The 72,089-nt window shown below is 35.2% G+C and overlaps 3 protein-coding genes across 4 annotated transcripts; 1 reads left to right on the forward strand and 2 right to left on the reverse strand.

Moving 5' to 3' along the window:
* Positions 1–9,461: 9,461 nt before the first annotated feature.
* On the reverse strand, positions 9,462–19,978 carry LOC128211766 (uncharacterized). Its single transcript, XM_052916809.1, has 4 exons — positions 19,893–19,978; positions 18,362–18,449; positions 14,010–14,247; positions 9,462–13,724 (listed from the first exon to the last, which is right to left on the reverse strand). Exons 3-4 carry the CDS (start codon positions 14,161–14,163, stop codon positions 12,625–12,627), a joined length of 1,254 nt encoding a protein of 417 aa, XP_052772769.1. The 5' UTR covers positions 14,164–14,247; positions 18,362–18,449; positions 19,893–19,978; the 3' UTR covers positions 9,462–12,624.
* On the forward strand, positions 19,979–28,217 carry LOC128211767 (5-demethoxyubiquinone hydroxylase, mitochondrial-like). The gene is made up of 7 exons (XM_052916810.1): positions 19,979–20,112; positions 24,894–25,124; positions 26,746–26,860; positions 27,070–27,154; positions 27,483–27,537; positions 27,674–27,742; positions 28,078–28,217. The coding sequence occupies exons 2-7, from the start codon at positions 24,912–24,914 to the stop codon at positions 28,153–28,155; spliced, it is 615 nt and encodes a 204-aa protein (XP_052772770.1). The 5' UTR covers positions 19,979–20,112; positions 24,894–24,911; the 3' UTR covers positions 28,156–28,217.
* Positions 28,218–33,859: 5,642 nt separating this feature from the next.
* Positions 33,860–60,087, reverse strand: LOC128211663 (ethanolamine-phosphate cytidylyltransferase-like). Of its 2 annotated transcripts, XM_052916665.1 has the most exons (15): positions 59,990–60,087; positions 55,419–55,461; positions 54,798–54,843; positions 54,382–54,467; positions 48,927–49,002; positions 48,502–48,568; positions 47,772–47,819; positions 44,090–44,171; positions 40,882–40,899; positions 39,731–39,869; positions 39,147–39,223; positions 37,619–37,696; positions 37,157–37,288; positions 36,696–36,784; positions 33,860–36,123 (listed from the first exon to the last, which is right to left on the reverse strand). In XM_052916665.1, exons 1-15 carry the CDS (start codon positions 60,073–60,075, stop codon positions 36,036–36,038), a joined length of 1,155 nt encoding a protein of 384 aa, XP_052772625.1. In that variant the 5' UTR covers positions 60,076–60,087; the 3' UTR covers positions 33,860–36,035. The 2 variants fall into 2 exon arrangements, with proteins under 2 accessions (XP_052772625.1, XP_052772626.1); XM_052916666.1 differs by lacking the exon at positions 40,882–40,899.
* Positions 60,088–72,089: the final 12,002 nt, after the last annotated feature.

The raw sequence follows: 72,089 nt of genomic DNA on the forward strand, positions 1-72,089 counted from the left end.
GACAAGCTGAACTATGGTTTCTTGTACCATGTCAAGAGTCATAAGTCAGTCAGAGATATACACATCTGGCCAAAATGAATAAAAGAAGCCTTGCCTAATGAACGTTTGTTACTGTCAGTGTTTGCTGATGATGATGATAAAGGCTGTATGTTTTTTTAAATGTTACAAATGCGCATTATCATACGACGAAGGTGCAAACTATGAATAATTTATTTTAAAACATGTGTGATATTTTCATTTATTAAATTTCAAAAAGACTTTTAAATTAGGTGAAATGTTTATTAAAATGCATCAAATTCTTATTTTGTCAACGATGTGTACATAGTTATGAATACATACATTATTTTGAACATTGTTTAAAATATATTTATATTTTCAGATTGGTATTTTTCTGTTACCATGGCAATGCGAGTATTGTTGAGTCTGAGAGTGGGTGCAGCAGTGGTTCCGGACACTTTACGACTGCTTTTAGCAGCGTGTTTTTCATTATGAAATATGTATAAGAACTATGAAGCCAGTAGTAATAATTTACTGGAAGTTTGTTGGTTTTTTTTGTTGTTTTTTTTGGAACCATTTGCTTTGTATGTGAGTGTATCTTTGATTAAAGTATCCCGTCTGTAGCACACCTACACATGTGTTCATTTTCTTTTATTATCCTTAAGTAAATAATAAATTATTTATGTTTAGCATGGAATATAATGAAATAGAAAACATAATTCTACATGATAATGACCGGGGTCGTTGGGAGGTCGAAATATTTTCTTACACCGGAGTTTTCATGTTCAAGAAGGATATTTTGTATGATGAATGAATATAAATGACCTAGTTTGTGACCCAATATGACCCATTATCAGAACGTTTTTTTAAATACTATGAAGTTAAGTATTCTGACAAAGTTTTATTTACCAAAAAATGGATAAAAACTGTAGAATTTATGAAAATATTAAGAGACTTTCAGGCAAAATGTTGTCCTACAATTTGACCTAGTGACCTAGTATATGACCCGAAAAGACCCATATTCGCAATAATCGGCAGTATCATGCAGACATATAAACTGACACGGTTCAATGAAAGATTGGATGACAAATATAAAATAAATAAAGAGAAGAAGACACGTAAAAGCAAATTCTGTCATAAAAGTTTATCTTGTGACAGAATAAGACCGCTATTCACAATACTCGTAAATATTATATTGACAAATACTACAAATCTTGAGAAGATTGGAGAAAACGTAGAAAGGAAGGAAAGGAATAAGAACGTTTAAGGCAAAATCTTGTCCTTAGATTTTACTAAGTGGCGTAGTGTTTGATAAAAAAAATGCCCCATATTCCAACTCGTATAAGATAGTATGCATACAGACATTCTGACCAAGTATCATATAGCATCAACGAAAACTTGTGAAGTTCTATAACGCTCCTTAGGTTGTTGTAATTTGTAAGTTTTGTTGAATATAACGCGGAAAACTGGTGCTAATTGCTGTTATCAAATATTCCCTCCAAATTTGGCACTAGTGCTGACTGATTCAGAATCAGGGTCGCTAGGTAGCTTCTTGTCTGTTTACAGACGTATTTCCACGGTTATTTAACAAATAGATTTCGAAAGGTAGGAATCACTCGGCCAAATCTTATGTAAAGTCATCTTGCTACAAAACTGGAATTATATGATTCAGAACGCTTCAAAATTATATGTGTCGTAAAATATCATTTATATCGGTATGCATACATGGTTATACGTATGCGTAGTTACTGTATGTGAATTACAATAACCAATATTGAAGGATTTAGTTTCTTGCGAGTTCATAGAAATAAAACAAATGTGTATAAGTAGTATATCATGCTTTACGTGAACTGTACGTCTGTAAGTAATTTAAGGTCGAAACGGAAATGAGTAATTGTCAATTTTTTACATATTTTTTTTATCACAAACGCGTTAAATACACAACCTATCTTGCAAGGATAATAGTATCGATATACACAATTATAATGTGTTATTTTTACTTCACCAAAAACAACGATGATGATATGTTTTCCCTTTCCATATGCGCATCGGTGACGACATTGTTGCATTGTATCAGCAACGAAAGTGTTTTCGACGATTATGAAAGTCACCTGCGCGCTAGTTTTGTGTAAGTCTCGCAAGCGCTGTCTGGGCTGGTATTCAATATTGGCCTTATTTGGATCTAAAAACGATGTAACTAATCGGATTACTTGTTATTAATGACTGACCAATAGAATGAATGGGGTCAATGATTTATGACCCTAAGATCAACTTATGTTTATCATGAATAGTGAGGGGAAAACAAACTTGAAGCGCTAAACGCCAAATGAAGTTCAATTACATAAATAAACATACTAGTACAGTCCGCAACGTCAGTTTGACTATTTTTTAACGCAAATGAATTTATGATAAAGTTTCTATGAATTGAGCTTATATATAACGGAGCTAATGATACGTTGCGGCAATTAGTTGGGGAAAGCTAAAATAGTGGTGGTGTATGGGATTTTGTTTCAGCCGCTTTCTGTACACCATATGATGCGTATGTACATTTAAATTTGCAGTTTTTGTTTTAAAAAGCTCGTATTGCCACTTGAAGGCTACCAGGTATGGTGTCGAGTATCAGTCAGTAACGCCTTTCTCGAACAGACAAGTCCTCGAGCCTCAAGGCGTACACGTGACACGAGAATTCATAAGTTCGTCCTCGATGATCATGCGCGCTGTACATCCTGCTATGTAAGCGCACCTGACGTGATTTACTGGCTGTAACTTGAACAGAATTGTCTTGAAAAGCCAAAGAGGTCAATGAAGTAAAAACACAAAAATAAACCATGCATAGTTCATAGTTCGCTATCTTGTCTTTAGAACTGCAGAAATAAAATACGTATGAAACAAATATCGACCTCAGGTACTTTCCCTAAGGGCTGAGCATTATACAAAATAAGTTTAATATCGCAAGTGAAAACAAAAAACTGTCAATTGAACAACAGCAGCTTCTTCCGTTTTAAAGGATTGACTAGCATACATGTATATGATATTAATGTATATGTAAAGTCTTATGTTCATGGCAAGTCCTTTTGTGTGCATGTTTGGATGTGCATGTCAAAATTTCTCGGAACGAAATTGAAGCTCTTTGAATTTGCGTGACAGTATTCAGAAAACCAGAAGAAAACAAGGAATACAAACACATGCAAATGCATATTAAATGCTAAATACGTACATAAAATGGGCATGTTGTCCTAATTTGCCCTAATTTACATTATTATCTTTTTTAATTAGTTCAGCTTAAGTACAATTTTTTTGCAATGTGTTCTCCGTTCGTATTACCATTCATGCATGACAGGGTCTCAATTAGCTGCATGTTTAATGCTTCGAAGAAATAGTTTCATCATTTTTGTTTAGTTTGCATTCAAACGCAAAGGTCATTTTACCATAATAGGAATACGCTTTTCGCTATTCCAAACAACCTAACCAATAAGTAATGGGTTTCTTCGTGATATATTTTTCAAATAGAAGATATCGAAGACATTGTTTCGTCCTTTTCAGCTTTAAACGGAACCAATAATTAAGCTAGGGCACAAGACGTGGTTGATAAGATCATCTGGGCACCAACTCCTCATTGTTTAGCAATTTTTGAGTTTCAATGCAAATAAGTAAAACATGATTAGCTCTCAAAGACAACATTTTACTATAATATTAAAGATTGGACAAAAACATACATGAAAGTTAACCTTTTGTTCATTTTGCGTGTATTGTTTCACCTTTTTCTCCTATATTGAAATACAAAACTCTAATGATTAACCGGGAGGGGGGCGTCGAATCAAACAAATTTACATCCGAATTCACAAATAATTCAAGTATGCAAAAAAAACGTAGTCTCTTGAAAAGACAGTAAATGAAAAAAAAAACAGTAGAGTTTAGGTACTAAACCTAGCTTAAATTTATACAGTGTTTAAAAAAAATCAAGAGAACTGTCAAAATATTGCTACCGAAACGGAATGAAACCCCGTTTACGGATCTTTTTAATAATCTGAGAACATTTGAAAACCGGTATCAAGCTGGCGTTATCATTTATATGAAGCATTTCAAGCTGCACTCTCACAGATATACCATTTTTACAACTTTTTTTTTTATTTTTTGTCTTGGAAAGAGCAAATATTTGCGTAAATATCTGCAAACCAATAATTAAAGATTCCTCACAAAAGATAAGATCGCAGATGTTCATATTTCCGCTCAAAAATTAATGTTTCATGGCTTAAACCGTTACTAACGGTTTAAGAAAAATGCATAAAACATCAATTTTTTAACTTAAATATAAAAATATGTGATATAATATTTTGTCAGTAGTCTTATATAACTGGTTTCCATGGATTTTCGCAAAAATTGGCTCGTTCCTCGACAAAAAATAAAAAAAGTCAAAACGTTCAATCTGTGAGAGTGCAGCTTTAATAACCAATCGCCACCATTATTTCGTTACTGTTCACTCCTACCCCCGTGTGTAAAAATACTCTCTACAACCTTCAACTCGAGGTGACATCAAAACGAAAATACAAAGTACATGCAGAACTGTTCAACACTTCACATAAGACATGTTTTTGCTTTGAAACAGTATTTGTTAAAACATCATCTATGGCATTGACAAACAGTGGTATTTCAATCGTTTTATATAAAAACTAATATCCTCGTAAAGTTAAGTTCCAAAATGTTGTGTACTGTAAGGTTTTATGCGACTGAAAATCAAGAGACTAACACATCGTATGTTGTATAATAATATGATATTCTAACTAATTTAAGAATGTTTGTGAAGGATTAAAATGCATATAACCTGTGTGTGTTTGCCGTATTGCGTGCGAATACGCACTTGCTGGCAAGCTGTGCGTTTTTGCGTGTGCTTACTTGTGTGTGTGTGTGTGTGTGTGTACTTGTGTGCGTGCTTGCTTCAATGTTTGTGTGTACGTGTGTGCTTGCGTATGCGTGCTTATATGTGTACCTGTGTGCGTGCTTGCTTGCGTATGCGTGCTTGTGTGTGTACTTGTATGCGTGCTTGCTTGCATATTTGTGTGTGAGTGTGTGCTTGCGTATGCGTGCTTGTGTGTGTACTTCTGTGCTTGCTTGCTTGCATGTTTGTGTGTGCGTGTGCGCTTGCCTTTGCGTGCTTGTGTGTGTACTTGTGTGCGTGCTTGCTTGCATGTTTGTGTGTGCGTATGTGCTTGTGTATGCGTGCTTGTGTGTGTGTACTTATGTGCGTGCTTGCTTGCATGTTTGTGTGTGCGTGTGTGCTTGCGTATGCGTGTTTGTGTGTGTGTGTAATTGTGTGCGTACTTGCTTGCATGTTTGTGTGTGCGTGTGTGCTTGCGTATGCGTGCTTGTGTGTGTTCTTGTGTGCGTGCTTGCTTGCATGTTTGTGTGTGCGTGTGTGCTTGCGTATGCGTGCTTGTATGTGTACTTGCGTGCGTGATTACATACATGTTTGTGTGTGCGTGTGTGCTTGCGTATGCGTGCTTGTATGTGTACTTGTATACGATTGCGTGCATGTGTGTGGGGGTGTGTGTGTTAACGTGTGCTTGCTTGTGTTTATACCTGTGTGCGTGCTTGTATGCATGTGTGTGTATGTGTGCTTGTGAGTGTGTTTGTGTGTTTGTGTGTGCTTGCGTATGCATGCATGCTTATATGTGTACTTGAATACCTTTGCGTGTCCGTGTGTGTGTAAACGTGTACTTGCTTGCGTGTATACTTGTATGTGTGTCCTTGTATGCATGTTTGTGTGTGCGTGTATGCTTGTGTATGTGTGCTTGTTTGCGTGTGCGTGCGTGTGTGCGTGATAACGTGAGTGTGTTTGTGTGTGTTTGTGTGTACGTGCTTGTGTGCGGGCTTGGGTGTGCGTGCTTGTGTGTTAACTTGTATGCGGTTGCGTGCTTGTGTGTGTGTATGTGTTTGTGTGCAAACTTGTATGCGATTTTCCTGTGTACTTGATGGGCGTGTGCGTGCTTGTGTGTGTATGTGTGTGCTTGCGTGTGCTTGCGTGTACGAACTTGTAAGAGTGTTTGTGTGCTTGAGTGCGCGTGCTTGTATTCGTGCTTGTATTCATGCTTGTATGCGTGCCTGTATGTGTGCTTGCGTGTGTGCGTGTGTGTATGTGTGTGTGTGTGTGTGTGCGTGTGTGCGTGCGTGCGTGCGTTTGTGCGTACTTCTGTGCGTGCTAGTGTGCGTATATATGCGTTCTAATGTGCGTACTTGTGTGCGTGTGCGTGTGAGTGCTTGTGTATGCTTCATAGCTTATTGTGTTTCCTTAAATAAATAAAATATATTATAGGTATATTTCCTACAGCGGTTGTGGACGTCGATCGCCGTCTTAACCCGCTCATCAAACATATATGAGCTGATTTTGTAGCCATGGATTGGGCACTCAAACGTGCTATCTATATATACTCTGAAATCTCGTGAACGTATTATTACGTACTTTGCTAAATCCCTATGTTTAAAACCAACGCCAAGCCGGATGCCTATGCTGTTGTCAAATATACAATCTTTAAGAAAGATAAATTATGTTTTTCTTTGATAATTCGCGGCCTAAGGGAGGAAACATATATTCAGGAAGGGGTGCGTTCATTCAGGCAGTATTCCCTCTCTAACACGAACATGTTCCAACGCGTCAAAGCACACGTGTTGTTATTCACTGTGGCCATACTAATACAATATCGTTCGAGCTGTTGCCAATTTTACGCCCTTTGGTTCTACTACGATGCCTGAAATTCCCTTCCTTTGAATAATGTAAACATGTTGTGCACCATATCAAAGATTTTTTTTCCTTTTTTAACCCCCCCCCCCCCCCCCCCCACACACACACACACTACCGTTAATCTATATTGTCATGGAGAAATTCCTAAATTTCCAGAAATACTTCCCAGCTACCTGGTCAAAGGGCATCTTACCCGTAAAATGCATAACTCAAATCACACGCGCAGTTGTGTTTTTACTCAGTCTGACTGGGAGTTGACTGGGCTGCGTCTACTGTCAATGTAATGTCTTAGTCAAACCGGGACTATTGCTGTCATTCTTTAAATAAAATGTGCGTCCGAGCGGACAATATTCCAGATTGAATACATTGTATTTGTTGACGATATACATATTGTCATTTCTGCTAGACTAGTATTGAAATGATATTTTTATGTCGGACAATCATATGATTCTAAGAAACGGTTCACTTTGTATCCCTTTGTCATTCATCCAAGTTTGCAGCTTATATGTATGGGAACTGCAGCTTATCTCGATGCAGTCTATGCATAGAATTGTTTTTCTTCCTTACACATATGAATATGTAAGTGAGACATAACTGAAGCATCTCCAATAGCTCCCCCAGTCGACAGGAAGTTCGGCACACACAGCAGATCGCCCGCCCGTCCGTCCGCTCGGAAACACGGATTGTTTCTTATTTCAAACACAAAATAAAAGGTAGTATAGACACTGAAGTTAATGACAAATTACGTAGTCTAAAGGACAATGTGTGACAAATATAAAAGTATGAAACTTTCATGAGTATATATATGATCAGTGGAGTGTGGAATGTTTGTAACTATGGATTGAATTCATATTTTTTTATGAGAAATCTAGTATTTACATCTTTGCGTCTGTTCATTTGAGAAAATGTGGCATTTTGTGCTTAAATGGTTGCACAAAATAAACTGTCTTAATTTCTTCGATACTGTAAGCGAAAGTTGGACGCCTCATTTCTGGAGTTTCTCTCGTCAAAACGTCTGTAATCATAATTATAGCATGAACTGCGCCTGTCATCAACCGAAATTATTCCTGGGTTCTAGGAAGAACGGATAAATGTTAATCATTCAACAAGCTCGTCATAATGCTTGCGATCTCGTGTGCTTGCTGCCAGAATTGTCGTGGTGGATCTGGTCGTAATTGTCTGCTTCCATGTCTGGGCTCTCCATCAGGATGGAAATGTCGACAATAAACCACTCCCTGTTCACCCATTAAGACAAATGTCTTCTATGGCAAACACTGACAATTCAATTGCCACAGCAAAAATAGAGTTTTTTCTTCTTTCTGATCTGAGGAAAATGCCATTTTACAAAGCGAAACTTATTATTTGTACATTAACGCTTTTGAAAAGAAGATCTTGTTGATATAAAACGGCCAATGTATAGTATTACATACATACATTGGATCACATATTGAATAACTTTTTGCATACTTAATTTGTATAGAATGATAATTTAAGTCAACCTTTTTAATGGAGATTTCTCAATGCTCACTGATACCAACACAAATATGACTTGATATTGCTTAAAATGATTATACCGACGATGATTTCACTAGAATATAAATTTTGTTTGTTTTTTGGGGAGGTTTTCGAGAGTTTCAGTGTTTACAGCGGTAGATTCGTCGATGCATTCCCAATAAAATATATCAGTTATATCTTTAATTGTTTAAACTGTTTCGAATGTGTTGAGTGTTTAATGAGCAACAGCCTTATACTTGCGGGAAGAGTATAAGAAGTTGGACTATTTTTCATATAAATGCAAATGCACCAAAATGTATGACACAACATGACACATGCCCCGAGAGTGCCTTTGAGACAGATGGTCGCTGGTTCCATATGTTGTGATTTATGATAAAATAAGATCCTACGTGGACAAAAGGGCCACATACCCAATGACGTTGATGCTATATTAATTAGTATTCGGTTATGTTAGTCAATGTCTGTACACTGACCGTAACATTCAAATAGTAAATACTGAGTTAGGTCTAGTATGATAAATTTCATTGATCGCATGCAATACACGAAATATACAGTTCAACTTAATACGTGTAAGTTTGTTTCAGACTCATATTTACGACACCGAAGCATTGTTAAATTAGTATCTTTATCAAAATAAGTAAATTACGTAAAACTCATTTATTATCTCTCAGCATAGCATAATAATTTCAATCCTCGTAGTATTTGTATAATCATCAGTACAATAATCGTATTCATTTCTAGTTTCAAGTCCATACCTGTCATGTCGTCGTCCTATGACAATGTATATAATGCTATGAGGAACATGCATGTGTTTTAACGGAACATAAATCAGTGTCAATAAGATTGTGGAAAAAAAACACATCTAGCAGGCTTTCCAGCAGCTTCTGACAATAGATTAAAGCTTCGTGTTGGGCTAAAATAATGGTGTTTAAGACTGCTGTTTCAGGAACCATTCACCTCTAAACTATTGAGACAAAATCAGATTTTAATTGGAAAAAAATATTGTTTAAGAAAACTTGATGGGCTTGAGTGAATAAAATAATAAAAGCAATACCATTTGGTGTTTTATTAATATCTTGAACATAATGAGGCTATACTATAATGACCGACAAACAGAAAAAATGCACATGTATATTGAATATGGGTGATACATATACATATACATATATATATATATATATATATATATATATATATATATATATATATATATATATATATATATATTCCCAGCTATAAAAATGATCAATCTAGCAATATTTAAATATGAATACGGCACTAAAGCTGTACCAAACAACATTATCAAGCTTAGTAAGTCTATCATTCAACAATGTATGGGAGGGGTCAATTCTAGTATAGTGGGTATGTGTGTATTATGTATATAGCACTAACACAGTGAACGCTAAGCAAATCTGCAACAAGCATTCTTTAAAAGTGAAAAAATTTAAACACATCACAGCAAATGCTACTATAGAAAGATCACTATGTCTGATACATGAAATGTCCCAATATTACATGTATTCAAAGTCACTGTAACACTGACTCTAATAAACATTTAATAATATATAACCATTTTGGAACTGTGGATTATTCAAAAGTATTGTAAAACAATTTAACAACTAACTAACCTTAAAGAAACAATTTTATTAACACAGCCACAAAACTTTCTTGTATAATAGCACCATTAGTAGATAGTACAAAACCTTAATGATTTTAGGTAGATATAACTGTATGGAAAGCAACAAATCACCAGTCTAACATACTTCTTCACTACTTTCATACCCTTGTTCGAAGAAAAAGGGAAATTCACCTCATTTAAAGAGACTCATTCATTGTTTGTAAAATACAAAATAAAGAGTGGCAAATCATAAGGAGTGTTAAAACTAAGATACTGACGGATGGAACGCTTGAACAGAAGTTGATATATGCTCAAATATTGCCTTAAAGTCCACAATTGTTGGTTGATTGACATTATCACATGATGCTAGCAATATTTTCAATAAAGGTTTAAATTTCCTTAAAGCTTAGTATAAGTCATTGTGGTCTAGTGGTTAAGCTATTGTTTTTTTCTACCTTTTTCTTGACTGTACTGGTTTAGTTTCACTCCCCACTTAAACCAGGTTGTTTTTTATACTTGAATCGGTTTTTTTCTGATACATCACCAGGAAAATTATTTGACAAAACATGAGAGAGTTCCTCGAATTGGCAACCCCTACCTAACATGCCTTAGATATAGGAGTAAAGATTAAAAAAAAGCACAATCACATCAGTGTAAATTTGCTATAAAACTCTAGATGTGTTAAAATTAGTTTTAGATTATTCAACATACATTCAAAACTAATTATGAAATGAAGCTATTCTGACATTCAAATTCTATACATGTACACAACATTAGAGATTGTCAATAACATGGTATGATAATTTCTTAAAGACAGTGAAGTCACAAAATAAACGTCTTATTTACTCCTGCTTAGAATAAACTCAGTATCTTGCATTTACTTTGATAAAGAAAAGTAAAATTAAAAATGATCAAAATCATACAATCATATAACTAACATGCCATATTAAACATATGTAATCAACACATTCACATGTTGGAAGCCAAGCACAGTGTGCATAAATAATCTACTTGCTGCATTTAGCAAACATTATCTATATGCTGCATGTTGTAAATACTTCATGTCTTAAAATAAACACAATGTCAGTTTCACCATCAATCAAGCTTGCCTTCACAAGTTCACACTTAATAGTTAACAGTACAGCCTTATGGATATGGTTCAATGATAAATGCTTAGAAGAGCATTGTGAATCAAGTATGACTAGATACGTTTCTCGAATGTTCGTGTAAAATCTGTAACAAATTAAAGGTAAAACTAACAAGAACATAACAAGTAAATATTGCAAAAATAAACATTTACAATAACTGGTAAAACAATCCAGAAAGTAGAAGAGTCTAAGAGATCAATTAATCTAAGAAATAATGTAGTTAAAAGAAGAACCTAAAAAACATTTATCCATTCATTTTTATATATATATCATTCATACACAAGTATGATAAAATGGCATTTTCATCACTCTGTTTCTCCATATATAATCAGTAATGTATAACTTCTGTTACTGAAAATTGAAATTACAATCTGACAGGAGAGAGCACTAAAACAGAAGAGTTTATGTACATCAACAACTTCACCACAATGGTTCAAATGTAAATATCATTAAACATTGTACTGTTATCATGAACTATAGACTTACATTCACATATACAAATTCTAGTATTCTCACAATTTACGGAAGAAAATTAAATTTGATACATGGACTTGCCATTATTTCTAGGATTAACCTTTTGAGTTCACATTGTGCACATAAATCATGATTAAAATCTATCAGGATGTAACTGTTTCATGAGAGTTGAAGGCATTTTATAACATGATTGGGCCAATATTATCATTTCAATTTATGTACCACTTATGAAAACTTGCCAAGCAAGAATTACATGAAACAAATCCACGGTGAATATCTAACCTGAATATTTCAATACAAAATCCCAAAGACACCAGCTGCATTGCTAAACTTGAGCTTAACTTCTGTCTGGCATAAACTGGACTTGATGAGATACAAAATGAGTAATATTCCAAGTGAAGCATGTCAACTAGTGCATTATGATTTTCACAACATAAACATTCAGAAAACTATCAATCAACATATGCAAGCAAAAAATGCAGAAGCATTGAAATACATTTTATTTAAAGCACAAAGATGATGGCTTGCACGCTTGTAGCAGTGTGAAAACTTTGAGACAAAATATCAGATTTTTTCAAAATGAATAAGCACTTATAGATCAAAAGAAGTTATTCCAGCAATAAGATTTCTAGCAAGGCTTCCACTTCTTTATGAAGCCTCAATAATGTTAATACTTGATCAATAAATGCAAACATATGTAAACTTTATTCATTTAAACTAGAATGTTAGAAGGTATAAATTTGAAACTTTTCTTTGAAATGTTTCTCTTGAATTACATATAGTGTAACTATCACTCTAATCTGTATATGCAGTTTAAGCTTTGAGTACATTTACAAGTAAACAATTTATACTATTACTGTACAGTAAATGACTGATGAATAAGCAGAAAACACAAACATAGTCCAGAAAAAACAACTATCTTATGTTTACTAGCTTTGAATAAGCTTCAATTTAACAAATTCAGTTTTATGAACTTAACCATCAGTTAGAAAACCAAAATTACTGCAACATTATTTGAAACCAGCTTTTCTGGAGTCAAAATTTAAATTATTGATATTAAAAGAGAACATAATTGTGCAATGTTTTCTACATTTCAACAAACTGTTTTTACTTTAGCATTTGTGTTATTGCAATCTTCATTCATATTCTGGAAAGAATTTCAAGAATTGCACAAGGCGTTTTGGAAGTGGCAGCTGTCTCAGTCTGTCAGGTCCATACTGCTGCAAAATGCGCACCCTGCAGCGATACTGCAGACTCATAGAACTCGGCAGTTTGTAGATCTGTACATGGTCCAGGGTGTCCTCCATATCATTGAGGATGATGGCCATGCGACTCCCGCAGTGTGAGAACAGGGGCATGTAGTTGACGGGGCAGAGGTGAAGCCCACAGGTAAAGCGATGATAGCGGATACAGTGGATTGTGTCAGCTGTATCAGCATTGAACACAAATATACTGATGTCGCATGGATTGGTCCTCCTTGATTTCCGCTCCCTGCAATGACAGCCCTCCGTGATGGTTACTGCAAATATCAGATGGCCCTCTCTTGAATAAAAGATGTCCTTTAGTTCATTGTTTTGACTAGGTCTTTGATCATCCAGCCTTGGATTTGTGACTAGAACTTCCCAGCTTTTGACTCGAACAATACTCAGGCTGTTATCACTTCCGACTTGGAAGCTTGTCGCTGCAAAGTGTGTCCAATTAAATCTGGGATCAAAGGCGAACGCTGTGTCTAGATATGGCAGCGAGTATTCCCCAAGCAGATTCTTGGTTTTGAGATCATACAGCTGAAACTCATACCCATTCACAACACCTGTTTGTAGACTAGGCAGTTTAATAAGGCAGACAGAGCAGTCTGGGCTAATCTTTCCCCTTAGATCTTCATTAATGAAACCCACATTTTGCACACCAAACACTCCAAGAAATTTGTCAGATGACAAATCCACAATCCCAAACTGGGTGGTCATATTGCGAATAAGATGGAGTACAACAGTATTTTGCTGAACACAAAGCACACTTTTGACTTGAAAGTTTTGAATGCAAGACATCTGTGCTGGAACAACCTTGTACTCAAAATGTTCTGCCATCTTAGTAAACTTATGCCTACGTCTGAAGCGAAATATGCGGTGTGATTTTGGGATGTTGATGATGTTTTGCTGGCTTGTGCAAAATGCAGGACTACAGTCCTTGAACACGACGTTGTTGCAGCACATCACGGTCAAACCAAACCCTGCAGCCTCTAACAAGAAAACAAAGGTGCTTTAAAACCTATATTAACCTCCAAAAGTTTGTCAATATGTTAATTGAAAAGTTTGCTTCAACATCTGTATGCAATCACAGTTTTGAGGTCAAGTACATATACGTTTACTTATGCATATATATATATATATATATATATATATATATTATATATATATATATATATATATGAAAGAATGAAAGTGCAACATTTTATTACAAATTTACAACCGTAGTATGATGTTGAACAAGAATTTACTTAATATCCACAAAAAATTGTATATACCTCCATGTCCAAGTTTCCACTGTTCCAGGGAGCATTGGTGAAGCAGCGACCAGGCCCGCGCCATCTGAGCCTGTCTGTTCATGTTGCTCACCACCGATGATGGACCCATCAATCCGAAACATGGGGAACCTGGCTTGCTTTCCTCTGCCCCCATATTGGATGTTAGTTGGGTTTGATACTGATGATGCTTAAGGCCTTTGATAAATCATCTTCTTTCTACAACCACAAGGGCTGATACCTGAAAGGCAAAAAGGTTTTCCATTCTTTAAAGAACCTCTAAAAGAAATCTGAAATTTATACTTTTTCCATCATGCCTTGGAACTCTACATGTCAAATCCATAATGGATTAAATTATTAATATTATAAGACAACAAAATGCAAAAACATATCCATTATAATTCAAAGTAAATAACATGTTTGTATATACATTATTTAGGTAACATGATTTAGGAACTCCACAAACCCTGAAAGTGCACTGTATAGTTTACTTATTACCAATGGGGTCCACTGTTTTTTTTTAAATCCTGCCTTTGCTTCAAATATAGCACAGAGATGTATGAGATTTAAAGGGTTTCAGGTAAATTACTTATGCCCTTAAAGGGACTTGCTCATATGTTTCTGCACCAAATTTCTTTCCCCCAGAAATGCATCTGAAAACACTTATATTATTACTATTTTACTATTTTTTGATACCAAAATTGTGCAGAAAAAAATATTTAAACTTTAAAAGTATTAAAAAATATTCTGAATTTTGTGGAGAGCAATCCCACACTGGTACAGTTAAGGAACAATAAGAGAAGTGACAAGAAAAGCAAAACCACACACCCACAAGGACTCATACACAAGTATAAGGATAACTTAACCTTTCAGCCTTTTGTTGAAAAGTGTTACTAACACTATACAAAATTGTGGCAAAATTTCTCTATGAAAAAGAACAGACTTTTTATTTTTAAATCTTTTATCAGATCAAACTTCAACTATTGTCCTATCATTTGGCATTTTTGAAGTACCCCAGTGAGAAAAACTCTGAAAATTAGAAAAACTTCAAAACAAAGCCCTTCGAACAGTTTTAGAGGAGGTTGCAGATTTTATAGCCCAGCAATTATAGCCCAGCAATACCCCAGAAGCTTAAAAAGTATATGCACTACTAGAGAGTCATCATATTAATTAATATAGTATTATGAACAGTGTTAAAATGATGCTGAAGTTTTGGACACTCACATATACCATAGTATAAATCACTTGTTGGTATCTTTAATTATTTTTTTATTTATTCAGTGCTCTTCTCATGCAATCGGGAGCTAGAAAAATTGGCCCCTTAACAAATCGGCCTACTACCAAATCGGCCCCTAAGATGTTTCAGCCCTGTCATTTCGTCCCCTTAATTAAATTGACTCGAGATGTTTCGGCCCCCATTAATTTTATTTTAATTTTTATTTTGAATATTAAGAAAAAAATCTCATTTGACAAATTTTATTTCAAAAGAAGTTGTAAATAAGATCTATAAATGCACAAATAGACAAATATTCATGAAATACATTGATAAAAAAAAATCATTAAAGTCTTAACTTAAAGCTGCACTCACAAATTGAACATTTGACAACTTTTTTTTTTTTGTCTTGGACCGAGCCAATTTTTGCAAAAGTCCATGGAAACCAGTTATATTAGACTGCTGACAAAAATTTAGATGGCAGATTTTTATATAAAAGTTCAAAAATTGATGTTTTATGCATCTTTCTTAAACCGTTAGTAACAGTTTAAGCCATAAAACATTAATTTTTGAACGGAAATATGAAAATCTGCGATCTGATCTTTTGTCAGCAATCTTATATCATTGGTTTGCAGATATTTACGCAAAAATTTGCTCTTTCCAAGACAAAAAATAAAAAAGTTGTAAAAATGATTCATCTGTGAGAGTGCAGCTTTAAACCCTTATTTTTATTATAAAATGTTAAAATATGTAAGAATGTATTTTGTGACTGTGAAATTTTAATTGATCAATAAAGACTTCAAGGAAAATTTGAACAATGCATTCTTTGTCAGGCAAACTGTTGGTGTTGTGGGTGTGAAAAAGACATTCAAAGGCGTGTGAATGAATAATTGTCTTTAATTTGTTAATGTTCTTTACAGTTGATTAAAGAAGATTTTCCATATGCCTTTACATTACAATTTTCGATATGCCTTTACGTTTCAACCATCAATTTATTATGTACTTATTTGAGGTATACTATTGCTCTCAATTAGTGATGAAACGATAATCGAGTACAATCGATTAATGGTCGCTGACAATGCTTTGTCAGCGGCAATCGATAGTTGTTGTCCAAAATCGATGTTGCTAATGTTACTGCCGGCAACTATGTATTTTTTGTTGAGGTAAAAGTCAAGTTAATGTCAATATTTGTTTCCGGTAAATTCTCGTTGAAGTCATTTTAACATGGGTGGTCACTCTCTTACACAAATGCGGTGAATGTAAACACTTTTGCTTAAAAACTTATAAACTCTCCCAAAATTACAAATTGATTTTATTTGTTTATAGATTTCATAAAACCTTCTTCAATAACCTGTTTCTACGGTGTAGTGGGTCCGGTCTTACCTGCAAATACCGTTGATCCCGGGTCGATGCATTCTTTTTTTTTAAACCTTTTTTGGTATCGTTTGTTATTAACTTATTTACTTTTTTGTGAAAGTTTTATGAAAAAGATTTTCTAATGAAATGTTCAATCTAACAGTTTATTGAATGTTAAGCTGGTTCACAAATATTTAATATGTTTTTACATGGATAACATGCTAAGATAACTTACTTGATGCGGTGTGCATCATTTTGCAATTAATGTGCAATTATTCTGCATGTGTTGTGTTGTGTTGTTTTTTCGTTAAGTTATTAAAGACAGAAAAGGTTATGGAAATTTACTTACTGTTGCAAATCACACTTACTGATTCCAGGTTTAACCATTTAAATGATCATGATGATAATATGTATAAAGAATGTATTGCTTACTGATATTATGAATTTTCAATTATTGTCCGGTAGTAAATCAAAATGCTTGGTCCGATTTGATTTCGATTATCGATAGCAAATGGAGTCCGATTTTCAAACACTACTCTCAATATTGTTATAAAAAAATACCCTTATTTCAATATTTGTAGTGCATTTAATACATATTAAAGTTTGACACTGTGCCTAGAATTAAAAAAACAAACCTAGTTTAGTTAAAAGAAGTAGGTACCCTTTTAATTTTAAATATAATAATGCATACATAATAATGGTGTTTAGTTGCTGTGTACTTTTTGTCATTTTTATGGTGACCTGAGTGTAGACAAATAAAGAGACACCTGTATGGAATATGACAATTCGCAATAAGTCTCGAAAAGAAATAACATCTTATAACCAACAGATTTAATTTTTTCATTAATTATTATCCATCTTAAAAGGCATCTCCAGAGAAGATTACTTCAGAGCAAGGAATGAGTTAACTAAGGAGATTTTGAGAAATGTTGGAGCCATCTACGGCGGGCGAGGTGCTTCATACAGTTTTAGACAGTGGTCTTGATATTAAACACATATCATTATACATCTTGTAAATATTAGCAACATGCTTATGTATATTATTTAAAGATTTTTTAAAGTTTAAAGATTTATTTTTTTAACTTGATTTACTTTTATAAAAAAAATCTCATGAATAAATGTCTATGTTCAGATGTATGTATGTGTTCATGTATAAAGATATTTTCCTCTTTTTTTATCAATACCTTTTTATGCATATATATATAGCTTTATGTGAATGATTGAAATTTTATGTTTTTTTCTTATATTTAGAAATAAAAAAAAAATAATAAAAATAAGGGCCAAAACGTCTAGGTAATCAGGGGCCGAAACGTCTACCGGATGGGGCAGATTTCGTAAGGGGCCGAAAAGGCAACTGTTTTAACTAGGGGCCGATTCGGTATGGGGCCGATTTGTCTGGTAAACATGCAATCAGTCCATCAACTAGTGAAGTCATCCAAACAATGATTGTTGATCAATTTTATTTCATTAAAAAAGAACTAAATAATCAATATTAATAATACAAAAATCAAATAAAATCAAACCACTGTGTCTGACACTGGCAGCGCCCACATGGGTTTCTCTCTATTTTTACCCTATATTCAATTGACAATAGATTTTATGTAAAGTGTTGAAAATCGACAGAAACCCCTGTGGTAGCGCCTAATAGGCTATATTAGAGAGCAATGAATAATAGCACAAAAAATTGACCGATTTAAGGTGATACATGATTCATCCAATTATGCAATTTTAAAAGAATTAAAATTTAATTGAAAAATGACGGAGAAATGAAATAAGGCAATGATACCTCGTCTATTTTGTTGTTATTCTGTCACATGACGATTGTTTACAAATACTGTTTTCCCACCAACTGTCAATCATCCAGTTCCTGTCAGCTGGAAAAAAATCTAAGAAGTGAATTCTTTAAGCAGTTATGATTGGATAAGATCTATACTGATAATAATCGAAAAAAAATATAAACAGTACTGACAGTACGATATTTTTTTAAATAAACGCCGAGATGCTAGCAATTAAGATTTTAATTTTTTCAACAAACGCGAAAGTTTTTTTACAGTTCTAATTTATGACATTTGATAGTGCTAAAACCCGGGCTCCGGTTAACTCTTTGCTGTACTGCCGCTGTTCCAAATGTTAAAATATTGTACATTCGGATCTCCTACGCCATTTTTATCGAAAAATCGTTAAAGAAAATGTTTTCGATAAAAAATGGCCGATGAGTTCCGAATTATTATTGTATTATTTTCATTTCGATATACAGTTATATCAATAGGGAGCAAGACAAATCGGCCCCTTACCAAATCGGCCTACTACCAAATCGGCCCCTAAGACGTTTCGGCCCTGCCATTTCGTCCCCTTAATTAAAATGACTCGAGACGTTTCGGCCCCTTAGTGATTTTCAACAGAGACATTTCGGCCCCTTAATTTTATTTTATTTTTTATCTTGGGTATAAAGAAAAACATTGTAGGTCGTCTTATAAATGTCAATGAGATCTGTAAATAAGTTGTAAATAAAATCTTTAAATTTACAAATAGACAGATATGCATGAAAAACATTGATATGACTGATATAAAAATATAATTAAAATCTAAATAACTATTAACCCTGATTTTTAACATAAAATGTTAGAAAATCTAAGAAAGTTTATTTGTTATAACTGTTAATTATTAATTGATCATTAAAGACTTCAAAGAAAATTTGTCTTTGAACCATGCGTTCTTTTTTTTGCAAGGCAAACTGTTAGTGTTGTGGGTGTGAAAAAGACATTCAAAGACGTGTGAATGAATAATTTTCTTTAATTTGTTAATGTTATTTAGAGTTGATTAAAGAAGATTTGAGTAATATAAACAACGTAAGTATATATATTAAATCGTTTCTAAAAGTGGGTACCATTTGTTTTAAACGTGTTGCGTTTTTTAAAAATGCCTTTACATTTCAACCATTAATTTGTTATCTATGTGGTATACTATTGCTCCAGAATAATTATTAATTATTATTTTTGACAATTAGTGTTTTATCTAAACATAATTAGGAAATAATGTACAAAGAAAACTTGTAATTAGGTACTGTAGTGACTTACTGACTTGATAAAATATGACCAGATAACTTAACTTAGTAACACCTTAACATTTCAACATAAACTAGCATTACAGTAGCCAGAAACTGAAAGTTAGTCGGTAACGGTTACGTCCCTTGTTTCTATAATCGATTGTTCAAATTTCACTATCGATTGTCGCCGACGTAGGCATTTCCAATCAATGCACTACAAATATTGAAATAAGGGTATTTTTTTATAACAATATTGAGAGCAATAGTATACCTCAAATAAGTACCATCATCTAACTCCCAGGTTATACGCATTATCGGTACAAGAATGGGGGCTACGTGACCGGAAGCCGAACTTGTCTTAATTACAGAATTACAGTAATGAAACGATAAATTTGCTGCTGAGCTTTCAAAGATGTCAGCGCCCTGTTGTATAATACCATAAGAATTTTGTTCACAAAAACATTATTCTTATTAATAAGCAAATAAAAAAGGTACGTCAGTCAAATAATATGCTTAAAATGCTTTGCGAGACTACCGTTAATATAAACCCACTGATTTTGAGCATCTGGCACCTGCTGATAGACGAAAAAGTCAAAACGTCCCAAAGCCAAAATCAGTGGTGGTTTGTTTTCACAGGAATTTAACTCATTGTGCTGTCTGAAATGTTATATAAAAATCAAAATCATCATATGATCAATAACTGACAATAGCAATGAACTTAAACTGAAACTCGGTCACTTATACAACCCTTAAACTTTAAGAAAGGACCTTCACTACGTAGTCCACCTAAATGGCCGTCATCGAACCTTTTGACTATTTTTTTTACTATGGCAGACACGTGACATCCACCATCCCAGCAGAAGGTCCTTGCATAGAGAATCTTTGCCGCCACAATTTTTAAATTATCTCTGTTATAAATTCAAATACCTTGGAAAAATGTTAATGCCTACTATTAAACACATATAGCCTGTGTGTATCATCTATCGGTGTACTAAGACTTCCGTTGCTTACTGTTAAATCGAAGTTCATATACATGTATAATTTTAATACATATATATATGTTGAGGATTTAATTATCTTTCAAATTATGTGGCCATAAAAAGTATTTCTATAGTATATGTCCGACACCTGACCTATTTGTTGACATAGATGTCGGCCATTTTGTTTTGTGACGTATGTACAATCAATCGGTGTATATGACATTTTCAGTAGATAACAATACCAAACATGGAGGTAATGTGATCGCGAATATGCACATTGTTAAGAAGCACCTGTCAGTGACGTCATCAGCTATATAAATAGATGAAATCGGGGAAATCCGATCTGGGTTTTGCGAGATTCTAGCAATAGCAATGGCTTACATTTAGAAAGTTGAATTAGAATAAAGAAAAAAAATGTAATTACGTAAATGTTTTAATTTCTGGGGAATTCTTACGCGTAGAAACGACATGGTCTTCAAATGTTTGTAGCTGACAGTTCTCTCGAATGAATATAAATAATCCAAAGTGCAGGTACCCGTTCACGTGATCGTTATTCTGCATGATTCGGATTACATCGATAGACGGTATACACCGATAGATGATACATTGAGTATATTTATGTTATTATGCCAAAAACATGTTCAGATATTATAAACCACTTACATGTGTCGATTGTTTATGAAGTTTCCCGATAACTGTAAATCTGGGACAAATCTGACAGGTTGTGTACATGTATAAAAGGGTATTCGTGACCAAGAATATATTTATGTGAAAATAACAACTCTACAGTAATGACAAATTCAATCCAGTTTAGATCACTGTATATATTGAACAATTTTGTTATTATTATTTTCAACATTGATGCACAATATTACTCTTTTGCCCGGTGTTAAATGGTAGCGTTACAGGAATACATAAAAATGTCAAAATAATAGAAAAAAGTATCCCTGAGGCCACACCAAATTGATATTTCGTTCCGCGGATTTACCGCTCCTATTTTTTTGAAAATGTAAAAAAAATATTTTTATTTTTTTTGTGCGCGCGCACCTCCATTTTGATTGCCAAGCAGAGTTTTCGTGTTTTTGTAAAGGGAAGTTACCGATGCGTAGTGTTTTTATACTGTATATCGATCGGTTTAGCATGGGTTCAATAAATTCAATCAAAATGGCCGCTTCCGGTATAAACAATGTGGCTCGAAGTTTGGAAATTAAATCTTATTTTTGACAATAAATATGTTTTGAGCATGCTTGAAGTCATTGTTGATCGTCTCATGCACTAAAGGATCATTATTTAAAGCAATCATTATGCAATAAAGCATATGTATCTGAGACTGGTAGCGATTATATTGCGTAATTAGTGACTCGTTTTGAATGAAAAATCAACTTAGTACCATTTTATTCAAGTCATAATACAAGGGACCAACATCATACCTTGTTACGACGATGCTGAAGATGTCACAGGTCAACTTAACTGGAACATGAGTCATTGTTTGGTCCAAATTGATGTATCAAGCTCATTTTTGATCAAATTCTGACAAAGCAACAGTTTTGAACAAATATCTTTTCACAAATAGCGATATAAACACTGGTCTGGATATACCTCAACATAAGTAAGCCTAAATTTATCACCTTATATTTTGTTTTTATTTGCAACATAATCCGGGATTGTAATGCACTTGTCAATTGTAACCACTGCCCCGCCCACCCCTCGCCCTTGTTCCAGGGGTATACCAGGGACAGCAGAGGCATATTGAAAATAGTCGGGAATGGGCCTCATATAGGTATTCGGGGTTGCGGGGCCATTTGGCAGGGATTTTACCAGCAGTGTGTGTCCCTGCAGGTTGGGTATTTTACCCGGGTTTTGAGAGACCGGAAGTCAAAGTCCCCGCTATTCTGGACTTAGGAGGGGGGGGGGGGGGGGCATATACAATTGGCTGGTGCATAAAAACATCTAAATAACCAAAATAAGTACTCTGAAAAATACCCTTGTTCTTTTTGTTTTAATAAGCACATGTCATTGCATTTCCTGTGATAATAAAAACAAAATTTAGTCTATGTTATATGGAGTCTGATGTTTGATGATGCCAGTGTGTAAGTGATCATTTTTTACAAATCCAAAATCAATCCTAAGTTATGTCTAAATACAGTTGCATATTATGTTAAACTGATTCAGGTAGATTTATATAAGTTGTTTCAAACTTTACTAAAAGCAGGGTTATTTATTATTATGAATGATCGTCATATTAAAGTACGTTTTAATTATATAAGAAATTAGATTTATCCATATAATGTTTGTACTAAACACGGATGAATAAATAGTATGTTTTCCAACATTTTCCCAATGTCCATTAGAGGTTCAGTTCAAGATGGCATTAAAATGGCTTTAAGGGCAATTATTTTGAACAATCATTCTTATTTATATTGAATAAAAGGAAAAATATATTTTTCGCTCTTCGCTCGCTTCAGTTTTTATGAAAACTGACAAAATTTTATTTTTATTTTTTCTTCGCTCGCTCGCTCCAATTTTTTTTGGCAAAAATCCGAGGAACTAAACATTAATTTGGTGTGGCCTGATCACTCATTATTGTAGCTACACTACGAACATGCCTAAAATCCAGAAGCAAAATTGATCCTTGTTGTCTTAAAGTAATCTTAACATACTGTGCATTTTGATAAGCTTTATTTATTACCTTTACAATGATAAACAACACTTGTTGTCTTTGGTAAAACAAACAGTTATCAAGTCAATAATGAACCCACTCAGTGGTATTCTTCAGTGCGAAATGTGAGTCCCAAACAACTAAATGGGTGAAAGTTTTCTTTATTTTCAACCTTTACAGAGGTGTTTTTTTTCCAAATCTTAAAAATCAGACTAAATCTAAGAGATAATCTTCTTAAAAAAGATACTTCATTTTTGTGAAATTACCCAAATATTTTAATCAATAACTTAATGACATACAGCAAATGAGTGGAAAAATTGTTAACAAAGAAAACTGTCTGCAGAAGTTAAACGAAGAAGATTCTACTGGTTGATGGTACATTTCCGAACAGGGCACAAATCCTGAACACCAGCTAAAACACGCGTTTGGTTACCATGATCGATTATTCGATGATCTAGATCAATACAAAGGCTTGCCTTCGTCACACTTGCGAAGTTTCATCTTGTTTTGTTGAGTATTTTCCTAAAAAAATGCCATTCAATGGCCCGATTGTTCAGAACATGGTTAAAGTTAACAACGTTATTAACATCATCGTTGTTAACTTTAAAATCAATATTGCTTAATAAGTTTCACAGATACACTTATGATTTGCAGTATTCCTAAGAAGAGTTAAGACAAATGTTTCAGCTGTACTTGTTTTATTTAAATATACGAGAACATCAGCAAATATTTTACCTTTAAAAGTTAACAACAATGTCGTTAATCCCGTTGTTAACTTAAACAAAGTTCTGAACAATCGGGCCAATGTTTATACGCTTAAGGATCAAAATGTAGCACACGGGGGAATGACGTCAGAAGGCGCACGCGCATCTTTAGGTTTTGCAGTTATGTTGACCTACATTCAAGATATTTATAAACAGAAATCACGCTTTACATTTGAATTTCATGTTTTGAAAAACATTGGAAACAATAAATAACTTTGCAGCTAAGTGATTATTTAATATACCATACTTAATGATTATAATTGAATGACCATGTATTTTCGCTTTTCAAGTGTTCGGTATTTGTGCCCTCAATAGCATAAATTTAAGGGTGATTTACTGTCTATAAAATGAACGATTTTCGACATAAAATTGCAGAGATCGTGAATCTGTACTTTGACAGATGTTGTCACATTAACCAAAGATGTTTCATACGCAATTTTAACTTACTACAACAAAACTCTCCAAGATAATTGTGAAAAACCTCAAAAAGTGTTCGGATTTGTGACGTCAACCAGTAATATTGGTTGACGTCACAAATCTGAACACTTTTTATTGAATATAATATACTGAAAAGCTTGACAGCCTACAAAAAAATAAATGGGGTTGGCAGGATTTAAAATGGTCGGGGTGGCTACAAAACATCTTTTGTTATGAAAAAGTATTCCATTATGTTGATGCAATATCTATTCCATCATAAGTCTATTTAACATAATTTTAGTTTTTTAATTTCTTGCCAAAAAGTGAGAGGTATCCCTAGATAAAAGTTTTGTGGAATTTTACTAACCTGCTGGAGCGTTGAGGTGACATAAAGTTTTTTAGACTGATTTTAAACATTTATTGACCTTTGACTGTGTAGCTTTTATTTGCAGATCTCCAAGTGAAGGACAATGTCTTTGCCAATTCTGACGCGAACATACACAAGATGTCGGGCATCAAGAATGCTTGTTCGTCTGTACAGCCAGAGACAGAGAGAAGAGAGAACTAAAGCTCTACTAGACAAGATCATCCGTATTGATCATGCAGGAGAGTTTGGTGCTAAGAGAATCTACCAGGGTCAGCTTGCTGTACTCCGAGATACTCCTACCGGGCCAATCATACAGGTACATTCAATCATGGTTAATGGGCCAATCAACCAGGTACATTTGTTATCTTGGTTAGCTACTAAGCTGATCATACTTAACAGGTATATTCAATTGTGGTTACCTTCTCAATGATACAGGTACAGGTATATTTAATCGTGTTTAAAGTTTTTAGCTCACTTGAGCACATAGTCAAGTCCTTAGCATTAGCTATTGTCTGCCGTTGTCCATCCATAGCCTGTTGTCAATATTTTCCTTCAAACAACTTCTCCTAAATCACTATCATAATGACAATTTCAGCCAAAATCACAGGAATGTTTCTTGGGTGGTCCTCTTCCAGATTCCTTCAATAAAAGTTGTTATATGCAGAACTCTTGTTGCATTTTGGAAACTGAAAGGAAAAACTCTTTGTATCTTCTTCTCAAAAACATTCTCATTCATCAGAGGTTCGATCGTGATAAATCTAAATTTGCAAATATTCTCTTCAGAAACTATTGGTCTGATTTCAAAATAATTCCAAAGAAATGTTCCTAAGCTGACCCTATGTCAAATTCTCTATCAATAGATTTTGTTTCTTGTACATTTAAGGAATGAATTGCGGGGTTGATGTCATTATGGGGGTATGAACGCAATTGGGCTGGTCAAAGTCCTTCGGACTCCACGCTTACTTTGACCAGCCCAATTGCGTTCATACCCCCATAATGACATCAACCCCGCAATTCATCACATATATTTACACCAAAAGGTCCTTATTTCATTCAGGAATTGTTAAAACAATACTTCTGTAAATAGAACGACCTGACTGTAACCGGAAACATTTTTTCAAATGACGTCACAATAACGCGGGAAAAGATCAACCACTTGAAATCTCTTTTAAACGTAAAATTTAAACACTTTTGGCAACAATACATTTAAAATATAATCATTTAACACTTTCTTAAATGTTGATTTATATTTTACGGGACCTACTGACACAATACAAACAATAACAAGATCAATACTTTTCATGTCTATTGTTATGCGATGAATTGCGATCCGAACATATCCGAAGATGTTGCGTTCATCGATTGCCGAAAGGCAGTTCATTTAAGGAATGGAAGTTGAGGTGTAAATATATAAAATATAAATGGTTAATGTTAGGAATAATCGTAAGATATTCGTTCCTTAAATTTCAAAATGTCTGATAAGAATGAAAAAGTTGGTTAGTGAACCATATACCAGTATATGTTTGTTGTATATTTGAATGTTAGTTTGATACTAATATTTATTGTGCTTAAAATGAGTTGAATGAATTCAATATAATATATTGGCAAGATTTTAATGTAATGAAATGCTCTTTTGAATGAAATTACTAAAACAATTATTTCAAATGAATTTATGATTTGACCCGAGAGTGAAGAGGATGTTTGTATTGTATTCTAAAAGTATTTTACAGAAAATATTTGTCTTATTGTCCCTCTTGCATATTTCAGTGCACAACTCAGTTTAGGAATACCTTAAAGGCTTAAACAATCATATACTTCATTTCTTAATATATGATTGTGTGCCTTTAAGGTGTTCCTAAACTGTGTTCAAAAACACCTAACATGAAGTTTAACAGTATCTGAAAGTCAAAATAATTAATGTTTTTATCCACTACCAGGAGATGCAGGAGGAGGAGGAGAAGCACCTTGCTGAGTTTGAGCGCCTAATGAAGTCCCACCGCGCCCGCCCAACTGTCCTGATGCCTCTCTGGGACATCGCTGGATTCGCCCTTGGTAAATATGCACTGGCTTATAATATTCAACGACATGAACTTTGAATTGGAAGTTTTTCCTTTAATAAATTATTCTTAATTCCTGTCCATGAAATAATTTTACCTTCTGAGTATTGTACAAGGCTACAGTAGTATTTTGTATTATTATTTGTTGAGTCATTCTTGCAATTTGGTTGAGAACCTTCCATTTTACCCCCGACTCATTCTCAGGAGCAGTAAGTGCCCTGCTTGGGAAGGAGGGGGCCATGGCCTGCACTGTAGCGGTGGAGTCTGTCATTGGTCAACATTATAATGAGTAGGTTTACATATTATCTAGTATAATTTGTTCAATTACATGTTTTCTTTGTCTCCCTTGCCATATCTAGTGCATGATGACAGTGATAACTTAATAAGAAGATGAATGCAAAGTAAACATTTGCAAGCATTAATCAGATTGTTAAATTCAAGGCATAAACTTAACTTGTCATTTGGTACCACACCGATCAGCGAATTTTTTTTTAATATTACTGCTGTTTATACCTAAACTTTGTTGATTAGTTAGTATGGAATATTAATTATTTCATTATAAAATTTGGTCCGTCAATCATATTTCATCTAATTAAGAACACACCATGTTTCTTCAGCCAAATCAGAGAATTGATGGAGGATGACCCTGAGAAGCACAAACAACTTCTGGAGGTGGGTGAAACTGTTTGGTCTTAATAGTTTTAGAAGCATTGCTCGGCATCTGTTATATAAGAAATGTTTGAAACTATTCTTTATAAGACATGGCAGTTATGAAGTTCTTGTAATGAATATGTTTCTTTGTCTTCAGACCCTGAAGGAGTTTCGAGATGATGAGCTGCACCACCATGATACGGGGCTTGAACACGATGCTGAAAAGGTGGGTACACTTCAAGCAATACAAACAACCGTTTTTGAAGGAGCTGTAAAAGAAATAAAAGTCTTATTAAAATCAAGCGCTTGTTGTCTGTATGAATTTTACATTGTGTTAATATTTTTTACATTTATGCTTTTATGCTTCTGTACCAAAACATATATCTTTGAAAAGTATGTCAAAGTCGACACATTTACACACTACCACAACTGGCATGGCTAATGATCAGAAAATATTGCTCATAATTTGTGTTCATTTTATTAATACAAATCCTTTGCTTTTAAACTTAAGACCGTAAAGAACACAGATTTTTATTTCAAATGCTTGACTCAATTTTTCAGGCTCCATTCTACAAAGCTCTGACAGAGGTGATCAAAGTTGGATGCAAGGGAGCTATTTGGGTTTCGGAGAAAGTTTAGATGTTTAAAATGTATTGTTACTTTTCTTTCTTTAAATTATAAAATAAAACAATTGAGTTGAAGCTCTGTTTTTTTGTTCCAAAATACAAATACAGTGACATCCAAAGTTCCATGGACGAAGTTGGAAGTACAATGAAAAAGTTCAATATTTTTACACTAGATTGTATACGATTATGTATTTGCCCCTTTCCCACATGATATAAAGGGGTGCCAATTTTTAATTCCATAACCTGTCATACCAAGTTATAAAAGAAATTATGTGGGTATGTCATAAAGTTCCATGACTGAACTTGTCAAAATATAACTAATGAGTCGTAATTAGTATATAGAAGTATTAGTGGACAGATACCTGACACAAGTGTGGGTTATTATATCTTCACCATGATGTGCAGGGGGAGACGTTGTTTTCGTGCATATGTCCGTGTGCTTGTTAAATTTGTGTCTGCTCTATCTCCAAAACCTCGAAGCATTTTTATGAAACTTGTCAAATGTTCACCTTATCGAGACATCGTGCAGAACCCACATTTTAAGGACTCAAAGTTAAGGTTGAAGAGTTGAGTCATAGATTTCATGTCTACTTCATATCATCTTAAGACCTTAATGTCAGCTTCGTTTACACGACATGCAGAACCCACACTTAAGGCGTGCTGATGGTCAAAGAATCAAACCATAGATTTCAAGTCAGCTCCATGCCTGCTTAGCCTGTTGAAAGATTTTCACGAAACTTGGATCAAATGTTCATCTTATTAACACAACACCCAATCAATCTCACATTATCAAATGACGTGGAACTGAATGAGACAAGAATGGGGGAAAACATCTGTTTTTGTTTCAAAACAATTGTATAGTGGACTGTGGTATTTGCTTATCTTTAAAACTTCCCTCCTTCAATCCTTGCCATTAGGCAGTATTGCTTCTACATAGGAAAACAGATCATGATATTTTGTCCTAGTTAATGGCAAGGCTCAAATGTTCAACCATAGACCTACTATGGTGGAAACAGGAGAGTGAAAATTGGTTTGTGCTTTCTACCAGAGATATATGATCACAGCTACATACTATGTCTGTAAATGCAATGAACAAGGTAGCCAAGTCTTGCCCTGCTTTGACAAATCTTGTTTAAAGTGACTCTTAATCAAAATAAATACAAACACATGTATAACAAACATCAATTTTGACTGATAAACCCTTAACTACTTACTAAATAAAGCATTTATGGAAATATTAATCACCGACAACTCGATATTAACCGTGTATTTAACAGCAGAAAGCCTAAAAATATTAAATGATTGGTGAATGCTAAAAGATTTACTGTGGTCTACTATAGTCTCATAAGGAAGAAATACGGTGTTTTATGCCCATTTCGTTATCCTTCATAAGAACCATTGTTTATGATATTTATTCACCGTTTATGGAATATTAAAACAATATTATTAATTGTGGTTAATCTTAGGAGTAAGAGATCATCTTTAAATATTTACCATCAAAGCAGCATAATTTAATTCGTAAAATAATGCATAACCAAGCATTTGAAAATAACGAAGGAAGCGTGTTAAACAAAATGGATTTTTCAGCAAAATACAACTGATACTGTATATTGTGCATTCATTTTAGCTTTAGAATGCAACCTGCATTTTCAGCGAATGAATTAAGTATATGTAATAAATCAATGCTTAAAAGTAGATTAAAGATATTAAAAGTGTTTTTCTTTTGTTAAAATAATACTCTTGTTGCATGATATACATGTCAAATGATTTTCTTGGTGGTATTTGTCTTTAAATAAAATCAACATTTAAATCTACAGTATAACAACAAACTAGAAAAATAATAGGAACCGTTGAACTGTATTATTATTTCAAATACATGATATTCGAGTGTCAACTGTGTTAGTTCCAATGAGGCGATGATCAAATTGAAGACTGCTGTCAAGTAAAGCAATGCATGAACATCATTGTAGCAAAAGATACTGTTAACTAAGACAAGAGGGCCAAAATGGCCCTATACTGCTAACCTGATTAAATTGACCAAGAAGTCAATGGTTATTAGATTGTTCCTGCTTGCCTAGGTTGTCACGAGTGGTTCCTCATTTATTTGACGGTTGATAAGGATGTTGGCTCTTGTAAAGGGAACTCTATAGTAATACTATTTCTTGGGAAGACAAAATATTGTCAATTGGATTTTCCCAGGGACAACGGAAGTGGTGGCAATGAAAGCCGATTGTTCCCATGGAAGTCAATGGTTGCCAAGGAAGTCATTGTTTGATATTGATGTATGTAATTGCTTAGGAAGAAAGTAGTTGCTAAAGATATCATTTGTTGCTTAAAAAGTAGGTGGTTGATTAGGCATTAATTGGTTGCAAAGGAAATTATTGGTTGCAACAAACATTTTTCCTTTCGGTTGGTTGCCATGACAACCAGAGTTCAACATGGAACCATAATATTTTATGGAATCTGGATGTCTTGGTACCATACAAGGACATTAATGAGAAATTTGGTTGCAATTTTCCTAGTGATCTAGGAGAAGTTGTATAAAAGGAAAAAAATGAGAACAAGACAGATTGACTATGACTGACTGTCCCCTATTTAATACAATAGCTCACCAGTCCTTTTAGTACAAAAAAAAAATATAAAAAGAAGTTGATAAAAAACCACCTAAGGAACATTTCTGTGAAAATGTTTGAAAATCAGACCAATGGTTTCTGGGCCAATGAACAATCTCCCTATTACAAGAACTCATGCTGAGCTTTTTGTGCTCAGGTGAGCTTACAACTCAAAGGAATGATGTGGAAGAAATCAGTGCTTCTGTCTTAACTGTTACAAAATTCAATTGAACTTTCCTTTTTACCATCCTTTTTCAGGAATTACTTTCAATCACTTTTGGTACAGTTACATTCTAGTTCTAGATTTTGTAATGAAAGTTTATCAGCCATTCATGATGTAGGTTACATATCTGTTAGTAGATGTCAGTTTATGAAGTCAAAATATTTGGCTACAGTAAAACTGCGGTCGTTCGAACAAGCCGTCGTTCAAGAACCGGCTGTCCCTCGAGGTCGGAGCTTGTTTTTTTTCTTTCTATTTTCATATAAAATATACCTACGCTGCATCGAAAACCTAAATATTTCAAGAAATCGAGCAATATAGTCGGTCCCAAGTACATAAATCTTGCACAAAACCTTATGGCTCCCTCGAGATCATAATTTCACACTTTTTCCCGAACGCGTGTTCCAAAATAAACAAACAATTGCTAGGGGTTAAAATTTTCGCAAGTTGTAAAAATTGCAATGACAGTTGCAAGGCAATTTGATAAGGTGTGAAAATCCATTTATCACTGTTTACGCATGACAGTGGTTGATAAGGGCATTTGAGAAGATAATTATGAGAAGTTAATTGTGAGAAATGTAAATGAGTTATAAAAATATGACTAAACACTACAATATCAATCCAATATCGGAATAACTGAAAAGAATTCCTTTTTTTCACTTTGCTTTGCAATATGGCAATTTTGATAAAATAAACATTTCTATTTATTAACCAGGTTTTCACAAAGTTAATAGTTCGGGCGGGTGGGCTTCATCGAACTCACCTATGAAACTAAATAACTTGAGTAAGGGTTGACATATCTTGACCAAACTTGGTCTATAGTAAGAGTTTATGGAGACCTTTCATGGGATTTCGTTTGGGGTCCATAGGGTCAAGGTCAAGGTCACTGTTACTTAAAATCGAAAAACAGTTGAAACTGAATAAATTTAGTTAGGGATGACACATCTTGACTAAACTTGGTCAATAGTCAGATTTTATGGAGACCTTTCTTTGTTTGGGGTCCCTAGGGTCAAGGTCAAGGTTACTAAAAATAGAAAAACGGTTGAAACTGAATAACTTAAGTAAGGGTTGACATATCTTGACCAAACTTGGTCTATAGTAAGAGTTTATGGGTATCTTTCATGGGATTGCGTTTGGGGTCCCTAGGGTCAAGGTAAAGGTCACTGTATCTAAAAATAGAAAAACGGTTGAAACTGAATAACTTTAGTTAGGGATGACATATCTCGACTAAACTTGGTATATAGGAAGAGTTTATGAAGACCTTTCATGGGATTGCGTTTGGGGTCCCTAGGGTCAAGGTCACTGTTACTAAAAATAGGAAAACGGTTGAAACTGAATAACTTTAGTTAGGGATGACATATCTTGACTAAACTTGGTCAATAGGAAGAGTTTATGGAGACCTTTCATGGGATTGCGTTTGGGGTCCCTAGGGTCAAGGTCAAGGTCACTGTAACTAAAAATAGAAAAACAGTTGAAACTTTATAACTTTAGTTAGGGTTGACATATCTTGACCAAACTTGGTCAATAGGAAGAGTTTATGGGTACCTTTCATTGGATTGCGATTGGGGTCCCTAGGTTCAAGGTTAAGGTCACTGTTACTAAAAATAGAAAAACAGTTTAAACTGAATAACTTTAGTTAGGGATGACATATCTTGACTAAACTTGGTGTATAGGAAGAATTTATAGATACCTTTCATGGGATTGCGTTTGGGGTCCCTTGGGTCAAGGTCAAGGTCACTGTTACTAAAAATAAAAAAAACAGTTGAAACTGAATAACTTTAGTTAGGGTTGACATATCTTGACCAAACTTGATCTATAGGAAGAGTTTATGGATACCTTTCATGGGATTGCACTTGGGGTCCCTAGGGTCAAGGTCGCTGTTACTAAAAATAGAAAAATGGTTCAAACTGAATAATTTTAATCAGGGTCTACATATCTTGACCAATCCAGGTTTAAAGGAAGAGTTTATGGATACCTTTCATGGGATTGCGTTGGGGTCCCTAGATTCAAGGTCAAGGTCACTGTTACTAAAAATAGAAAAATGGTTGAAACTGAATGACATAAGTTATGGTTGACATATCCTGACACAACTTGGTATAAGGGAAGAGTTTATGGATACCTTTCAATGTATTGCATTTGGGGTCCCTAGGGTCAAGGTCACTGTTACTAAAAATAGAAAAACAGACACAGGCTGAAGTTCTTCTATCAATCATTAAAAACCTGGTTTCGTCGCATTGTGGCATTTCTTGTTCATTATATGATATTTCTTTTACATTTTACATTTAGCATACGACAGCCTTTGAACAAATGAGCGAGTTCCACAATACAACACATAATTGGTGTCTCAGTAAACAGTCGGTTTGACGACTTCAAACTAAAATACACTGAAAGATATTTCATAACAGACTGGTAAATTGAAATTCGGGTCGTTTGAAACATCAGTTCCCTTGAGGTTTTGGCTCGGTCCCCGGCATCCTCGAGCGATCGCAGTTTTACTGTACTTCCAATTTATTTTTTAACTTATATTTAAGAAGCGTATGGCCATATTCCAATTTTGAGCCCATATCATTTTAAAACAAAACTTTTACTTTTTTATTTTTAGCGAGCCTTTTCTGCTCGTCTATATTTAATTTGAAATGTCTCGATTTCATCCATAGAAAATAAACAAATTCATAAAAATGGGCAGAACATTTATAGAGCATGATTAGAAAATGTCTTCTTATAATGGATGGCATCTTATAGAAATAAGTCTCTCAAAGAAAACTATTGGAGATAAAGAACGTGTACCATTTTTGTCACCGAGTTTTTAATGTTGTATAATTTTTTGTATGTTCATTTCCATTATAGAGTCAAAGTATATGGATCTGACATAAAAAGCAAGCAAGGCTTGGACTATTTTTATTGAAAATGATAAATAATTAGGTTAAACAACACAAGTAAAAACCAGAGAAATCAGAAGAATAAAGATTTGTTCATGTCCATTGAAGTTAATCTTGGGTCAACATACACAATGACCTATGGTTATAAAAAGAGCAAGTTCACTGTAACAAATATTACATACAATAGAACATAAGGATACTTTTGCTTCTAATATTCTAACACATGTGTAAAAATTGTTATGTTAATTGAATGTGTACCAATTGTATATTATTTTTCAAAGTTTAATCAATGTCTGTTGTATGAGTAAAATTTGTCTATTGTAAGTGTAATAACTTTAATTGTATGTGCATAATTATCTATTGTATGTGTAATAATTTGTCTTTTTTCATGAGTAATAATAGTTAGCGTGTATTGTATGTGTAGTGATTGTCTTTTGAATGTGTAATTATTATTACTAGCTATTGTATGAGCGCTAGTTCTTTGATGTATATGATCACTGAACCAAGAAAGAGATGTACTTGGCTGAATTATTAATAATCATCATAATGACTTTGAATTAGACCTCTAACTCTTTTAATAGCATCCCAAACTTGTCTCATTCACACATATTCACACATGCATAGCAACAGCATGTAACACATTAAAAAATCACAGACTTTAAAAGTAAAATTTAAAAATTGTATATACATATAATAGTGCAATGGTTTAAAAATGACACGTAGTCTAGAACTCTTACACAGCTAGAAAATTTCCATTCCAACAACATGGTTTTGCCTAAAAAAGCTAACTTAAAAAGTCAACAAGGTACAACACATTACAATTTATTTGCCTTCTGCATTGAGCCATTCGCACGTTCAGTGCTTTTGTGCTATAACCCAGGGTTGAGTGCAAATTGTAATACCATATGTCCAGACCAAATTTATTTGATGTTTAGCTTCATCTGGCTCCTAGGGGTTTTTTTTGTTGTTGTTTACAAAAGTCTATATTATGCAAATATTATTTTCTAAAGCTTCATAATAAAACAACAAGTTATTTAAGTGTAGAAATATTTCATTTGAATTTTCTAGATGTACAGACCTGCAAATGTATATGAAGCTTTCTTTATGACTTTCGTTGATGAACCTTTCTATCAAGTTCATTGTTTTAAGAGGACATGATTTAAGTTGCTGCCATGGTTAGGTAGGTGTTGTGATCAGAAACCAATGCTAAAAATAGAATTAATTTGGTATGGCCCAACTTGAAGGAAATGCTGAGACTAAAGTAAACATTGACAAGTGTACATGGAAACTCGTGCTTTATACTGGGAGGAAAACATGGTCGTCCCAGATTTACAATATGGATCATTAAAAATAGCAGTAGTACAAAACTATACTTATCAATAACACAGTTATTAACAGAATAAGAACATATGATGCAGATCATGCCACAGATCATCTATCATATATGAGGACACAAAAATGTGTGGTTTCATAGCATGCAGCATAGACCATTTCACAACTGGACCAGTAATTGCAAGTAATGGTTCATGTATCACAAATCAAACAAAGCGATAGTGATACTGGGAATAAGATTAAATTACAAGTTATAACATAACATGAAACATGATTACACAAGAGATATATCAAACATGTATAATGATGTTATTTCACGCTGGCAAAGTCTTGTATGATATAAAGTATCATGTCACTCCTAATAAATGAATACACCTTGTCACATAGAAAAGTTAACAAAACAGAGGATCTTGATGCTGATTGACTGCATAGCCATGACCTATAAATAGATGTAAAACATGAAAATTTAGACTTTCAGGATTTCAATCAGCAGAATAAAAGTATCAAATAAAACAAAGCAAATATGCTACATCCCCTAGATTACAGGTATGAGTTAAACTTTAAAATATTTCAAGTGAAAACCCTAGGTATGGGATTTCGCCTTGCTAATAAATAACCCAATGTTACCCAATGTTAAAACATCTAAGTTAAAAACCCATCATGTCCCACAGTTACACAATAAATCTACTCTCCAAAATTGTCTAGTAATTCACCATTAACCACACTTAAGATTTTAATTGTCCAGATAGGATAAAATCTGTTTAAAGTTTGTGTAAATATCATCTTTCTCTGCAATGCTTGAGCATTTAACAACCGAAAAACAAATGGATCTTTCATAAAACATATATTGCTAGGCTTCCTGGTTCTGTTTTTGTAAACTTTCATAGATCTTGTTTTCTTTCTGTGCTTTCTCCTTGTTTCTTTTCTCATACAGCAATCTGAAATGGACAAAAACAATCTATGAAAATGGACACAGACTCACCTGTGGCTCAAGATTGTTTGAGACTGATTGCTAGAGAAGTATTTTTTTACAATATGATGAATAAGAGCTCTATATAGTTTGGGGGTTAGCTGATTTGGCGATATAATTCACCAATTCCTGTTGAGCTGTGATTCAGAAATCTCCTATGACTTTATGAAACAGACAATAACATTGCTTTGAACACATGCAACAAATCAATTAAGCTATTAAACATGGAATAAAGGACTTCATTATCATTTGTTGTTGTTTTAAAAATGTAATCAATCTATACAAACAGTCAAAATCCATGAAATTACTAGTTAAAACTTTCATAATTCATAATTCATTACATAGTTGTATAAAAGCATGAACGAAGAAACTTTTTGCAAATTTTTTTTGAGTATTAAGCAGTAAATAGAAGAGCAAAACTACTCAGGAGCAACAATCTTTACCACAATTATAATGATTACATGTTTGTAGGGGACATGTCCTTGTCTTATAGTGCAATAGCTTTAACACATGACATTATTACTCAAAAACATGATATACCTGTTTTCAATAATTCGATCAATAATCACTTGTGTAGTCATATCATTGTCACTCTCAATTTGTTGAAACTTGCCAAGAGATCGGGGACACTGAAAACAACAGCAGGCATTAAATAATTATATAGAGTATTGTTCATTTAATCATATTCCTTCTACTGGCAACTCCTAGCAGTGCTGGATTATATGGTTTTTCGGAAATGTTTTAAATTGAAATTATTTCTAAATTTCAGAAAAATGTCAATGCAATAGGAATATCGCGTGAGAAGCACAATTTTGTTATGTCATCATGGAGATTATTCTGGCGTTATTAACGCTATGCTACTTTTTATATAGCAACAACCAAACCAAGATATTTAAGAGCAGCAAAAATACTATAATGGTTATTTTCACCTGAAAATATGATATTTCACCATAAAGCATAAATGAAACACTTGTATGAATGGTAGTTTGAGCTGTACCTACCTCATAGGGATCATTTCCTTCAACATCGTCCATGATGGGGGTTTTCCCATGTACAACCACATCCACCTTGAAGTGCTCCATCAGATCTTTGGTGACTGTGTACGGGGCTCCTATAACAACCTCATCCACATACTGAAATGGTACAATCAAATGTTTACACCCAAATGTGTATTTTGCTCCTCCTTTTGACATGAACATTTTTTACCAAATGAGTACAGAAGGGAAAAGGATCCAATTTCACTGCTGCACTCTAACAGATTGCAAGTTTTGACTTTTCTTTTTTAATTTTGTCTCAGAACCAGCTGATTTGGGCATTAATGCCTTCAATTAAGTCATATATGATAACTCACAACAGGACAGGCCCCAGTCTTCCAAAAATACTTGAAACATTTCACAATCTCAAGCTCAACACATTTTTTCCACATTGCACCATCTATATTAGTATGATGCGTATAAACCAACCTTGCAGGCGAGAATGCTGAGGGTCCTTTCATGTAGATTCATGATCGGGAAGTTGGCACCCTTGTAACGATTAACCACCTGAAAGAAGCACACAGAAGATTCTCATCACTTTCCAAAAGGTTTTACTGGGCAACACTGATTTCTCTTTCTAATAATTCGAAAGGGACAAATAAACTTTTCCATTTGCAAGCTTGAGTATCCATGACCAATACAAACATGTTCCGCATAATCAGTCATGTATTTCCATAAAACATGTTCTAAATAAAACTCTTCTATTCAGCACATTATGTTATGATTACAAATGTAACTTAATTATAGTCTGTCAGTAACTAGTTGTAAAGAGAATTAATAAAACAATTACATTCTGTACGTTATTTCACTTCGTCTTCAATACTTCTGACAAACAATCTTTGACAAAGATGCAATGTAAGGAAAAATACATGTATACACATTGTCCATGACTGCTTAATAAGGCAAATTAGGTCATATAAATTTTTAATATTCGACCTGGACTGAGTCTCTATATACCAGTATATATAATTGTTCAATGCTCCAACATTCAAGGCAGGGAACCAGATGAATCATGATCAAACTATATGTGCAAGCAGTGCATTTTTTTTTCTGAATGTGAACAAATAGCAAAAACAATAAAAACATTAACACTTAAAAGACGATTTCAAATTCAACAGTCATGCTTTCTGAACTTCATAATATTAGCAGTATTGAACAATAACTTAACCCATCCACAACTTATACTTGCAACTACTTTTTCTATGTCCTCATGAAGTTAATATTTTGATAGGAAAAATGTTCTCATAAATGTGTAGATACATATTTGAAATGCTACACAGACAGAGCTAGGCCTTTACCATGCTGAACATGGATTCTATTATTATACACTAGTCACTATACATTATAAAATATGAGAATTATTTCATCCATTTTTTAAAGAAATTGTTGTACAATCATTTCCATTATACTTTGCATCACAAATTAATCTGTATTACTGGATTATCAAAGTACATGTGTATGAAAATGACCTCTTTAATGCAAGAATGATTGCTTATACATAATTATATGATCGCCATTCAAATATGAAGACAATGTACATACAACATTTAACAGAGGTAATAATTATTAAATTCATACAAATCATAGAAAACAGAATATTGTGCAAAATTTCATTATGCTGATTTCGATTAATGTTATTGTATTTCAAAACAGGTGAGGTAGAGCGAGACTGCGCAACCCAATGACGCTATTTTCAGATGTGCAATCGTTATTTCTTTAATTAAAAAAAAATTTGCCTACTGAGTCATTGGTGTCATTTTATATTAACACTCATTAACAGTTTCTTTTCTTTTTTAGCATATTGCATATCGAGCACAGTACACTCTTTTTACGGACTGCTGACTTCAGAAAAAATGTTTTTTTATTAAAATAAAATGATATGACCGATCAACTTTCTATATACAAAGAAGGGACACATTTATGTCAAGTAATATACATAAATATATTGTATGTTTACCTGGTCTGTGTGTAATCCTACAATGAGGAAATTCCCAAGCTTTGCAGCTTGCTCCAGGAAATCCAAATGGCCAACATCTGAGAAACAAAGTCAAGGACTTGAATATTATTCATTCTATCCTCTTATTCATTTAAAAACTTCAAAAGTGATTTTAAACAAACTTCATGAGTGGTAACTGGTTACTAAGATAGATGCATGATAGGGTCTTCCATGCAAAACTAAAACTGAAGTATTTTCCAATTGAAAACAGAACACCAAGTTAAGTGTTGTTAAACAAGCATAACCACCTTTGGCAAAGGTCATTTGTTTATAGCCAAAAAGCCAACAAAAAAAGATAAATTTGTTTTGAAATAACTACCAACAACCCACAGCAGTTTTAAAACAATACTCATTCAAATGCTGTAAACTTCCATTTCAATCTAGCCAATTTATTAAATTGTATTTTAATTTTACACATTTTTTATTATATTTATAAAACTATGTTCATGCCTAGATATGTTTTTAAAAATTTCAGAAAAGTTTCACATTTAAATAACAAATACAACAGGGTTTGGGTCTTTATGTGACATTCTTTGAAAGGATACGGAAGAGATCAAAAGCACCAGCACAGTAGACAATGGTATCGCCCGGGTTGGGTTCCCGACCCTCGGAGAATTGGATGATCTTCTGGGTGGTGGGCAGGAACTGGGACACGCCTGTCCAAGGGCTGAACGAGTCTGAGCCCTGACAAACAGAAAAGGTGCAAGTGGGTTTAAGATTCAACATTTTAATTGTATTATTGTGTAAATATAGTAATGCGCTTGTTACAAGGTGATAATTTAAGCACTAAAAATCACAATTAACTAATATTCTACATTTGTACATGTTTACAGAAAGATAATATTTTACCGGTATACAGAATTCTTATGTATTTTTGTTACTGTATTATGTTAAGGCACAATTTATCAAATATCATGATTACTAAATTATGCTTTATTTAAGTCATTTTGCAGGAAGTGTACAATATTTAATAGTTATTATAATGAAAAATGATCAAAATATTTAACGAAAGTTATTTAGTGCATGGATATAGTTCATAACTCATGTGTCATTTATAATATGTTTATCAAAACCTAAAGATACAGTTTTTAATACTAATACGCTTGTTTAGATTTTAACTCATTTATTAATCAATCGCTATAGATACAGTTGGTGATAATTAAATACAAAAATACTTGTTTATATTTTGCATGTTCGCTATTTGTATAATTATATAAGCCATTTTATTCTATGAATATGAACAAAGGTCATGTTGGCCTATTTCAAATATATATTGTGTGTATAGGAATGCAGTCAATGAATTTTTAAGCCTCACTTCCATACAATGATTTGTCTTTCATTTCTAGATGAACCTTTGAAGTACACAACAAGAATGTTCATAAAGCTTTTTGAAGAGGTTAAGAGAGGAAAAGTTGCCACTCCATATAGAATATTAACCCTGCGTGCTGACAGTGTGGACCCTGGTGATAAAGGAAACTGCAAGTGGCTAAAGATACAGGATTCATAATTGTTTAAATCAAAACGAAATACTAGGCGATGCAAATAAAAATTCTAGTTGATTTTCGTAGGGATTTTGTTAGGATTTGGCTGTGATTTGTGTATGATGAGATTATTAAAATCAAGATGGTATGGGTCTAGAAGCAAAATCAGGTAGAAAGATATCTGTTTAGCCTCTGTCTATAGGACTCACACTTACATTGAACCCTGCTGCAGTCTGAAATACATCTGATACTATTGAAGATGGCAGTACAAACACACATTTGAACAAAAAATTTGGGAAAGGACATCCCTCCCTTACCAGCTGAAAACTGACATCCCCTTAAATACTGATTTTAATAAAGATTTCCGAAGACAAATATACCAGTTGTTAATGTAAATAAGAGCTGTAGTAAATCAGTACCCTTTGACTATATGCCACTTTGTATTTGAAATGAATACCATAATGATGTAACATGTGCCTGTCAAAAGCACTTATAACAAGAGCCATCGGCTCGACTACGCTGCTTTGACTTAGAAGTGAATACAATAATGATGTAATATTACCAAGTTTGGTCTCTTTATGCAGGGTTCGAATTTAGACTCGCATACTCGCAAAATGCGAGCGACATTTGGAAATTGCGAGTGACTTTTATTCAAGCTCGCAAAATTCTGCGAGTGGCTTTTTCTAGACCACAAAATGTTAAAAGGAAAGTATAATAAACATGAACTTAATTCTGCTACGTAGTCGAGTGTAAACAGCCTGTACCCGATAATTGGCATGTTTACACTACCAGTATAAGGAAGACAGTACGGAGTCACGCTCGAGTAGGTTTTCAAAAATATAACAAATACGGAAAAGGCCGAGTTTTATCTCGAATCTTTCCGGGAAGCTCCAAGGCGTGCATAATACAAAGTTAATACGATTGACGTAATCACCTAGCTCAATCATTGGCTAAATTAAGCGCTTTCGCGCACTATATGTAAACCCCATCATCCTTTGAATATATTTCCGCCCAACTGTCAAAATGAATAGACCTCGTTGATCGATATATTTCATGGTCCAAAGTATCCACGCTACATTTACTGTTGCTTTTTTTATTTTAGATTTATTATTTTATTGTTTTTAATACATATAGACTTAATGAAATATGTAGCGTGCTTGTCGAGTGGGTATTAAATTACTCAAGATTGATTCTTTTTAATATTCATAATAGGTCTTGGGTGTTAATTTCTACTTTAATTAGACAATATTATAAGGGAATAAAGCAAATAATAAAATTGCAAGTTGATTTTTCATTTTGCGAGTTGCCTCAAAATGCACTCGCAAAATTTTGCGAGTGCTCCTCATAGTTAAATTCGAACCCTGTTATGTCAAACCTAACTAAAATTATTCGATACATAAGGTGACTTTGATGCTGCCCTACCACCAGCCCGCCCGCACAATGACGCAAGTCATTTAAATAACTTGATTTCCCATTATGAAAATGTGGTTAAGAATATACAAATATGCCTTTCAAAAGAAATAAAAAAAAAAAAAATATAAAAAAATTCAAGGGCCACAATTTGTATTTAGGGTTAAAATGGAGTTATGTTTCTTGTTGTTAGATGGTCATAAATAATTTTGAATTTTATTAAGTGCATTGAATGAAGGGTATAGAAGTTTTTTTTATTAAAATCCCAACTTGCCCTCAACTTTAACTTGCCCTAAAACTTTAACCTAAGTCAATCAGGGGCCATAACTTGTATTAAGGATATGGAGTTATGTAACCTCATTGGGTAACGGTCCTGAACAATTGTGTGAAGCATAAAGTCAATTGAATGAAGGGTATAGAAGTAATTAATAAATATCCCAACCTGTCCTAAAACTTTAACCTAAGTTCCATAGTCAATCAGGGGCCATAATTTGTATAAAAGATAATATGGAGTTATCTAACCTCATTATGTGATGGCTCTGAACAACTGTGTGAAGTATTAAGTCAATTGAATGAATGGTATTGGAGTTTAAGTGAAAATCCCAACTTGCCCTAAAACTTAACCTGCCCTAAAACTTTAACCTAAGTCAATCAGGGGCCATAACTTGTATTAAGGATAATATGGGGTTATGTAACCTCATTGTTTGATGGTCCTGAACAACTGTGTGAAGTATTAAGTCAATTGAACAAAGGGTATAGAAGTTATTAATAAATATCCCAACCCTAAAACTTTAACCTAAGTTCCATAGTCAATCATGGGCCATACTCTGTGTAAAGAATAATATGGAGTTATCTAACCTCATCATGTGATGGCCCTGAACGACTGTGTGAAGTATTAAGTCAATTGAATGAAGGGTATTGGACTTATAAGTGAAAATCCCAACTTGCCCTAAAACTTTAACCGGACGCCGACGCCGGGGCGAGTAGTATAGCCCACCTATTCTTCGAATAGTCGAGCTAAAAAGTAACGGTAATGCAACAAAACCTGGTTTCCATGATTGACAGAAGAACTTCAGCCTTCGTTGTGAGATCCAGTTTCAAAAGTTATTCAATTTTTAGTAACAGTGAATTAGGCCTTAATCCTAGGGCCCAAAATGCAATCCCACGGAAGGTCTCCGTAAACTCTTCCTATATACCAAGTTTAGTCAAAAATAAAGTTATTTAAAAATAGAGGTGAGTTTTACGCAGCCCTCTTGCCAGCCTGCCTGAACAACAATGTAAATTATTCTAATAACAAGGTTTCACTTTGTGAAAACCTGTGTAATATATAAAAAAGTGTCCATCAAAATCAATTAAAAAGACGTAAAAAAAGTCAATTAACGGCCATAATTTGTATTAAGGGTCAATATGGAGTTGTGTATCCTGATTGTGTGATGGGTACTGTGTAAAGAATCTAGGCTGTTAAATGAACTGTATTTAAGATCTGAGTCAAAACCAAAAATTGCCAAAAATCTTCAACCAAACATATTAGTCATTCAGGGGCCATAATTTGTACTAAGGATCATATGGAGTTATGTAACCCAATTGTGCGATGGCCGTCAACAACAGTGTGAAGTATTAAGTCAATTGAATGAAGGGAATAGTGAAAAAAATCCCAACCATAAAACTTAAACCAAACACAATGTGCCATTAAACTTTAACCTAAGACAATCAGGGACCAAACTTTAAACTGGACGCCAATGCTGATGCTGGGGCAAGTGGTAAAGCCTCCATATTGTTCGAATAGTTGAGTTTAAAGTGATTTCAATCTGTTTTATTGTTGTTTCTTAATCATTTATCTTTAAACATGATCAAAAGATTGTCAGTTTGGTTATACAACCCCATGCTCTTATATTGTAATGGGAGAGGAAGAATTAAAATCTCAGATTTGTTTCAGTTAAATCTTCTCTATGATTTAGAATGATTTAGTTCCACTATAAGCATAAGACAAGGCTATGATTAGTCTATACTTACAGAGCTAATTTCGCCAGTCTGGTGTTTGTCCAGGCTGGAGTTGTCCCCTTTATGGTGATGACATTTAGTGACCAGCAACATCCTGAAAAGGAAGGTCAAATTAATATGTAGCCTACTGAATAAGTAGAAGAAGGAAAATAACCTCAACCCCTTCTATTTATTCTGGAATCAAGCAAATCAGGCTTTTTCTGAGGTGAGCATCAAACTTTTGCAAAGATATTTGTATAAAATATAATGTGAGTATTATTTCAGAGAAAATAAGTCCAGTGATGTTTTTCAAAATGGCCATCACCTGCACTTAAAATAATGTTTGTTAGGTTATCAAACGTTTACTTAGTACAGAACAATTAGGGATGACTGTGAACATGGTTTATGGTTCATACTCACATGTGTATGGACTGTTGTTTTAAAATAACATATTACTGTACAAGGATACTTCAGAAAGCTCTGTTATATGGTAAATATCATACAAACAACTAAAGATGTACAAAGTTGCCTTGTAGTAACACCACAATATACACCCCTGGTAGTTCAAAGCTTTTTTATTATCTACCAGTCAGTTTCAAAGAGCATCAGAGTGGTCTGCCCATGGTATATGTGTAGGCAATGATACATTTTGCTTCCAAGGACTTGTCTAGTATCATATCTCAGCTCAAAAAACACCTTTTGGAGTTTATAAAGTAGGAAAAGGTAAAAGGAACTAAATACAGAATAGAGGAATGACGTTCAAGCACAATTGCAAGTTTGGTGTTAAGAAATAACACCAACCTCTTAAGTGTATCACAGTGTGGGCTGGGAAATCTTCTTAGAATAGTTAACAAACTCTATAAGAATTATTTCAACCATTTATCAAATATATTCCACCATTTCTTTTAAGGCAGTAATTTGCTTTAAAATAAAAGTTGCCTGACCTTAAAAGACTTGATAGACCAGCTTTGTATATCTTCATCTTTCCTCAATTGGTAATTAACATCATGAATGAAGCTACATTCATATTCTCATTTTTATTGAATCAACAATGCAATTTAATTTTGAAATTAATGACTGATTAATAACTTCATTGCACAGTCCAAATTTTGGCAAGTGTATATGCGATGTTTTACTTCAGAACTGAATAACTTTTCATTGCTTCAACAAGTTCTATGAGGTATATAGGCTTGACCAATATGTTAGAATATAATTTTTAATTAAATGATGAATTTAAGAATGAACTAGAAGCGCCGCAATGCGACGAAACCAGGTTTTTGTTATGGGCAATCAGAAATTATAGCCAATTAATTTGTTGTATGAGCAACGTTCAATCTGCAGCTTCATATAAGCTATATTCGCACTAAGATTCATCACTATCCATCAATTCTAACTAAGTTGTTGGGCAGAAAAACATTTTTCTATTTTTAGGAACAGTCACCTTGACCCCACCTCCCAAGCTAGCTCTTCACATAAGCTACCTTCACTCTAAGTTTCATCAATATCTATCAATGCTAACTAAAGTTATTGGGCCGAAACCATTTTTCTATTTTTTGCAACAGTGACCTTGACCCCACCCCCCTCAAAAGAAATTCCAAGCTTGCTCTTCACATAAGCTACTAGTACCTACACACAAAATTTCGTCAATATCTATCAATCCTAACTAAAGTTAATGGGCAGAAACCATTTTTCTATTTTTAGTAACAGTGACCTTGACCTTAGCTCCACCCCCCTCAAAAGCAATCCCAAGCTAGCTCTGTACATAAGCTACCTACACACCAAGTTTTATCAATATCTATCAATGCTAACTAAAGTTATTGGGCGGACACCATTTTTAAATTTTTAGTAACAGTGACCTTGACCATAGCCCCACCCCCTCAAAAGCAATCCCAAGCTAGCTCTTTACAAAAGCTACCCACACACCAAGTTTAATCAATATCTATCAAAAGTTATTTGGCAAAAAACATTTTTCTATTTCAAGTAACAGTGACATTGACCGTAGCCCCTCCCCACTCAAAAAGCAATCCAAAGCTAGCTCTTCACATGCTACCTACACACCAAGTTTCATCAATATCTGTCAATCCTAACTTAAGTTATTGGGCGGAAACCATTTTTCAATTTTTAGTAATAGTGACCTTGACCTTAGCCCCTCCCCACTCAAAAGCAATTCCAAGCTAGCTCTTCACATAAGCTACATACACACTAAGTTTCATCAATATCTATCAATGCTAACTTATGTTATTGGGCAGAAACCATTTCTCTATTTTTAGTAACAGGCGACCTTGACTGTAGCTCCACCCCCCTCAAAAGCAATCCCTAGCTAGCTCTGTACATAAGCTACCTACACACCAAGTTTCATCAATACCTGTCAATGCTAACTAAAGTTATTGGGCAGAAACCATTTTTCTATTTTAAGTAATAGTGACCTTGACCTTAGCCCCTCCCCACTCAAAAGCAATCCCAAGCTAGCTCTTCACATAAGCAACTTACACATCAAGTTTCATCAATATCGGTCACAGCTAACTAAAGTTATTGGGCAGAAACCATTTTTCAATTTTAAGTAACAGTGACCTTGACCTTAGCACCTCCCCCCTCAATAGCAATCCCAAGCTAGCTCTTCACAAAAGCTACCTACACACCAAGATTCGTCAATATCTATCAATCCTAACTAAAGTTATTGGGCAGAAACCATTTTCTATTTTTAGTAACAGGCGACCTTGACCTTAGCCCCACCCCCCTCAAAAGCAATCCCAAGCTAGCTCTTAACATAAGCTACCTACACACCAAGTTTCATCAATATCTGTCAATGCTAACTAAAGTTATTGGCCAGAAACCTTTTTTCTATTTTTAGTAACAGTGACCTTGACCTTAGCCCCACCCCACTCAAAAGCAATCCCAAGCTAGCTCTTCACATAAGCAACTTACACACCAAGTTTCATCAATATCGGTCACAGCTAACTAAAGTTATTGGGCAGAAACCATTTTTCTATTTTAAGTAACAGTGACCTTGGCCTTAGCCCCTCCCCCCTCAATAGCAATCCCAAGCTAGCTCTTCACATAAGCTACCTACACACCAAGATTCGTCAATATCTATCAATCCTAACTAAAGTTATTGGGCAGAAACCATTTTCTATTTTAGTAACAGGCGACCTTGACCTTAGCCCCACCCCCCTCAAAAGCAATCCCAAGCTAGCTCTTCACATAAGCTACCTACACACCAAGTTTCATCAATATCTGTCAATGCTAACTAAAGTTATTGGTCAGAAACCTTTTTTCTATTTTTAGTAACAGTGACCTTGACCTTAGCCCCACCCCCCTCAAAAGCAATCCCAAGCTAGCTCTTCCCATAAGCTACCTACACACCAAGTTCCATCAATATCTATCAATGCTAACTAAACAGAAACCAATGTTTGACGCCCGGCCGCCCGCCCGCCCGCCAGCCTATCCGCCCTCCCAACGACAACCTCATTCTAATAACCCGGTTTTCGTTGAAAACCTGGTTAAAAATCACATATAACAGAACTTTCTGACATACCCTCATACTTTACTGAATAAAATAGAGTCACCATCAAGGGGGAAAAAAATAGGATCTGGAGAATTATGCCATAAACAAGAGAAAAAACAATCACGAAATCGGTCAATTTAGTAAGTTGGAAATCCTAAAGAGATTTGATGAAAGTCTATACAAGGCTTACCAACAACCAAGGACACCTACCTGCCTACAATGTCTGAGGTGGAAACTCCCTGGGTTCTGCGGCATTCCCTACAACACAACAACAAACAACATAACTCATGGATTTGATGGGTTAAACATCATCATATGACATTCAACGTAATTTGTATGCATAAGTTTTCAAAAGTTATTCAATTCAATTTTGAATGAAAAGTCCAAACAAAAAGTTATGCCTGCCCTATTTGTGTTCATTTAAGCCATTTTTTAATTTTTGAAAAAAAAGGAATAGAATTGTTTAGCACGTGATATAAGAACACAATTTTAAATATAGAATGTCACTGTTGCCTTGTACAGAACTTTGAATACAATCTCAATATAAAATCAAAATCAAAAAGTGTATTGTAAAAAAGTTTATCAGTAATCTTTCTTATTGCACAAAGTTTAAAAAGTGAAAGAGGAAAGGTATTAAATAGCATTAAAATATAAGCAGATACATTAGATTTTATACCTGAAAACATAAAGTAACTTTGCAAGGTGCAAGTCCATAATGACTTTGTTGTTGAAGCAAGCACAAAGCATGCAAGTGCATAATGACTAAGTTGTTGTGTGAAAGTGTGCATAATGTATTTGAGACCACTATCAGAGTTTAATGCTCCAAGTTTCAAGAAAGTCAACATTGCCATTCTAGATTTAATGTCATTTTTCTTATTTCACATAATAGTGGTGTACATGTATATGAATTAAAGAGCAAAGTTAACAAATTGCAGCCTACTTGTATCTGCCAGCATCCTTCACCATTTGATATGTGTCTTGTCCATCTGCTGTGGTTGTAATGTCATCTGAAATATACAAGAACAAATCATGAGGTTTTGAAAGATGCTAGGACAGTTATACTTAGACCCAAGATAACACTGTTAAGTCTTATATATATATGATGACTGTGAAATACAGGTGACAATATTGCATCATAGCTATGTAAACAGTGCCATGTTAAAATGAATAACGAAAAAGGTACAATCATAGAAACATCAGAATGACATTTTTTACCCTGAGCAGAGCCCTTTATTAGCGTTCATTCTTGTATTGTGTGATAAAGTTGATATGAAAAGCACTTGCCTTATCTTGATATACCAAAATCCATCAAAAGAGAAAGAGCGCAAACACTTGATAGAATTTTCAAGCTCAAGCCTCACTTACCACCATGAACACAGAAGTCAATGTTGTATTCATCCATTGTGTCCAGTGTGGTCACATATGGGGCACTCTCTATCACCTGAAACAGAAGACCGACTACATGAACTGGAATAATGACGTTAACATTCATATGCTGATATTTACACTTCAACATAATGGAAATGCCTTTCGGAAATTGCAAATATTTTCTTATGAACACAACATCTTTAGAAATGTTTGGATCGCGAATCATTGCATATTAATATATCATTGCATATTAATATTAATGTAAATTGAAAAGTGTTTATCTTGTTATTGTTTGTATTGTGCCAGCAGGCTACAAAAAACTTAAATCAACATGTAAAAAAGGGTTCATTAATGATATGTTTATATGTTGTTGTTTTTAATTTTATGTTTAAAAGTGATTTGAAGTGATTATTATTTTTTATTGTGACATTATGTAATAAACTGTCTATGGTTACGGTTGGGTCATTCTATTTACAGTATGAGAAAATTGAGAAAGAATAAGTGCTAGTTTTCTGAAATGAAATGAAGTTTTGTTAACAATTCTTGGAAGAAATGATGAGCTATTGGCATAAATAAGTAATGAATTGCGTGATGTATATCATTATCGGGGATATGGACAGTGTTGGGCTGGTTAAAGTAAGCAAGTCCACACAATTTAACCAGCCCAACTGCATGTATACTCTGAAAATGACATAAATCCCAGAATTCATTCCTTAAATAACTAACCATCGCCTGAGAGGAGGATAGAGTGATTTTCATACAGAAGAGAATTTTCAATGGAAGTACTAACAAATATCATACTGGTTGCCTACATATTTACATAAATATATATGATTACAATGTCTTCTTCATCACCTTCAAAACATTTGATAGGGATATACCTTCAAAACAGCTTAAAAACATCACTTTTTAAATGTGAAAATAAGCATTGCCATTGTTCAATGTTGCTAAGTGATTTTAATTAATATACTTAGCCTATTAAACTTTTTTACATTCAGCTTTTTATTTAAACAAGGTATTAACCAGTGTCATAGGTGAGTGTGATGGTGCCCGCATTACCACATGCCCGCGCCAGCTGAACAACAATGTATGTAATTCTTATTACCAGGTTTCACTTTGTGAAAACCTGGTTAACAAGAGCCGTCATAAGACAGCGCGCTCGACTACGCCGCTTTGACTTAGAATACAATAACGATATAATAATACCAAGTTTGGTCTCTTTATGTCAAACCTAACTTAAATTATTTGATTTATAAGGTGACTTTGATGCTGCCCTCCTACCAGCCCGCCCAAACAATGACGCAAGTCATTCAAATAACTTGATTTCCCATTATGAAAATGTGGTTAAGAATATATACAAATATGCCTTTCAAAGGAAATTTAAACAAGAGATATTTGTCAAACATTATGCCCCCCCCCCCCCCCCCCCCCCCTGAGCGCCATATTGTCAGGATTATATGGACAATTGAATGAAATATGCATGGACCAAAATGACAGCTGATTTGTTGCTGTTTTAAGATTATGACCATTAAAGTGTGAGGATAAAGTGTGTTATGACCGTCATGACCTTAGACTCTATGAACTCAAAATCCAGAGTCATCAGCTGGTCACCAGAAACCTAAATGTCAAGTTTGAGGGCCATGGGTGCAGGCATTGTCAAGTTATCACAAGACAAGTTTTTTTCGTTCAAGGTCACTGTGACCTTGACCTTTGACCTGATGACCCCTTAAATCATAAGGGGTCATCTACAAGTCAGATGCAACTCCAAGTCAAGTTTGAAGGCCATGGGTTCAGGCATTGTTAAGTTATCACTCGGACAACCTTTTACCATTCAAAATCACTGTGACCTTGACCTTTGGCTCTATGAATCCTAAAATCAATAAGGGTGATCTACTGGTCAGGCTTAACATCCATGTCAAGTTTAATGATCATAGGTTCAGGCATTGTTGAGAAATCAGTGGGGGAAGATTTGTTAACTTTTTTGTGTTAAAGGTTACTGTGACATTGACCTTGGCCTGATGACCCCCAAAGTCGATAGGGGTCATCTACTGGGCAGGCCAAACCTTCATGTCAAGTTTGATGACCATAGGTCCAAGAATTGTCAAGTTTGCTTTCAAGGTCACTGTGACCTTGACCTTTGACCCCTAAAATCAATAGGGACCATCTACTGGTCAGGCCCAACCTCCATGTCAAGTTTGAGGGCCATGGGTGCAGGCATTGTTGAGTTATCACTTGGACAACCTTTTATCATTCAAGGTCACTGTGACCTTGACCTTTGGCCCAATGACCCCTAAAATTAATAGGGACAATCTTCTGGCCAGGCTCAATCTCCAAATCAAGTTTGAGGGCCATGGGTGCAGGCATTGTCGAGTTATCACTCGGACAATCTTTTACTATTCCAGGTCACTGTGTATTTGACCTTTGGCCAGATGACCCCCAAAAACCATAGGGGTCATCTCCTGGTCAGGCCAATTCTCCAAGTCAAGTTTGAGGGCCATGGGTGCAGGCATTGTTGAGTTATCAATCGGACAACCTTTTACCATTCAAGGTCACTGTGACCTTGACCTTTGGCCCAATCACCCCCAAAAACAATAGGGGTCATCTACTGGTCAGGCCCAACCTCCAAGTCAAGTTTGAGGGCCATGGGTGCAGGCATTGTTGACTTATCACATGAACAACCTTTTACTATTAAAGGTCACTGTGACCTTGACCTTTGACCCATTGAGCCCAAAAAACAATAGGGGTCAGCTATTGGTCAGGCCCAACCTCCAAGTCAAGTTTGAGGGCCATGGGTGCAGGCATTGTCACGTTATCACTCGGACAACTTTTTACCATTCAAGGTCACTGTGACCTTGACCTTTGGCCTGATGACCCCCAAAAACAATAGGGGTCAACTACTGGTCAGGCCCAACCTCCATGTCAAGTTTGAGGGCCATGGGTGCAGGCATTGTTGAGTTATCACTCGGACAAGCTTTAAAATTATTTTACCATTAAAGGTCACTGTGTCCTTGACCTTTGACCCGATGACCCCCAAAATCTATAGGGGTCATCTACTGGTCAGGCCCAACCTTCATGTGAAGTTTGATGACCATACGTCCAGGGATTGTTGAGTTATCATTCGGACAAGCTTTGGTCTACCGACGGACGGACCGACCGACCGACATACCGACATGCCTGTGCAAAGCAATATACCCCTCTTCTTCGAAGGGGGGCATAAAAAAACAAGAGCTGTCACAGTATGTGACGAATGCCCCCGAATGTGACATTGACCTACGAACAAGGTCAGTACACGAAAAGTTGATCTTGCCTTTACGTGTCAAATACATAAGGCAAGTTATTTTAAATTGCCTCTGAACATAAAAAAATACCACCCGTACTTGACAACCTACACTGTTATGTCCTTATATTCAGAATTCCCTTGTGAATAAACACTTAGTGTATCTTTCACCTTAAAGGTAGGGACACGGGTCTTGCACGCGACACGTCGTCTTGGTATGTGGAACACATGTGGCAAGTTATTTTAAAATCTGTCCATACAAGGGAAAGTTACAGCCCGGACACGACAACCTATACTCTATGTCCTTATATGCAGCACTTCATTGTAAATAAACACTAAGTGTGACCTTGACCTTTGAGGTAGGGACACGGGTCTTGCAGGCAACATGTCATCTTGGTATGTGGAACACATGTGGCAAGTTATTTTAAAATCTGTCCATACAAGGGAAAGTTACAGCCCGGACACGACAACCTATACTCTATGTCCTTATATGCAGCACTCCATTGTGAATAAACACTAAGTGTGACCTTGACCTTTGAGGTAGGGACACGGGTCTTGCACGCGACACGTCGTCTTGGTATGTGGAACACATGTGGCAAGTTATTTTAAAATCTGTCCATACAAGACAAAGTTACAGCCCGGACACGACAACCTATACTCTATGTCCTTATATGCAGCACTCCATTGTGAATAAACACTAAGTGTGACCTTGACCTTTGAGGTAGGGACACGGGTCTTGCAGGCGACACGTCGTCTTGGTATGTGGAACACATGTGGCAAGTTATTTTAAAATCTGTCCATACAAGACAAAGTTACAGCCCGGACACGACAACCTATACTCTATGTCCTTATATGCAGCACTCCATTGTGAATAAACACTAAGTGTGACCTTGACCTTTGAGGTAGGGACACGAGTCTTGCACGCCACACGTCGCCTTGGTATGTGGAACACATGTGGCAAGTTATTTTAAAATCTGCCCATACAAGGGAAAGTTACAGAGCCGGACGGACGGACGGACGGTGCGATTTTAATATGCCCACCTTCGGGGGCATAAAAAAAATCAAGGGCCATAACTTGTATTTAGGCTTAAAACGGAGTTATGTTTCTTGTTGTAAGATGGTCTTAAATAATTTTGAATTTTATTAAGTGCATTTAATGAACGGTATAGAAGTTTTTTTTATTAAAATCCCAACTTGCCCTCAACTTTTACTTGCCTAAAACTTTAACCTAAGTCAATCAGGGGCCATAACTTGTATTAAGGATATGGAGTTACGTAACCTGGTGAACAATGGTGTGAAGTATTAAGTCAATTGAATGAAGGGTATAGAAGTTATTAAACAATATCCCAACCTGCCCTAAAACTTTAACCTAAGTTCCATAGTCAATCAGGGCCATAATTTGTATAAAATATAATATGGAGTTATCTAACCTCATTATGTGATGGCTCTGAACATCTGTGTGAAGTATTAAGTCAATTGAATGAATGGTATTGGAGTTTTAAGTGAAAATCCCAACTTGCCCTAAAACTTTAACCTGCCCTAAAACTTTAACCTAAGTCAATCAGGGGACATAACTTGTATTTAGGATAATATGGAGTTATGTAACCTCATTGTGGGATGGTCCTGAACAACTGTGTGAAGTATTAAGTTAATTGAACAAAGGATATAGAAGTTATTAATAAATATTCCAACTTGCCCTTAAACTTTAACCTAAGTTCCATAGTCAATCAGGGGCCATAATCTGTGTAAAGAATAATATGGAGTTATCTAACCTCATCATGTGATGGCCCTGAACAACTGTGTGAAGTATAAAGTCAATTGAATGTAGGGTATTGGACTAATAAGTGAAAATCCCAACTTGCCCTAAAACTTTAACCGGACGCCGACGCCGACACCGACGCTGGGGCGAGTAGTATAGCCCACCTATTCTTCGAATAGTCGAGCTAAAAACTAATACAGTAGAAAACCATTAATAACACATGACTGAGACATGGCTTGTTTGTTTTTTTCACTGATTGAAAACAATCAAGTTTGCATGCTTTATTTTTATAAATCTTAAAATGCAAGTCAATGGACCAATTTGTCTATCCACTAAAAGAAAATTGTCACACAAAATAGCAAATGATCAGACTGGCAGGTGTATTGCAGAAGGCAAACAGAAACATAACGAAGTACCTCGTCCACCCATTTGATGGCCCGCACCATCCGGTATCGCTCCTCCTGGTTAAATACTGGTGGACCCTTGTGCATGGTTATCTCCTCTGAAATCACACACAGGCCAGTGTTAAATATACAAGTTAATTACAGATGCAAGAAACCAATACGCTGTGAAGTCAGAAGAATTCATCCTGGAACAGCACCAGCCTGTACAATGATTTGCACAGTGTTCTTCACAAATACTCACATTGTATTAATTTTGAACCAGATATTTTTCTTGTACCGGTATATTCTGACAGGCTGAACATAAAATTTTACAGTAGTGTGTAACAAATTCCGCTACTTATTACCCTGGCTCTTAAAACTAAATAAAAACAAGACTCCATCATTACAGACAGCATTATTTTAAAAAAATTCTTAATTCAATATCTTACCATCAGAATGTACTCCAACGAACAACTTATCTCCCATACGTTTTCCCTATAAGAATAAAATAGAGTATATATAGAATGCATTGTAATGCAATTTAACAGCATGGAAAAAAACATATGAACAGGACTCTTACTTTGTGATCAAAATAATATTTTGTACAATGAAAAGGCAGTATTTCACAAGTTTTCCTCTACATATACATTCGTATCGGTAATCAGCTGTTATTGATTTTAATTTGGTGAAGCAATAGATATAAACAGTGCCTTGATCATTACGAGGATAGTTCACAAAATAAAATGTAGACCACTAAAAAATTGTAAGTTTTTTTGTGGTCTACAATCTACATAATCTTTTAATAACAGTTTTTTGTGGTCTATAATCTTTTAATAACAATCTTTATCACTAAATATTAAGCAAATTCGTCTTTAAAGGTTTAAAGGAAATCTATCACAATTGATTCATAAGACAGGGAAATCCTATTACATGTATGTTTCATTATGTATCATACCAAATAAAATTGCTTTATCAGACAAATCAATCTCCTAATCCACAGTGTTTAAATAAGGAGTCTCAGTATTAAAGACTATCTAGAGGAATGAAAATATTTATTCATAAACACTTACCTGCCTGAGTGCATTAGCGTGACCAAAGTGGACAATATCAAAACTGAAATGAAAGGGAAATAAAAATGATAGACAACGTATAAATCATTTCCACACTCAAACAATTATTTTGGCATAAAATGCTTATAAAGGAAATAATAAGTTATTCCATGGAATTGGATGCATTTAAGAAATGTTGGTAAATTCACATCTATTTTTAAATTTTCTTATAATAGAAAGAAAAACAGTATGTTTCATGGTAATATCGCAATATATTTCACCTTGTGAAGACCAAATGTATATCATCATCGTGTAGCCACTGATAAAACAAACAAAAAGATGCTCGGGTGAAATATATTGCAAATTTAAACTGTGAAAGAAATAACACACATAGTAGTTAGGATGATTAATTTGACAGGTAAAAAGAACACTTATATAACTATGACTAGTATCATAACAAAATTAATATTATCGATACAATGTAAGTTCCAAGAGCAGTAGAACGTGATCAAATATCGCATTAAGCTTACATAATAGTTCGTCTTTTTAGGTAGGCATTTACAATATATTTAGACAGTTTCCTAGGGTATGAGGACATTAGAATGGATAATTTACTGTCTATATCATGGTCGATTGATGTGAAATGATTTCGTTCAGGTGTAACAAATGCAGATCACTGTAGTGATTGCATTCAAAAAGAAAGTGTTTCTCGTCCTCAATATGATTAAGCTGGCATAATCTGCATATTTTAAGATCCAGTGGTTCCTAAATAAAACATCCAGTTTCCACTCTCAATGGCAAAATTCCAGTTGTAAACTGACATAGTAATGATCTTTCGTTCTTTTTCAGGTTAAGGCTTATGTAATCCTCTAATTTAAATGAAGTTTTGAAGAGTCTATATGTTCGAAGTTTAGGGACGTGCTTGATTTCCCTCTTCCATACATCTGCATAATGGGAATGTATTAAGTCTTTTGCCTGGGGTAAATTCACAGCCAATTATTGTCAAACGTATTTGAAAGTCCCACTGCAAAGAATATATTTCCTTTATTTCTTTTGTCCTATTATTCCTATGCATATGATTGTTGTAATCAACTTTTTTGGTAAGTCATGTGTATTAAAGCAAACTTTGAAACATGGTAACTCTTTGGAACAGAATGATAACCTACAATAATAAGTTATGTATTTATAAGCAAATGCAAGAACTCAATCATGCATCTCACTTAGATTCATCAGATCAAATCATACATTCTGATTGTATGATGCATTAAACAAAGCTCATCAAACATAAATTACACACCAAAAATACAGTATTATGAATGCATTTCAAACACTGCATGGTTATTTATACACAGAGTCAATATTTTGATTGTGTATAGGGCTTTTTCTGTCCATCGGTCCTGCTGTCCATTGTGGAAAAAATAGCCTAATTAAATGGTCATTAGACATAACAGATGACAGTTTTGTTTGAGGAAATGAACTTCTTTCTGAACTGCACTGAACTGTCTGTAATTTACAGTGACTTCTTAAAGTTCTTGCCCCAGAAAACAGTGATGAATCAATCATTTTTGATTCCGTACCATCTTTTTTTGCTGAAATTTTCGACAATTATACCTTGCTATTGAGCAACATTTTTTCGTAAAGGTGTGCCTCCTGTTAGAATCAACATATCATAAGGTTAGCCCGGTTGTTTGTATGTGAATCAGGACCATTTGTTTACAGTTATTCAGTTGAAATCAACAAAGAAATCCGAGTATACCCAAATGCAGTGTTTAGATAACGTTTATTTTTAGTCACTATTACTGAATTGACGTAGGTGGTCCAGATTGGGATTTTTTTTTCCAATAGGGAAAATATTTTGTTTATTCAGCCTTAAGAACAGATTTGATCTATAGTCGGAACCACAGTGGCTTGATGACAAAGGCTCATTAAAGTTTCATATTAGAGTATAGGGTATTTTTAAATTTTGTCAAATCTCATTTCATGTTTATGGCAATGTATTATATTGATGATATACAATTGTTCAAGTATGTATAAAACATAATTTTGGCTAGTTGAAATTATTTATTGTGACTTTAATGAGCCTTTGTCATCAAGCCACTGTGGTTGGAATCTAGCCACAATAATGTGCGTATAGGGAACTTTTTTTAACATTTGGATATTCATTTTGTTCCCTAAACGCCACAAAGCGACTACATTTATTCCATATCAATGTAAAATATATTCTTCAACTGTTAGTCCACAATACTAAACACTTCACTGTTAAATAAAAACATTAAAGTTACACTTTAATTATTTTAGCCAATACCTTTTACTTATTAGAAATAAGTTTTTAATGAAACACAAATAATTAGTTTAATTTAGATTGACTTCTGTCAAAAAAGCATCGCCATTTTGAAACCATCTAGCAGGTGCCCGTTATCTTTCCGCTCAATATACTTAGCGCTGGAATCTGTCATTCTTGGCTAGGTAAACAGCAAGCGGGATATAGATGCGTAGAGTCGCCAAATAAAAAATCGTCAAAAGACTTTGAAGTGGCTGTTTATATGGACTAGCAAAACCGTTAGTCCACCTAAATGGCTGTCAACGAGTCTTTTGACGATTTTTTTAATATGGCAGACTCGTGACATCCACCATCCCAGCAAAAAGTAGCAAGCAGTCCTTGCACAGAGAATCCTTGCGGCCACAATTTTTAAATTATCTCCGTTATAAATTCAAATTTCTACGAAAATATTATTGCCTACTATTAAACACGTATTTAGTTATGTCAGTATGCCCAAAAAACATGTTAAGTTATCATAAAACACTTACAAGTGTCGATTGTTTATCGAGTATCCCGATATCGGTAAATCTGGGACAAATCTGACTGGTTGTGTACATGTAAAACGGTATTCGTGACCCATAATATATTAATGTGAAAATAACAACTCTAATGACAAATTAAATCCAGTTCAGATCACTGTCGGATAAAAATTGAACAACTTTGTCATTATTATTCAACATCAATGCATATTATTACAGTATATCATTTCGCCCGTTGTTAAATGGTAGAGAGTTGTAGCGTTACAGGGATACATAAGAAATGTCAAAATAATAAAAAAAAGTATCCCTGATTGCTCATTATTGTAGCTAGCAGAACCGTGAGAGCTAAAAAAAACAACCTGGTCAAGTTCTGTGTGACACAAGGAATACCATGCACTCTGGACTTGTGTTGGAAGAGCGGAATCTTCTCTGAACACAGTGTCACACTAGTGCGGCTAAGAGTGAAGATACGCATTAAACTGTTTAAGATCAGTTTCGGTTGTCAAAGACTCAATACCTGTAATACCTGTAATACCTGTAATACCTGTAATCTTCAGGCCGTAAATTTAGCTTTCGCTATCGTGGCCCCTCTGGTAAATGTCTTCTTTAGTGGTTTCTCAACTGAGTGCGGTTATGTTAACATAAAAACTTTTTTCTATTCCAATGTTCAATATTAAGCATTGATTTAAACTGGTTTATGGACTTGGCAGAAACAGTCTCTTCACTAAGGGAATTCCAGTACATAATCGATCTCTGACTGAATGAATAAAGTCTTGAATTGTGTTTGCTTTTCTTCTTGACAAATTTGAGATGATGTCCTCTTAGGTCTCCAGACGAAAGAGTGAAGAGATGATCCCATTTTAACTCATCGTGGCCATACACAGACTTATAAATCTGGATCATATCCGCCCTATCTCGTCTATATTCCAGAGTTGGAATTCCTAAGGCTTTTAGTCTTTGCTCATATGACAAGTCCGATACATCTTTAACTAATTTGGTGGCGCGTCTCTGAACATCCTCTAGTCTTTTTATGTCCTTCTTTAGGTATGGAGACCATACACAAGAGCCATATTCTACAATTGGTCTAATAATTGACTTATAAAGGTTGAGAAACATATCTTTGTTCATGAACTCGAAGGATCTCCATATCATTCCAGTAACTCTGTGTGCTTTGGAAGCAATTTCTGTGATGTGTTCTTCAAAAGTTAGCCTCGAATCAAAAATCACACCTAAGTCCTTTTCTGAAGCAACTGGCTCGACTTTAACGTAGTTTCCATCAATGTCCTGCATAGTGTATCTAGCACAATCATTATTAGACCCAATGTGCATGACCTTGCATTTGCTTGCATTAAAGCTAAGTTTACTTTCAGTGCTCCAGTTACATAAATTGTCAAGATCCTGCTGTAACTTTTCACATTGTTGAGGATCGCTTATGGCCGAATAAATCTTAGTGTCGTCTGCAAAAATCTTCACTATACCCTCCACCACTTGCGGCAAGTCATTTATAAAGCACAAGAACAGCACCGGTCCCAGCACGCTTCCCTGAGGTACCCCACTGACCACGTTTGACCAAGATGAAACGCATGATCCAATACGAACACTTTGGACACGATGTTGTAAGAATGATTTTATCCATTTATGTACTGTACCACAGATACCAAGATTATTCAGTTTCATAGACAGACGATCATGTGCCATCAATTGAAAACAGCAAATTCTCCGTCACCTCACATATTCCTGAGTATGTGTTACATTTTGTAATTGATTTATCAGGATTTACTCTTAAGTCTTACCATCCGTCCATCCATACTCTGACTTCTTTTCCCTTTTTGTTGCCATTTGTTTCTGTTGACATTTCTGATGGGCGTTTGGTCGCCATTTTGCCTTACACTTTTAGACAAAACGGTAAAAGAAAAACGGGGTTCATTCCAAATACCGGGCGCATTGTGTACACACCGGTCTTACTGATTTTTTGAGACCGGTGTGTACACAATGATACCGGGCGAGCAAGCCTGCATGAGTCGCAGGTTGTGGTTAATATAAGATATCAATTGTTTTTTGTTGTTGTTGTTTTCACTTTTAGCAAGTATATACAATTTAAAATACAAATTTCATTTTTGTTTTTGACTGTATCCTTTCAAACGAATATGAATAAAATTCAGAAATATATAATAGTATCTTTCAGAGCTCGTTATGCTACAGTACTACGCTATAATTATATATATATATAAAATTCAAGATTTAATCAATATAAAAGTGGTTGGGTTTTTTACCTTTCGCTCTTCAACTTGGATGAATAAAATATATTGTATCCATCTGATTATTTTAATTTCGAATGTGTATTTTACACAATTGTATATTATTTCTGATAATTAAGTCTAAATAATGCACTATGATTAAAGTATTTAAAGACAAGCAAACAAGCACAGTGAAGAATGATCAGGATTTGCTATGCCTCTTCGTCCTTCACGTTGCATAAGTCATGGCAGCAAAAGGCGGGGCAGAATCAATGACTTGATGTTAGGTGGGGATGGGGGGGGGGGGGCAGCTGTCAAACCCGCTCAAAACTTTTATTTTACTGAGGTTTTCAAATGACACGATTACATTAGTCGATTGTTTCATACCTTCATCCAAAAATACCTTTTTACATCTTATGAACGTAGACATACTTTAGAAAAATATTTGTATGTATACATATAGCATCGCACGGGCCTCTGCGCCCCCTAACCCGTCTGAGTCTCCACTGCAACATATTCACCTTAAGTAATGCTAATGGAACTTTTCACGCCATTTTCGACAGTATTTTACGAAAGTATGACCGAAGGAGGGGGTTTTCGCCTACGCATTAATTGGTACGGCAGCAGGCATCTCGAGTGTCGTTGAATATATACATGTCATTAATTTCATCTCGTTGTGTTCACTGATTGCATTGTCCATGTCTTCAAGCTGTTGAGCAGTAAGATTTATTATGCTCAAATAATTACAATCTTACTTTGTCCTATTTCTAAACTGATTTAAGATGATGTATAACAAATACCGGTCTTTTCCTCACATTACTTTAAAATGAGAATCCGCCATTTTTATGCGATTTCCAGTAATAATTTTCATTATTTATTTATAACAAGAAAATACTATTGGAAACAGTAAAAGGTGTCCTATTACTCACGAACAGGATTTATAAAGATATCAGAGAAAAAAAAGTGACAGACCATTACAATTACTGTACGGCGTCATTATTGCCATGGTAACGACAACACCTTGGGTTATATGGAACGTATATTATGGGTATTCAGTACCATCGATAAGATTATATAGGAAATTTAAGTGTGTGGACCAGCATCATGCAGATTATTCTGCTACCGTGTATGTATCTCCTTAAATTCATTTAAAGATTATATCAATTGTGTAAACTAAATATTGCACAAGCTTATCTTGATATATTTTAATATTTGTGTTGCATTTTTGCTCGCAACGTATTAATACGCATTCTTTTTTGCAAATGCATATTCTTTGTAAAATGAACAAATGACCATTGTATATATTATAAGAATTCCATTTTGGCGAAATATGATAATCATGTTCTTTAGGTGTTTTTGAAATGATTTTTAAATGGAACATAATCAAATAGTCTTTGAACTCGAAAGAGCGTTTTAATATTTACGGACACTAAAATTTGAACCAAAATGTGAAAATATTTAACTTTTTATTGGTTGCACGTGTATAAGAGTCATGACTCTAAAGGCATACATTTAAGTCGTACATATATAGATAAATGCTCAATACCCGTAAGTCGTCATTTAACTAACAGTGCTACTACGGTGATAAATATGAATTATTAATGTTCATGTTATCACATTTGAACTGGTTAGAACAACGTGGTTAGTGTGCCAAGTATTTCGCACGACAACTTGGCAGATGTTCAATATAGTTAATTAAATCAATTGTCTTAGACTATATCAACACTTGTGAAATGGAGGCAATATGCAGCCATTTTCAGGAATCTTTTGATGCCCTTCAACTTGTCTAGAACAGGTCTATCACATATGTCGACCATAATTGGTTTTGCAGTACGGAAATAAGTTTCCATTGAATTTCGAATTATAATGCATTTTATTAAATGTGTAATAACCTCTGAATCGTGAATTATGAATAAACACGAATAAGAGAAAACAGGCCAATGATGTATTTGCACTTTGCAGTATTCCGGGAAACTGTCATCTTATTTAAGATTTTAAGAGCACATGCGATATTGAAGGCCGCCATGTTGTTTTTGCTTTCATCACATTCCCCGTGAAAGCAATAGGAACTGTTGCGGAATCGCTTTAAATATATTCCGTATTTTTCGGAAATTTCCGCGGCCGAATCAAGAACATAGAGATTGGTCCGAAAAAATGCATTCCTTATTCTCTTGTATGAAACCTTCACTTAGACGTCCCGGGTTCGATTTACGGCCTGAGCGACTGTGAGTTTGGGTTAGTAGTCACCAAGCGAGACAATTGTTTCCTCAGGGTACCCCGCAGGTTATCCCACAACGTGACGCGTAACATCGTGGCAACAAGATGGATTAATAATATCATTGTGAGGGAACGGACACCGGATATAGCTCAAAAGGTGATAAATCGATAAGCGTTTGACTTTGACACATGGAAAGTTTTCTATCATTTTTTTGTATTTTATGGTGATATATTTATCAAAATCGAAGAGTTTTGAATAACTTGATACTGTGCAATATACGACTATGATGGAAATATGTCTCCTCTTTTGTATAATAGCCCAATTCTCGCCGAAAGTTGCATGATCGCTCACATATGTTCATTTATGTGGTACGATTTCACACATAAATCAGCAAATTGAAAATAAGAATAACAACTGAATCGAGCGATTTCATTGTAATTATATTATCTAGTAATGTGTAAGATATCAATACGATATCTATTGTTGTTACGGAGATATTCATACATTTTGATACCCTGGCGGTGTACTGGGGATAGATGAAGCAAATAAATTACTGCACAGGGGATAGCTATTAAGTGGACTGAGGATAGTCACGATGTATTTAGAACAACGAGACTGTGATAATGATTACGGCCATTTATCTATACGCTAGCTGGAGGGAAAATGTTCGATGTTGACCATACCGAGGGATGAGAGCAAAAAAAACATGTTTTTGATTTCTATCTGTTTGCACTTAAAACTGTCCATACAGATTAGTTAACCATAATGTGTTTTTCATAAGCATCAACATTCGAGTCGCTAATATCCATTTTTTTTAAATAAGCCGGTATCTGATTTATTGAGGAGTACAAAACATCTGGCCGTAGAATTTATGTGGTGTTTTCTATTCATATATATTTTTGCTTTTTGAATCAAGTAGGTACGTTTTTGCAAACAGAAAGTCATCAGTAGGGAATGAGATATTGTGATCAAATTTGGAACTCGTGAAGCTTTTTTCTAAGCTTGGGTCGATGTTGCTATTACTTAGAACAACTGGTCTATGCTCGTTCACTTCACTGAGAAAGTATGTATTTTGACCAACTCTGATATTTAAGCAGCTTGCATATATACGTTAATCTAGGAGAGAATGGATCAAACTCATTGTTAACTAAAGTTTGCTCAATAATTTTGTTGTGCTTTCACTTTTTGCAGATTATTTGAAAGTTCGTAATAGACATACATGTATATTGTATATAAACAGTGTTACTATCAATTGTCCCATTTTACATGTTATCACCAGGACACATTCTTCAACTTTGAAACTATCCCCGGTACATAATACGGCTATCCCCAGTACAGTACTGTGAACATTTCTAAGTGCATATCTTTAACAGTTTAAAAGTTACATTGCCATTTCTTACAATAAAAATAGTTGAGCTAATGCTTGTATATTCCTTCGATTCAGATTTCTTATTTATTCGAGATATTTCCTAAAAATAACAATACTTGTCTAAATTCTGTAAGTTTTGAGGTGATCATCTCAGATTTGAAGAAACATTTTTCGAGGTCTGCTTAATCGTAAGCACTTTAAAGTATACCATAGGCCAAATTTGGCATTCAGCTATTAGTTTAAACACTTGCTTCATTTGTGGATACGGTAGATATGCGTTAACACGGCAAGATCTTACCTCTGGTAAAGAAAAACAACTGCATAATTGTCTGTTTACTTATCACTTTTTGAGCTATATCCGGTGTCCATTCCCACACAGAGAATATACTGATTTGTTATAAATTGTTTCACAATCTATGTAAAATAGATCAGTTCAAAGTTGGTAATGATTATATTTTTTATTCCATAGTGGTGGTTGTCCTTTGGCTTTCAAGACCTTGTCTATCTGAGGGTGGCCTCCAGAGCGAGTCCGGAATCGATCTTTTAGTAAATGACTTCGTCAATGTTGCCGATGTCGGAGTAGGTGTCAGCTCAACGAGCGCCGGCCCTTTGATCGAAGACAGTGTCAGTTCACCAAACACCGGTACTGCCACTGATGAAGTTGTTAGCGCCAGCACTACCGTTGTTGAAGGTATTAGCGAATCAAATAGCCAGCTTGCCACCATCCAGTTTATCCGAGACACCACACCAACACCGACAATACACATAACGGTACTAGGGGGGACTGATGTGAACACCAACTCTTCCCCGGTCATACCCCGTCCTACACAACCGAATAGACGTCCAAAATACCCAAAACGACTAGTACCAGGTATTAATGTGTCAGCTACAAGACCAAGTCCGTCGTTGCGGCCCACGGAGATACCATTTGTGTCATCCATCAATTCAACTCCGCGAAAGAGTTTTCGCCCGACTTCTTTCAGTTCAACAATGCCAATTGTTATAACCACATCGTTGTCTGAAGCTTCCACTTACCAAAGGAAAGGAACAGGAAATGAACATTCTGGTGACATGCGTGACAAATTTATGGAAGAATCCACCAATGGTGACTCTGGAGGGTGGACATCAAGCACTGCAACACCAGGGGGTGTAGTTAACATCAGCACTATCCCGGAATCATATGTGAGAACTACCCTGCGTTCTATCAAGCCAGAGAGTACCGATGGTAGGACCGTATCAAAGCGCGCTGATATATTTGACATGTTTGATATGTTGGATGAGAACATCCTTACTCCGGCGAAGAAAATGTTTAAGAAATCAGGTGGAAATCTTCCCGGAAAGGCAGCTGAAGTTTTGCAAAGCATTGATGAGATGCTTTACAAAGGTGAACATTTTGCTAAAGCATTCTGCTCTTAACCTTTTCAAAAATACAAGTTACGATGTGCACAAACATTAAAAACATTTTAAGATCAAGTCGTTTACTGCATCATTATAATGGTCATTTATACAGTTCCTCACATTATGTAACCCACGTATTTGCCAGCCAGTTAGTGACCATTTGGAGCATTTCTTTTTCAGGGAAGCAGCTGCTGTCGTTGGAGCGTCTTTCCGAAAATGATGCGATGCGCCTGCTTGACCGGATGTCGCACCTTCCCCGCCAGGTGATCGACAGACTTGCGACCGTGGACGGCCTCACCGTGGAAGATATAAGGGGAATTCCGGCAGACATCATTGCTGCGCTAGACGTGAGGATACAAATAGTTATATATTACCGCGCAGTGTTAAATTAGATGTACTTTTTATAGATGATTATGCATTGGTAACGAAATGCAAATGTATAATTCGACACAATACTACTACTACTACTACTACTACTACTACTACTACTACTACTACTACTACTACTACTACTACTACTACTACTACTACAACAACTACTACTTCTACTTCTCCCACCTCAGATAAGTAGATCCATAAATTCGACCATGCTAGAAATTCTTTTCTCCCACCTCATATAAGTTAGGATCCAAAAATTTGACCATGCAAGAAATTCTTTTCTCCCACCTCAGATTATAAGTATCTTCCATGGGCGAGAGTGTAAGATAGGTTCATTCCGACCCGAGCGTAGGGTGTTTTGCGGAAACGAGGTTTACCGAGTTTTCGCAAAACACCCTGCGCGAGGGTCGGGATGAATTTGACCATGCAAGAAATTCTTTTCTCCCACCTCAGATTATTAAGTATCTTCCATGGCCGAGAGTGTAAGATAGGTTTATTCCGACCCGAGCGTAAGGTGTTTTTCATGCGTTACTAAAGTTTGAAGTGTCTATTTCATGCAATACTGAAGTTTCAGCGTGTCTTTTTCATTTGGTACTGAAGTTTCAAAATGTCTTTTTCATTCGTTACTGAAGTTTCAAAGTGTCTTTTTCATTCGTAACTGAAGTTTCAAAGTGTCTTTTTCATTCGTTACTGAAGTTTCAAAGTGTCTTTTTCATTCGTTACTGAAGTTTCAAAGTGTCTTTTTCATGCGTTACTAAAGTTTAAAGTGTCATTTTCATGCGTTACTGAAGTTTCAACGTGTCCTTTTCATTCGTTACTGAAGTTTCAAAATGTGGCTATGGTAGATGCTTTTTCTCCCACCTCAGTTAAACAAAATTAAGTAAAAATGTATTTTTTGCTGGAACTCGTTTGTGCTTAGTGAAAATAATTGCGTATGGATATGCGATAGCACGTGGTTGTCATGGATACGCGCGTAGTGATCCAGTTAATGTTAATAGTCAAATCGGTCTTTTTAAATTGTTCTAAGGAGAATGAAGCATTATTTCTTGAATGGTGCGTGAAAACTGTTTTATGGTGACATTTGAAGCGAGAAATAATTAATTAGCGTTCTAAATATTACCAGAAGACAAGATTTCCACGATGCTACTGACGGTCCAGTCTTCAACAAGGGAGGTTATTATAATGTGGTGACCGTTAAAAAGGAGTTCCATACGGGCATTTTATCTTCGCCCGTGGGCAAGATAAGAATATCTAGCATGGTTAAATTATTGGATCTTCTTTTCTCCCTCCTCAGATAAGTAGATCCAATATCCATGACAACCACGTGCTATCACATATCCATACGCAATTATTTTCACTAAGCACAAACGAGTTCCAGCAAAAAAATACATTTGTACTTAATTTTGTTTAACTGAGGTGGGAGAAAAAGCATCTACCATAGCCGCTCGTGTAAGATAGGTTCATCCCGACCCTCACGCAGGGTGTTTTGCGGAAACTCGGTAAACCTCGTTTCCGCAAAACATCCTACGCTCGGGTCGGAATGAACCTATCTTACACTCTCGGCCATGGAAGATACTTATAATCTTACACTCTCGGCCATGAAAACTTATAATCTTGGCCACGGGCAGAGATAAAAATGTACCCGTATGGAACTATTTTTTATTGCCCTTACGCAATTACCTTCCTTATTGAAGACCGTCGTCTGTCGCAAAATCGAAACCTTGTCTCGTGGCAATATTTAAAATTAATAATCTGCTTCAAATGATAGCAAAAAAGTGTTCACACTGCATCATGCAGTCTCATCGCGCTTGCTCCATTATTGTAGAACGCCAAAATGCACTCGAACATGCACATACACTGTAGTAGTTTTGTCACAAACTGTTATCTTTTCATTGCTTTCACTATGCACTTACTGTGCCGATTCCCTGCGTCCAGGACGATGCACTGTCGGCTTTAGGCAACTGGAGCGGTGACCGCGTGGGGGCGCTGTGTGGCCGCATGGTCCGCGTAACATCATGCCCTCGCAACCTCAAGAGAGCGCTAGACCACGGCGTGGACTGTCAGAACATGTTCGACATTATTCATGAAGATGTAAGACGATTCAAATATTTTGTAATTTGGAGCAAGTCTACAAGGCACTACTACAATAGATTAAGCATACCTGTATGCGTTAAGCTATATTCGTTGTATTTTTTAAAAAAAAAAGTGATATTCAATTTCTGTTACATTGGTAATACAAAACATTCTTTGTCATTTACACCACGTGATCTCATAGACTTTTCCTAGAAATCATGTAACCCGCTGCTGGGCTAGTTTGTATAAACACAATTATGTCTGTCCATGCAGTAACCAATTTACTATTACTCGAGCCTGTGTGAAAGCGAATTCTTAGAAGGAACACAGTGAATCTTTATTCTTTTTTGTCTAAGCACCTTTTTTGATTCCATCGCCCGAACTGTCACATGATGAAAATGTTGGATAAATTTAATTCGATTTCAGCTGGAAACAGTCGACGTGTCCACCGGATATTTGCTCATGGAAAAACTGCAGTCCTCCAAACCAGCAATCAGCTGGCAAGGCGACTTTCTTAACAAAGTCATACAGACGCTTGGCCCCGCCCTGCCCGCAGATGTTATCGAGGAAATATCTGTCACGGAACTAAAAAAGAGGTTGGCATATTGCATATATGTAAAATGTAGAAAAAAAAATCAGATTTATCATGCATGCAGTGTTCTCATGAATCAAACAGTGATCGTTTTATGAACATTAACTTCATAAACATACAACTTCGCTGATCATTTACGTTGCAAATGTACACCCTTGTATTGCATGTATCTGCATAGCCTTTACAAAAAAATCCGGTTATTAAAAAGTTTGTATTTAATAATTTTCTGACGATATTTCTGAGATAAAAAAGTTTCAAATAATAACAGAATTTCTTCGAAAACAGTTTAGTGTCTCAATAATTTAATTGGGATTTGTTAATTTTGTATTTCTCGTGTTCAATCCCAAAAAAGATCCCAACATACATGTATAAAGTTTCCTTAATGAACCAATCAATGTAACCATCTTAAATAAGAACATCGAAGGATCGAAGGTAACATTTTTTTTTATTGGTAGTTTAGTATAATGGTACCGTACACGTCAATTTAGCATTTCCAATGTAAATCCATCCATCCATTGGGTAGTTCAAATTATTGAGGCCAATTTTTAAGTCCAACCCATGCGTACTGTATAGGGATATTTACTTTTTTTTGCAAGGTCAACTACTCATAAATACCATGAAATTGCGTATATACGTTTAATTAGCGGCGCCACCGGAATATCCATGGGTGTCGGCACCAGTGAGTATATCAGTCTTGATTAGTTTGGGGATATAGTGTCCAGACAAACGGTTACTGTGGTTAGAGTCGCCCTGGTTCAGTTCAACACGCACTAATGCATGACAGTGTCACGCGACGATTCGTATTTGAGACGGATCGAGCCTGCAACCAATGGGTTGACAGCCAAATGTTTTACCACTAAACCACGGAACCGCAACTGTCAATCAAGTGAGCGTGTAGTTATTCAATACATTGTAACGATACTATTGTAAAGATGGGAACTGTCATTTGTCTCTCGTGACAGTGTGGCGAACATTTCCCTCGTGGACTTCCCTCTACAGTCTCAATGGCGAAGCCTGATGAGGCGGATATCATCACAGTCCCCCACTCCCAACGCATGGAGCCTACCGTTCCTGAAGGAAATGGTGCCACTCCTCCGCCACATGGAACTAGGCAGCTTCAAACTCATACACACACCTTGGGTAAGTGCGTTAAGTAAGATTAAAGGGTGAACTCAAAAATGACGGTGAATGTATGGAATCCTGAAATTGTTGCTTCGAAGAGAAGATTAATTGTAAAACTGAAGGTTTATTTAGTATTGTGCTGAATATTTTATTTTATTTTATAAATAAGCTATGTGCAAGCAAAAACATTCTGAATGCTGGAAGACTAATTGGCTCATCTTTTGTTGCTTATATATCATTATAATTATACAAGTAAAACTAGAATTACGATCTCCACCTGTTTTTCGTGTAGTTCCTGGACACGGACGTGCTATTGGAACTGAACAAGGTGAACATGGAGCGAGGTCCGATTAAAATCGCCCTGGTCAGAAATATGGTCGACAGCCTCAGAAACATGCCAGGACCGGAACAACTAGCCTTGTATGTCACTACTTATATTGGTTTTAGTTTTATTTAAAGATTCGATATTATGTGCGTTCAGAAAAAAAAAAAACTGTTTCATAAATTTGACATAAACTATCAGGAATAATTTGCGTTAACTTATACAACAGAGTGAGGCACTTTAAAAACTCGTATTAGAAGCTTACAACTCAAAATAACATTAATCATCATATGTACTTATACTCGGGAGCATTTAGTGGTTACATCTTATCCCCCAGTTTTTTTCCAATGACATCTTAACTCTCGATTTCACGACCTAAAAGGGTTGTAGTCAAAATGACAACGATAACACCAACACGCCTTACATTACAGGATATTGAAGTGGGTCAAGTCAGACGTCTCCTTCATGAACGGGTTGACGACGGACGTGATTATGGACGCTCTGGATATGGCTTCGAATGTAACCTTCACAGACTCAGAGGTGCGGGGTTAATACAAGTGTTACATGTGCTGGAAAGGGCCCTTATTTTAAATACTATATGTGACCGGCCTTATAAAGAATGGCAAGAAATTAACACACACACACACACACGCACACACACGCACGCACGCACACGCACACACACACACACACACACACACACACACACATATATAATACCCCCTTGAAAATTAGACATTGCCTTCGTAACTTGTATTTCATTGCCATAAAAATATAACAGCGTTATTTCAATCAAGGTTGATATGACAGCCGAGCGCCTGGAAGAGTTTCCCAGATTTGTAGACCATATCCACTCCATGAACGTCTCTTTTGGTGGAAATATAACTTCAATCGCAAAAACAGTCAGGAAACTGTTATGTGGATTTAGCGAGGAATTTTTGGACAAATTCCCCCTAAAAGTATTGTCATCAATTGTACAGGTGCACGGGGAACCTGTCCGGTGTCCGGGAAAGGTAAGAAGGCTTAGAACGCTGTTTAACTTTCATACTGTTTCAAACTACACAAAAACTACTAGGCAAATAGTGCGAGTATATAGCAGTAATAGGAACCATTCTATTGTATGAAAACTTATTGTTCAGCAATCCGTTTTCGGTCATAGGTTTTAGTTGAAGTCTAAATCATATAGGTGTAGTTTATGGTTTCGATTGATTCGCAGTTAGTAGTACCGATATATTGACATTTTAACCACCGAAACGTTTGAGTTTTTTCTGTTCTGATTTCTTAATTTACAGGCGAGGAAATTACTGGAATATGTTAGAATGGCGAACAGCAGCTTACAGGTATGAAAAACTTGAAAGAACAAAATGTATGCTTCGACTTAGTTTTTACTAACATATAGCATTCTAAGAATAAATAGTTGGCAGATCTTCTATGAACGATGTTCATACCTTTTCAATATGCAACCCATCATTGACCACGAAACAAAGACCGTTAACAAAAACTGCAATCTTTACAAAAGTCTGTGGTATATATCCAAGAATGTTAATTACCTTTTTCACGGTGGAGAACCCACGTGACTTATTTGGTAAAGTGCACGGCAACAAATGTCAACAAGTCTCGATTCAGGTAAGGTTTTTAAAGATAACTTTCTTAATATTTGGAGAATTTTTGTGAAATAAAGAACAAAAACCCCGCATTTAAGAGCTCTATCCACGGTAATAAAGAACTTTCTCTAATATCCTAAAGTTTTCCTGAAAATCTTAACCAACTGATTTCTCAGAGTTGAAATCTAAGGCAAAGTACACGGCTTTTGACAAATCTATCGGTTTACTTCATGTAAGCCGTAAATAATTCATACAAAAATCTTATTTCAAGCAAAGTTTATGTATTTTATAGTTTTCAGCGTGTATTTGGATACGACACAGAGCAATGGCCTGATTTAAAACTCAAGATAGATGTGCCACAAACTGATAGAATTACTCGTTGTCTGTTTGCAGAACATCCGGTTGCCGCCCCACCTGGTGTATGGCCTGCGGCTGGCGGACGTGGACGGGCTGCACATGGAGGAGGCGATGGAGGTGCTGGACATGCTGAAGGACGAAGTGCACGTGCCGGAACATATCACCACCAGACTCATCAAGAAAGTGGTAGGATGAATACGTATAAAGGGTTTCTCGGCTGGCA

This window comes from Mya arenaria, chromosome 12 (assembly GCF_026914265.1).
Source record: "Mya arenaria isolate MELC-2E11 chromosome 12, ASM2691426v1".
NCBI lineage: Eukaryota > Metazoa > Mollusca > Bivalvia > Myida > Myidae > Mya > Mya arenaria.

Bases quoted from the DNA above. Each gene is read 5' to 3' on its own strand.
- LOC128211766 (XM_052916809.1), bottom strand. From the start codon at position 14,163: ATGGGGGCAGAGGAAAGCAAGCCAGGTTCCCCATGTTTCGGATTGATG. The intron at 13,725-14,009 runs GTATATACAATT...TTTTCTTGTTAG, and splicing joins GTGGAAACTTGGACATGGAG to AGGCTGCAGGGTTTGGTTTG.
- LOC128211767 (XM_052916810.1), top strand. From the start codon at position 24,912: ATGTCTTTGCCAATTCTGACGCGAACATACACAAGATGTCGGGCATCA. The intron at 26,861-27,069 runs GTAAATATGCAC...ACTCATTCTCAG, and splicing joins CATCGCTGGATTCGCCCTTG to GAGCAGTAAGTGCCCTGCTT. The intron at 27,155-27,482 runs GTAGGTTTACAT...ATGTTTCTTCAG, and splicing joins ATTGGTCAACATTATAATGA to CCAAATCAGAGAATTGATGG.
- LOC128211663 (XM_052916665.1), bottom strand. From the start codon at position 60,075: ATGGCGACCAAACGCCCATCAGAAATGTCAACAGAAACAAATGGCAAC. The intron at 47,820-48,501 runs GTAGGCTGCAAT...GTTGTGTTGTAG, and splicing joins AAGGATGCTGGCAGATACAA to GGAATGCCGCAGAACCCAGG. The intron at 37,697-39,146 runs GTAAACATACAA...TGCTTCTTTCAG, and splicing joins TAGGATTACACACAGACCAG to GTGGTTAATCGTTACAAGGG.